The sequence below is a fragment of the Eufriesea mexicana genome, unplaced genomic scaffold (assembly GCF_001483705.2).
Source record: "Eufriesea mexicana isolate 0111107269 unplaced genomic scaffold, ASM148370v2 scaffold422, whole genome shotgun sequence".
Taxonomy (NCBI): domain Eukaryota; kingdom Metazoa; phylum Arthropoda; class Insecta; order Hymenoptera; family Apidae; genus Eufriesea; species Eufriesea mexicana.
The window spans coordinates 666,867-734,862 of NW_016908602.1; the positions used below are offsets into that span (position 1 = coordinate 666,867).

The 67,996-nt window shown below is 30.7% G+C and overlaps 12 protein-coding genes across 24 annotated transcripts in view; 8 read left to right on the plus strand and 4 right to left on the minus strand.

The window, feature by feature from the left end:
- dor (vacuolar protein sorting-associated protein 18 dor) overlaps positions 1-1,076 on the minus strand; it is a 6,256-nt gene extending 5,180 nt beyond the window's left edge. Inside the window, exons 1-4 of the mRNA XM_017897085.1 lie at positions 1,004-1,076; positions 584-695; positions 249-432; positions 18-175 (exon numbers count right to left, since the gene is read on the minus strand). Coding sequence (XP_017752574.1) covers positions 18-175; positions 249-432; positions 584-664 — 423 coding nt within the window. The 5' untranslated portion in view covers positions 665-695; positions 1,004-1,076. The remainder of the gene's footprint in view (positions 1-17; positions 176-248; positions 433-583; positions 696-1,003) is intronic.
- Positions 1,077-1,385: 309 nt separating this feature from the next.
- Polr3E (RNA polymerase III subunit E) lies at positions 1,386-3,820 on the plus strand. The gene is made up of 8 exons (XM_017897097.1): positions 1,386-1,436; positions 1,810-2,066; positions 2,143-2,336; positions 2,403-2,575; positions 2,653-2,857; positions 2,929-3,131; positions 3,212-3,375; positions 3,449-3,820. Exons 1-8 carry the CDS (start codon positions 1,386-1,388, stop codon positions 3,714-3,716), a joined length of 1,515 nt encoding a protein of 504 aa, XP_017752586.1. The 3' UTR covers positions 3,717-3,820.
- Positions 3,821-8,329: 4,509 nt separating this feature from the next.
- LOC108545468 (uncharacterized) lies at positions 8,330-14,226 on the plus strand. 3 transcript variants are annotated; one of them, XM_017897098.1, is made up of 6 exons: positions 8,330-8,385; positions 11,673-11,901; positions 12,253-12,354; positions 12,832-13,023; positions 13,700-13,936; positions 14,011-14,226. In XM_017897098.1, the coding sequence occupies exons 2-6, from the start codon at positions 11,674-11,676 to the stop codon at positions 14,224-14,226; spliced, it is 975 nt and encodes a 324-aa protein (XP_017752587.1). In that variant the 5' UTR covers positions 8,330-8,385; position 11,673. The 3 variants fall into 3 exon arrangements, with proteins under 3 accessions (XP_017752587.1, XP_017752589.1, XP_017752588.1); XM_017897100.1 differs by lacking the exon at positions 8,330-8,385 and adding an exon at positions 10,497-10,519; XM_017897099.1 differs by lacking the exon at positions 8,330-8,385 and adding an exon at positions 10,813-10,989.
- A 1,150-nt stretch (positions 14,227-15,376) lies between these two features.
- LOC108545455 (luc7-like protein 3) lies at positions 15,377-21,974 on the plus strand. The gene is made up of 9 exons (XM_017897079.1): positions 15,377-15,554; positions 15,664-15,912; positions 16,029-16,235; positions 16,309-16,470; positions 16,556-16,737; positions 16,810-16,898; positions 16,959-17,634; positions 19,097-19,167; positions 21,873-21,974. Exons 1-7 carry the CDS (start codon positions 15,450-15,452, stop codon positions 17,030-17,032), a joined length of 1,068 nt encoding a protein of 355 aa, XP_017752568.1. The 5' UTR covers positions 15,377-15,449; the 3' UTR covers positions 17,033-17,634; positions 19,097-19,167; positions 21,873-21,974.
- Positions 19,767-23,254, minus strand: LOC108545456 (solute carrier family 25 member 38). Of its 3 annotated transcripts, XM_017897082.1 has the most exons (8): positions 23,181-23,247; positions 22,518-22,610; positions 21,110-21,228; positions 20,938-21,022; positions 20,688-20,867; positions 20,327-20,498; positions 19,973-20,232; positions 19,767-19,885 (listed from the first exon to the last, which is right to left on the minus strand). In XM_017897082.1, the coding sequence occupies exons 2-8, from the start codon at positions 22,569-22,571 to the stop codon at positions 19,859-19,861; spliced, it is 897 nt and encodes a 298-aa protein (XP_017752571.1). In that variant the 5' UTR covers positions 22,572-22,610; positions 23,181-23,247; the 3' UTR covers positions 19,767-19,858. The 3 variants fall into 3 exon arrangements, with proteins under 3 accessions (XP_017752571.1, XP_017752570.1, XP_017752569.1); XM_017897081.1 differs by lacking the exon at positions 19,767-19,885 and having other exon boundaries at positions 19,894-20,232; positions 23,188-23,254; XM_017897080.1 differs by lacking the exon at positions 19,767-19,885 and having other exon boundaries at positions 19,894-20,232.
- Positions 23,255-23,880: 626 nt separating this feature from the next.
- RpS9 (ribosomal protein S9) lies at positions 23,881-25,601 on the plus strand. 3 transcript variants are annotated; one of them, XR_001890084.1, is made up of 5 exons: positions 23,881-23,957; positions 24,244-24,482; positions 24,693-24,879; positions 25,129-25,322; positions 25,430-25,505. XR_001890084.1 is itself a non-coding variant. In XM_017897083.1 (4 exons), exons 2-4 carry the CDS (start codon positions 24,260-24,262, stop codon positions 25,599-25,601), a joined length of 582 nt encoding a protein of 193 aa, XP_017752572.1. In that variant the 5' UTR covers positions 23,881-23,957; positions 24,244-24,259. The 3 variants fall into 3 exon arrangements, 1 of the variants encoding a protein (XP_017752572.1); XR_001890085.1 differs by having other exon boundaries at positions 25,129-25,315; positions 25,430-25,487; XM_017897083.1 differs by lacking the exon at positions 25,129-25,322 and having other exon boundaries at positions 25,430-25,601.
- Positions 25,602-26,977: 1,376 nt separating this feature from the next.
- Positions 26,978-32,415, plus strand: LOC108545462 (zinc transporter foi). 2 transcript variants are annotated; one of them, XM_017897088.1, is made up of 12 exons: positions 26,978-27,076; positions 27,200-27,485; positions 28,639-29,369; positions 30,109-30,173; positions 30,256-30,496; positions 30,584-30,753; positions 30,856-31,044; positions 31,136-31,265; positions 31,382-31,651; positions 31,735-31,911; positions 32,004-32,191; positions 32,269-32,415. In XM_017897088.1, exons 3-12 carry the CDS (start codon positions 28,649-28,651, stop codon positions 32,413-32,415), a joined length of 2,298 nt encoding a protein of 765 aa, XP_017752577.1. In that variant the 5' UTR covers positions 26,978-27,076; positions 27,200-27,485; positions 28,639-28,648. The 2 variants fall into 2 exon arrangements, with proteins under 2 accessions (XP_017752577.1, XP_017752578.1); XM_017897089.1 differs by lacking the exon at positions 27,200-27,485.
- Positions 32,416-35,304: 2,889 nt separating this feature from the next.
- On the minus strand, positions 35,305-38,223 carry dgt1 (KAT8 regulatory NSL complex subunit dim gamma-tubulin 1). Of its 2 annotated transcripts, none has more exons than XM_017897091.1 (8): positions 37,957-38,223; positions 37,217-37,468; positions 36,955-37,136; positions 36,685-36,853; positions 36,176-36,476; positions 35,968-36,090; positions 35,759-35,899; positions 35,305-35,641 (listed from the first exon to the last, which is right to left on the minus strand). In XM_017897091.1, the coding sequence occupies exons 2-8, from the start codon at positions 37,459-37,461 to the stop codon at positions 35,420-35,422; spliced, it is 1,383 nt and encodes a 460-aa protein (XP_017752580.1). In that variant the 5' UTR covers positions 37,462-37,468; positions 37,957-38,223; the 3' UTR covers positions 35,305-35,419. The 2 variants fall into 2 exon arrangements, with proteins under 2 accessions (XP_017752580.1, XP_017752579.1); XM_017897090.1 differs by having other exon boundaries at positions 35,305-35,668.
- Positions 38,224-39,297: 1,074 nt separating this feature from the next.
- Positions 39,298-55,806, plus strand: LOC108545469 (cyclin-T). Of its 3 annotated transcripts, XM_017897102.1 has the most exons (8): positions 39,298-39,658; positions 41,666-41,876; positions 41,973-42,096; positions 42,274-42,319; positions 43,876-43,966; positions 44,097-44,294; positions 44,410-47,349; positions 54,872-55,806. In XM_017897102.1, exons 1-8 carry the CDS (start codon positions 39,513-39,515, stop codon positions 54,941-54,943), a joined length of 3,828 nt encoding a protein of 1,275 aa, XP_017752591.1. In that variant the 5' UTR covers positions 39,298-39,512; the 3' UTR covers positions 54,944-55,806. The 3 variants fall into 3 exon arrangements, with proteins under 3 accessions (XP_017752591.1, XP_017752590.1, XP_017752592.1); XM_017897101.1 differs by lacking the exon at positions 54,872-55,806 and having other exon boundaries at positions 44,410-47,952; XM_017897103.1 differs by lacking the exons at positions 39,298-39,658; positions 41,666-41,876; positions 41,973-42,096; positions 42,274-42,319; positions 54,872-55,806 and adding an exon at positions 42,771-42,841 and having other exon boundaries at positions 44,410-47,952.
- A 3,609-nt stretch (positions 55,807-59,415) lies between these two features.
- Sqor (Sulfide quinone oxidoreductase) lies at positions 59,416-61,748 on the plus strand. Its single transcript, XM_017897092.1, has 9 exons — positions 59,416-59,494; positions 59,723-59,837; positions 59,934-60,042; positions 60,146-60,370; positions 60,443-60,643; positions 60,719-60,928; positions 61,017-61,203; positions 61,269-61,515; positions 61,606-61,748. The coding sequence occupies exons 2-9, from the start codon at positions 59,725-59,727 to the stop codon at positions 61,679-61,681; spliced, it is 1,368 nt and encodes a 455-aa protein (XP_017752581.1). The 5' UTR covers positions 59,416-59,494; positions 59,723-59,724; the 3' UTR covers positions 61,682-61,748.
- Positions 61,749-62,057: 309 nt separating this feature from the next.
- zetaCOP (COPI coat complex subunit zeta) lies at positions 62,058-63,490 on the plus strand. 3 transcript variants are annotated; one of them, XM_017897093.1, is made up of 6 exons: positions 62,058-62,125; positions 62,217-62,326; positions 62,545-62,790; positions 62,878-63,011; positions 63,093-63,183; positions 63,416-63,490. In XM_017897093.1, exons 2-6 carry the CDS (start codon positions 62,240-62,242, stop codon positions 63,461-63,463), a joined length of 606 nt encoding a protein of 201 aa, XP_017752582.1. In that variant the 5' UTR covers positions 62,058-62,125; positions 62,217-62,239; the 3' UTR covers positions 63,464-63,490. The 3 variants fall into 3 exon arrangements, with proteins under 3 accessions (XP_017752582.1, XP_017752584.1, XP_017752583.1); XM_017897095.1 differs by lacking the exon at positions 62,217-62,326; XM_017897094.1 differs by lacking the exon at positions 62,058-62,125 and having other exon boundaries at positions 62,132-62,326.
- A 1,286-nt stretch (positions 63,491-64,776) lies between these two features.
- The window catches only part of Myo10A (unconventional myosin 10A), a 47,168-nt gene continuing 43,948 nt past the window's right edge, over positions 64,777-67,996 (minus strand). The window contains 5 exon segments of the mRNA XM_017897078.1: positions 64,777-66,396; positions 66,470-66,606; positions 66,675-66,879; positions 66,961-67,093; positions 67,224-67,408. Coding sequence (XP_017752567.1) covers positions 66,166-66,396; positions 66,470-66,606; positions 66,675-66,879; positions 66,961-67,093; positions 67,224-67,408 — 891 coding nt within the window. The 3' untranslated portion in view covers positions 64,777-66,165.

Below are 67,996 nucleotides of genomic sequence, written 5' to 3' on the forward strand. Positions count from 1 at the left end.
CTATTTATTTTATTTACCTGTTTTAACTTTCTTGTTTTTCTGTGTAAATAAAATAATTCAGGGGCAGGATTAACTTGGTTGTTTGGAACTAAAACTATTAACAAATGATTACCCAAAGGATCAAGAAACATTCCTGACATATTCATATTCATTGTATATTTAGATATGTCAATTTCTGAAATAAACATTTTATATCATATTACCAATTTTATATTTTATATTACTAAAAGTAATTAAGAGAATAATACCTTCAGGTGAATTAGGATGTTTCAAATCAATACGTAAAAGAATATTATTAGCCATAGCAATAATAACGATATTATTATTAACAACAAGGTGTAAAATTTTGTCAGATGGTAAAAAATTAACTTTTTGCTTTATAAAAATTGGCCCATCATCTTGAAATTTCATTTGGATAAATCCAGCGGTACTCTAAAAGATTGATAAGACATTTATTTCTTAATATCTATTTTTAAGATAAAAATAAAAATTTTATACATATCAAAAGGAAAGCATGAAATTAAAGTTTATAAAATATATATAATGTAGAATGAAAAAAAACTTATATTACTTATAAACGTACAATGTCTGGACGAAGTGGTGGTGCACATATTTGTTTTGATCTTTGAGATGCTTGTTCATACTGATCAAACATTGATGTCATTTTGTTAATTTATTTAGAACTGTTCACTTTACTATAATTACAAATAAATAAATTGTAATTATGCTTTACAATTAAAGTTAATGCTTTATTGTATTATACTTATATATTAAAATATTATTGTTTTACTTGTATTTATTATAAAATTTCTATACTGAGTAAATTTTTAATGCACATTTATAATAATAATCTCAATACAAAAGTCTCATTAAACTTTAAATCATAGATTAATCTGAACTTCTTTATGATTTACTGTAGATATATTATATATTATTTTGTTGAATAAATAAATATCATCACAAATCAAATCACTTTATTTCAGTCTACAAACAATAAACTTACAATGCTTTTTAACATAGATTAAAATCTGACAGTAACTTGTGAAATTCAGCTGCATTGGTAGCAGTGATAAAGTCCAAACATAACAAAGTTATACGAATAGAAATGTTAGATAAAAATGTGAATATAAATCAGATAATTCAGTATTATGCATTATTTACTATATATAATTATCATTATATTGTACAATAATTGATAATAAACAATCTTTATTTTTATTGCATTTTATTATACTGTCATTTAACATATACCTAATAAGTACATATTTCATCTAGCTGGATTTTATCTCAATTATCTGCTAAAAACGTGGTACAGAATTCAAGTATTTGTATTAAAGCATATCTAGCTAGCATTAAACGATCAGTACGAAATCACTATTATTTAAATGTCTGATTCTAATGCAATGGAAAATGATAGTGATCCAGTGGTTAAAGAGGTTCGTAAATAAATCTTATTTTCTTTCAGTTTTTTTAAGTTTAGATTAACTATAGGTTATGTACTTGAATTGTTACAATGTATATTTTGTCACGTCTAATACAAATTTTGATTATTACAATGAATAATTATTTTTAGTATACTTAAATAAACTTGTACTAGACATTTGTAAAGATATTATTATGTAAATTAATAATATCGTAAATTATTAAAATTATTCTTTCAAATAAATTTTCTAAAATAACGAATGTGTGATAACAATTACATATATATTCTTACTAATTAAATATACGAATTAAAAAGAAATAGAATGTTTGTAAAATAAAGTATTTATTTGTTTATGAATAGAAAATAGAAATTTAAATTTATTATAGATTCCAGTATACCTCTCAAAAACACTTGCAGAAAAATTATTTATTTTTCAATATCCTGTTCGTTCTTGTAAAGAAGGATATGACAATGTAACTTTCTTAAAAACTTCAATAAAGCCAGAGAATCAAGAAGTTCTCATAGAAGTAGCAGTAGATACACATAGTGTCAATTATGATCAAAGTAAAGGTGAGCAAATTGCAATAAATGCAGATGGAGATTCAAAGATTGATCAAGAAGATGATGAAAAGGCATTTGACAGGTATTTAAAACATTATAATTACATAAATAAATGATTTATTTGCCTTATATGATATATTACAAATTTTATGTTATAGTAATGTTATGGACAAAACAGTATTACAATCTTCTCGAGCATTGCCAAATTGTTCTAATTATGGAGTTGGCATTTTTCAAGATGGGGAGTTACATATAACACCATTGAGAGGAATAGTTCAAATGCGCCCTCAATTTAATTATCTAGATAAAAGTGATAAACGTGTAAGAGAAGAAGCCAAAAATATGGGTGAAGGTAACATTTAAATAATTTTTGTATTAATTCAATTTAATTTGAATGTAATATTCTTTTAACATTCAGAATATGATGAAGAAGAAGAAGGTCCAAAACAAGTTAATGTAACTTTTGCTAGACAAAAACCTGAATTTATGAAAAAGATGCAAGAGCAATCTTTCCAACATTATGCTAAGAAAAGTTTAGAAGAAAGATGGATTCATACAAATTATAATCCAGTGAATAGTACTCAGGCAGAGGTTAATATTATTTTCAATTGGTTTTATTGTTGAAATATTTATTATATCAGATATTTATTATAGAAATATATTTTCAGCTTACACGTTTAGAAATGTTTTGTCCTTCTACTGATGAAACTGTAAACACATTAAATATATCAACTCAACAATATTTAGAATTATTAGCACCTAAAGCAAAAGAAGATCACTATTTAAAATCAAATGTTTCCAACCATACTACATCTCTCAATTATATTAGGACTCTACCTCTTCTTGATCAAGTTAAGATACTCATGAAAGATGGTTAGTATCTCCAAGATTTTTACATATATTAATTTTAGATCTCCATATAGTAATACAAGTTTCTTTTATAGCCAAAGTAATATCCTTTGCACAGTTAAGATCAATTTTGTCACCAGATCAAGAAACATCAGCTATTTTAAAATATTTACAACAAGTAGCAGTTTTAGTACAAGGAAATTGGGTAGTAAATAGCGAACTTCTATATCCAAAAGATAGTATATCGTCAGATAATGGTATTCCAGCAGAACTTATGTGTAGAGCTCGAGATTATATCGTAAGTGTTTTATTTATTAAGTAAGTTATAAGCATGTCATAAAAAAAAATTATTATTGTACTAAAATTATACATTTTTAGTTATTATCATTCACGGAACACGAATTCGTAGATCGAAAAATAGTTTCATCTGTTATTAAATTGCCTCCTGATGAAATTAAAGAAATATTCACAAATCTAGGAGTACATGAACCTAAAAAAGGATGGCGATTAGTTATTCCATCTACTAAAGAGTTTACTGAAAAGTATAATAATCTTTTATTATAATAACGAGGAAAACTAATATTTGATACTATATTTACATATTTTGTTCAATAGATATCCTGAAATTACACAAAGACAAGAAATGTTTTGGGAAGCAAAAAGAAAACACCTTCGTGAAGCTATGGAGGTTCAGAATCAAATTCCACAACGTCAAAGGCGAAAATCAAACAGAGAATCAGTTGGATCTGAAAATGAAGAACGAAACATAGGACGTGGAAGGAAAACATTAAGAGATTCATCAATGTCTGATAATGACAGTGTGTCAGAGCCAGTGAAGCATAAAAAAATTATTCGATCCCGCAAAGTATCCGAGACCACGTGACCAAAGTTGATGCGTGATTAAAATGTATGATATTGCTATATATTGTTAATATGTTTGAAATTGCAAAAAATTTACCTGGGTTATGTTATTATATTGTTTAGATATACTGCCAAAATTTTATAATATACTTATATTCTTAAATTATTTAAGTAAAATATTTTCTAGTCTCATTTGACGGGTCTAGTAAACGACAACACAAATTCCAAAAATTATTTTGTTCATAAAGAAATTCTACACTTTGTTATATTATTATTTATATTTATACCTTTGGTTTTGTATGTCGTGCATAATATAAAATTCGCTTCAGTTTAAATAATATTGTTTATTGAAAAATGTACAGAAACAACAAATATTTGCTCGGTTACATATAGCGATTGTAAAGAATTTGTTAGCAAATGTCACTGACGACAATGACTGAACAGCATGGTATCATAATAACCGTAAAGAACATTTGTTTATTATTTCCAATAGTTCCAACACATCGTTGATTGATGAATGATATAATTTTTATTTTATTACAAATATTTTTACGAATAAGAAGAGCATGATGTGAAATCATAACTAATATTAAGTAAAAGTATATGTACAATATATAAAAATGTGAGACGAATTATGTATTCTATTTGTTACTATAATATTTTACAGATACGTACTTGTAGCTAAAAAATCTCATGAATCCTTACATACCCTATCTATTTCATGTATTTTATATAGTTTAAACAGTATTATATAGAATATTAATTTTAATACAATTTTATATTATTATTACACTTTAAAAGTTATTTTTCAGTTACATAGAAAATAGCGCTTGTATAAAAAGAAGAAATACTAATAAAAGCCAGTACAGCTATGCAAACTTCTAATTAATGACAAATAACATGAACATGTAAGTACATACGCGTGTTTAGCATTTTTATGTTTAATATATTTATCACTAAATATAAGAACTAAAAAAGAAAAGAGGGAGGCAACACCAACTTTATTGTTAAAATGTAACTTTCCCTATCTAGTTACGAAATTAATGATAAAAAGAAAGGAGAAGGTACTGACATATTTCCTTACAAATAAACCTTCAATGCATTAATATTAGTTATCGCAGAGTGTTAATATACGTTAATTTCGTGAATGAAAAGAATGTTGCGAATGCGTAAAGTCATGACGGTCATTCACCTAAATTGCTAACAGGTATCGCCATAAAACACATCCAAAAAAGGAATTGACAGAATTAAATGACATAAAATAAGCACCTTTAGACGACGAATTAAAGTTCACCTTCCGCCTAATTTTGCTTTTCATCTCGTTTTCCTCATTTCCCTCTATAATGGTCCATTTGCGTATTATAGGGGCAGAACAGAGGGCGAACACACTTTCTCCTATAGGCCTGACAGCCGGTGAAAGTATTTCTTACGTCTTTATACGGTCGAAACACCCAAATATTTATTATTCCATCAGTACTACGTCTTCCCAGAAATAATAAAAGATTTATTTTTGAAACATTTTAATAACAAATTCTAACATATGATATTGCTTATTTGAGACGCAATTATATTTGTTAATTAAAACCATAGTAGAAAATTTGTAATTTCACGATGAATTCTTATTTCAATATTTTTTTAAATTTTACAATATCTTTTTACATCGTAGAGAAATATAATGTTCAACTAACAGTGATGTGAAAGTTAAAGATTCAAAATCAAGTGTTTGACGATGTTTTATAACAAAAATATTGAGAACAATGAAGGGTTAATACATTATTTAATTACGACAATACACGACTATATATCCAACGTTTGTATACTGAGAATGCATTTCATTCTTTAACTCAACGATCTAAATTCAGTTGCAGTTAGTAGAAACCGGTTCGATAACTGAAAAAGTCAATTCTCTTCGACGAGGTCAATTTTCTAAGGAACGAACGCACCAGGGTTTGAAATACATAGCGGGAAATAAACACTTGCCCGTTGAGATATATTATCCATGAAAGTTCGAGTCTTCGAATAAAGTATCGAATGAGTGGATGGAACTTGTTTCACCTGAAGAATAGCTTCAAAAATATATCACGCTAATTGCTCGGTCGTACGAATTTTTGCGAAATTTGAACTAGAATTTAGCTTACGGAAGAATGTAACTCTCATCTCGACAGGATCATATACTCTTGCATAATCTGTGACTAATGATCTTAAACCCTCGTCTATAAAAGGTAAGAACCAAGTTCCTAAATAAGACAAGGTTTCTGCACATCGAAATCTACACGCCTCGTTGACAAGAAAAGGAAAAGTTTCAGTAAGAAGGAGGAGAGGCAAAGAAAGTGAATGACGGCCGAATCTTCATGCGATCTTGTCGATCGCATCAATCGAAAGGAATCACTTCTCGATTTCCGACAAGTGAAAACAATGACCTTCGATAGACGTCTCTGCAAGAAAGAAAGTCCACTCGATCCGTTTCCATACGATTTCAATAAATTACACGCTAAGCAGTGCGTTGAATTCGACCAGGGGGAGCGACGAATCACGCTCCCGAAGAGACAAAACATCGAAGAAGAGAGATCGAAAGTTCCTCAATAGGCGTAAATTTTGGCTTTGTTCTTTTCCTTGGTTCTTTGATCACCTGCCATCTATCGATTTATAATTCAGTAATTATATTAAAATATCTATAAATAAAATCGATTCAATTGATTAATATTAATTTTATAAAGTTACTAAATTAAGTCGATACTTCTAGGTTATGATACAAATAGTATTATTTTAGGAACTAGTCGAAAAGGAAATAAACGTATAAAAAGAAACAAGAGGATACACGACCTTTTGTGGATGCAGTTAAGATATGTACTCTGTGTGAAAGGTGATTAAATTAAGTACAGATAAACCAACCTACTTTCAACATTTCAGTAGTACAGCGTGCAGCTTACGATTTAGGTGAAAAGCAATTAAAGTTCGTATTTGTATACGATGCGTATGTAGAGATTTAAAGATGCACAGAAATAGGTCAAGTGATATGTGAAAGAGCAATGTTAGTTTATCAGAACTTTGACTTTTTATGAATTTTTTTTCATATTTTCAGCCCTTGAACATTTAATGGTGAATAAGCGTACAGAATAATCTGTCACCGCATTCTAGGATCAAAATAAAAGTTCATTGTTATACATTGGAATTAAAGTCACGTTTATTGAATGCAAATAAAGTCTTAGCGACGATGTAAAATTTGACGTCGAAATACGACACGACCTACTATTGAAAGGAAATTTTCATGTAGCGTGTGGTAGAAAGCCACTTCACCCGATTTCGTTGAGTCCCGTTGGTATTGAAAGTAAAGTACTTTGCGGAAACGATCGGGTGTGAAGTCCCGTGTGTATGGAAGTAAAAAGTATTGAAAGACCGTGGCTATCGGTGACGTAAGAATTGCATTGAACCGTACAATTGATTCGATACTTTTTCTTCTAAAGCTTCGTTAAAATCCTGTTAACCATGAAAAGGTACCTTTTGTTATAAATATTGCAAATAATTACATATTATTCATTCCTTTGTCCTTCCATTTCAGACGATAGATTATCGACGTTTATGCGAAGAAAAAAATGCGAGGAATTTCACTGAAGAATTTCAGATCTAACGCAGCACTGTTTCACTTTCTTGAATCGCAAGCAGGTTTCGTGCTCTATCTGCAATCGATTACATATCATAGTGCAATACATGCTTCGTTACATACATACTAATTCCGCATTTAACATAATTACCTACCAATTACTTCCGATTCGATTTTTTCGATTTGGGTACCAATTGACGTTATAAGAAAAGATAACTACGAAGGTTTTTAATAATTGCAAGAATCAAAATTTCACTTGGTATTTTATTTTGCTAGTTAAGATTTCATTCCTAAATTCCTGTAAAATTTATCGTTATAGATATACGTGTAATAATACGCGTAATAATATGCTCTGTTTCCATTTCAGTGTAGAGCAGTAAGAAAATCTAATAATAAAATACGAAATATTGTATATTGCTACAAAAGAAATTTAGTAATTGAAGAAAGAAGTTTAGTAATGCTGAAATGAAAATAGAAAAGCAGAGAGAAAAGAGTTTAACCTCGAAATAAACTAAAGCAATTACTTTACCATTTGCACGTGAGATTCTATCTTCTTTATTGTAATAAATACAAACTTTCTTCGGTAATAGCGATTCCAAAACACATTGTTCTAACCACTGTTTCATATCATATTAATGTTCATTAGAAATTTCTTATCAGAATCACCACAGTCATGAATCACTCTGTTTAAATCTACAGTGGATTGCATTCAGTTCAAACATGAACAAACATGTTCCGCATTGTATCTTAGGTTTAATTACATCATTAAGACTGCGTCACAGTTCGACGTAACAGCCTGCAATTAATCAATTACAGTCAAATCCTGTTCATCGGAGCAACGTATTCGATAATTCTTCGTTGTTCAAGATCACCATTGGAGGGCTAAAAATTTTGGCCAGCACTTTGTTTTACGGTATGCGTCTGTCGATGTCTCCCACTACCCCAAAGAGAACCGAGATATTACTTGGTGGAGGTAACTTTCAGCGAGACACGCTATATAAGAGAATGAAGAACCGGCCGGCCAAGATAAAGCTCGTGTGTTGTCAATCCGTTCGTCGTGCTGTTACTCCTCTACCTCCGTCGTTGACAGGTAAGTGGGGTAAAAAGTACGTTTCCGAAAAAAATAGGAAGGGGAAGAAGGAATAACGCGAGAAATGTGAGACCAGTGACGAATATCGAACAGTGCAAGTGATTCCATTGGAAATCCAATGATAGCTTATCTGCTTCTCATCTGTGTATCATTGGCGGTTCTTTCTTCTTAAACGTGTGAGCGATCATTCGAGTCTGAGTTGAAAGAAGGGAATGATTCGAATGAAATCAAATAATATCAACTATAAAATAAATGCGAATACCAATGTATATTTTGCGCTAGATAGATCTAGGGAAATACGAAAAATTTGCGAAATTATCGTTGTTATGCATGGCGGAGCAGAGATTATGGCACGTGCCTTAGAAACGGGAAAGGAAACCGGTTGTGCGAGGGCGATCAGGAACTGCAGTTAGGAATTTATGAAAGATTTTAGTAGTATTAGTAGATTGATGTTACTACATAAGTTTCGCGAGCTATTGCGTCTTACCTCTAATGTCTAGTGTTCTATTTGAAATGAAATCCTCGAGTTGCACGATATCGTTCTTCATGGCTTTATAGGATTTATATTTAGTTCCCTATTTATATTTTATAGTTATTAAATAATGTAATAAATAGTATAGTTAATAAATAATGTGATTAGATTTTATACAATTATTTCGTTCTTCACAGATCTTTCGCAAATCGGAACGTAGTTTGGATACTTGAAATTCTGAGGTATTTCATCGAATACGACTCGATATACGAGAATAGAGGCTAATATTTTGTAGACCACAGGCTTTGATCCATCGAAACAAAAGAAACAAAAAGAAGAAAAAATGTCGTCACAGATATAAAGCTTGCTCCAGATTTCCGTAAGAGCATATCGAAGTCCGACAACTGGCCGACCAGTTACGTGTGCCCTCCACTGATTATCTTATATCGCCGCGTTCCTCTTGTTTATAGTTGTCCGACAACTATCTCTTTTTTCATTATGTAATTGCTTTCTTTGATATGCTTCGAGAAACCCCTCTGGCACAGTTTCCAATCTCAACTATTTTTATGTTTGTTAAAAACCAAAAATATTTTTTGACAAACCACTGAAATTAACCCTAGTAATAAGTTCGATCGTATATATATTTCTTCGTATTAATCCATTCGCTATTTCACCAAGGTTCATCGAGTTAAGAAATTTTAATAAACCTTAAACCATAAATGAAAGTAAACGAATTTCAACCGATCTCTATACAAAACCATACGATTCATCTCTCTCCAACTATTTATCAGTTTCTCAAATTAGCGAACCACGAGAAAGTCCAGTTATTTATGACAAAAGTCCTCATTGAAAGAAACTCGCCATTTCCATAAATCCATTCTAGTAAAAAGGAAACTAAATTCGCACAATTATGTTTCGAGTAGTTTCTCAAAATTGCCGTAATTATTAAAAGACGTTAACCACGTTCTATCGTGTACCAGCACGTAGAGAAAGTTTCTACGATTTTTCTTGATCAATGATATCGGAGAAACTGAAATGGAAACAGAGCACGAAAAAAGTAGCTCCGCCGAGACGATCGAATTCTTAACGATCCCTCGCATTTGTACCGAGTCCTCCATCAGTGTCCTTTCTAGGTGGCGAACCTTGGACGATACTGTTTCGCGATATGCATGCTCTTACAGCATAACTGAATTTGCAACACTCGAGACAGATACGTTCTCATTTTTCTCGGGTAGTACCATTTTTACACGCAGACCCTCTCACTTTCACTCGGGCTACCGATCGAGCCAAGTTTGCGACTACCTCTCAACGATCGGCCGGTTTGCGAACTTACGCCTAGTAAAGACAAGATTCTCATTAAGAGCGACAACTACATTTTTCCGTATCTCGTCGTCGCCACTCATTGACCACTTTGTTTCTTTAAATGGACTGGTTAATCAAGTAAATCGCCGCAGGAATTACGCGATGACCCGAGAACCCATTTGAGAAACGGGTTGCGTAAAAGTCGCATTGAACGAGGAAAAAGCAGGTTACATTCGACCTTTGTAACGAGTTCAGGAAACCTTTCTCGTTTCCTTCGATTATGTCGACTTTTCAGTGAAAAAAAGAGATTTTCACCAGTCACCTGCGAGCTTCGATAATGGTGTACCTCGTCGACAAATGGTGTGAATACTTTCGCGTAAAGAACTTGATTTGCAAGGGATAGAGGAAGAGTAAAGAGAGTCTATCGCGATTTTATTTCTCATTCGTAATTTACCGATTACTATGATATAAGAATATAAGAATCGTTTCAGTTTTCTTTATTATTGTCGGCGTGTATTTGTATGTTTGTCAGGTGTTCGAGATTTCTCTTAACAGACGAGAAATTAGTATCACCGAGATGTCAAGAGGTTCGCTTTCATAAGTCGAGCCTTTCAAATTTATCGAAAGCACAGGATCTCTCGCGATACATCATCATCATCGTTACGAATGATGATTTCCAACGAATCGTGAAACCGCTATCCATGTTTTGCGTTCTTAGAAAGTAAGGTGCTTTCCACGACCATTATCGACAGAAGTGTAAACGCACGTGTTTCTGTCAAAGCAAACAATAGATTTGTCGCCAAAAATCCGACGAACTTAACAAGCGTTTGGTATGTTTAATAAATATCTGGAAACCAACGAGTCCCGTTTCTTATGAGCAAATATATCGATTAAGCTATTCCCTCACGTTTCTCTTTACCCCTGTTTCTCGCGAATATTCTAGGTCGTCGACACGAGTTCTTTCAGTACGTTCGCGGACACTCAGCTACCAGATGAAGTCGCTAATAGTTACCAGATATCGCTTCTCTCGATGATTTATACCCCTATCTTTCTCTCTTTCGACCATTTCTCATTTCTAAGTCGTATTGGTCGGTGAAATTGTAATGATGTGTTCAATTATTGTACACCGAAGAATTATCGCAGTTAAAGTCATCATCGATCAATTCGAATATCAAAAATTACGTAAAAGTATTCGATAATCGATCATACGTGACACGTTTACGATATGATAAATAAAATCGATTAACTTTAAGTAGCTCGTAATATTTCGACCAAGATGAACATCGTTTTACGTAAATTTAATGAAACATCGTTGCTTTTCACTTCGGCTCAACCACCGTGCTTTATAGGAGGCATCAAGAGCCAAGGTCGCTTTCCCTTGCACATGTTGTCAGCCTTAAATGGGATAAATTTTCTCCACGTACTACATATGAAAAAATACATCACACGCGTCATGCTAGAGAGTGAAAAATTGTGGATCAGTTGGCAAAGCTCTCTCGTTTTCCATTTATAGAATGTACTGGCTGTGCTTGACGGCATTAGCTGCGACTGCAGCAGCGCAGGGCCCGTATGATTTGGAACCGAGGGTGCCCTATCCCGGCAAATCGTCCAGTTTAGGACCACTCTACTCGTCTGGCCTTAGTCCTGGTCAAGGTTTCCGCGATAATAGTTACGAGGATAACATTGTAACACCTACTCCATCCCCAACGCCTGCCTACAGAAATCCTGGCAATCAACCACCTGTAAGCAAAGAGACTATAATTTATTCTTTCGATATACCACTTTCTTACGTCGATGATTCTTACCTTTTTTACCTAATTGTAAACTCGTATCTCGTATAATATATATCCTTTTAAATTGTTAGTTGCAATGAAAGCAGTTACGTCATACGGTATTACGTGTGTCGTTACATATTACGCAACAACTTACGTAAAAATAAGTTACTTTCAGTTGCTTTAACGTATCGACCCGAATGTATTTATTACCATGCGTAACCATGTAAAAAATACATGGACCTTCATGAATGGTTTGAAGAGTACAGAAAGGATATGGATACGAGGTATCATTTACCGTATACAAGTATCATTTTGTAGCTGTATCGCAAACCTTCGGCCCCGTCCCTCGATCAGGCAGCTCTCAGGGTGAATGGACCACCGCGTGGGGTTCTTCGTGGTGGACAACCACAAAATGTTCGGGTAATTATTCCTTCTTTTTTTTTATTTTCATGTCCAAGACAAGTCACAGGGTTGCTGTTTATAAAATTTTGGTAGTCGTAGTCGAAACAGTTGAAACTGTTACGCTTTGTATCTCACAACAAGTGAAAGTAGTATAAGAAATTCTTGCATCCATTGTTTGCAGTGGTACACAATAAGCTTACATAATAATCAGTCATTACGTCGAGAAGAAAGAAATGTTTTCACGAAGAAGTAAACCGTTTTGTTTATTTTTTGCGCGTGATTTCCAATAATTACGTGTCTCGTTGCTGCTCCACAACGGTTGTCGGAATTAAGTAATAATTTTGTAGCAACTCGTTGAACCGATTTTACCAGAAATCCTGTTACGTTGCTGAGAATACAATGGGAAGATGAAACATTTTATATAAACGGTCTTATACGTTACTTTGCTCGCATTGAGGTATAATGTTGTTAGTTGTTTCATTCTAAAAATTAAAGGACGCTGACGAATTGGAAGAGAAGGAAGAGCCCGACCGTTTGACCCTCCTTTTACCACAGAGTAAATTCGATTGTGTGAACAAGCAAACGGGTTATTATGCTGATGAGGATCTTAATTGCGAGGTCTTTCATTATTGTCAAGATAACGCGAAACACTCTTGGATTTGTCCCGAAGGATTTACATTCCATCAGGTAATTTTTAACTCTTGATCTATTATCTGTGCAACTTATTAGTCAGAAACCCTTAAAGCCACGAAGCAAATAGTTTTTGTAAATGAATTAATTTCCATTAAGTCAAAACATCGTTAGAAAAATAAATTATTACGTCCGAAATGTCATTAGCCTGTGTAACGAGTTAACACGTCATTTTCAGTTAACAGGTTTAATGGTTCAGTGAAGCTTAATAGCTAAATAATTTCATGTTTAACGCAAGGCTGCGAGATACTTTCCATACCTGTTCTGTCTTATAATTACACGAATCGTGACCTTTTTATACGTAATCGAATGTTGCTCGGTGAAAACGTTTGCAAATATAAAATTCGTCTGATCGTGCGAGTAGTCAGGTCTGAATATTACTGATAAGCAAATTTCACTTCTCGCATGCTTTGGCGGACGTTTTCACCTTGCCACTTCCGGTTTGGTGCAGCCAACAAGCAGGTGAGTAAGGCCAATCATAAATCGTACGATCAGTTGCCCGATACCGGTACGCCGTTACGCGTTTCCGGGGTAATCGACTTACGATCCTTTTCTTGGTAGCAAAGATGCAAATGTAAATGTACCATGAACTATCTATCACCTGAAACTCCTTTCTCTCGTCAAAACATCGAGTCCATAAATCTAGTCGGATAGTGAGACATCTATATTGCAGGTTCACCTGATTTGCATGCCGCCAAGTGGAGACATAAATTGCAAGAAGAGCTCTCAGTATCACTTCGTGAACGAGTACCTCTACAAACCATTGAACTTGGCTGAAGCTGAGAACAAACCTAACGTAACCTTGAGATACAGTGAAAGATATTTCCCCGCAGACATTCACCCGGACGAACGCGAGGTTGGTGACTATCAGATTACTCCTTCTGCGCCTATTCGCCGTCCTACTCCACCAGTAAGATTTCACTAAAATGGTAGTACTTTGAGACTTAAAGTAAAAGGAGATAAACGCGAGATACGTATGTATAGGTATATGCAAGTCCTCAGCCAGCTACATTGAATAGTATTCCACCATCGGCACGTCCACAATCAACAGGTCTTCCGCAATTTCGTTTACCGGTGAATCAAGTTTTTCGTAGCCCAGAGGAAGTGAATATTCCTCTTCAACATAGACGCCCGCAACCACAACACCAGCCTGTGAGAAGATTCCCTCAAGTACGACCTGATGACGAAGAGTACGAATAAATTTGATCAGCATTCGTTTGATAATTATCATTCATCGTCACACTCATCGTCACATTTCTGTCGTTAATTGTATTACAACGGTGTCATCATGCATCTTGCGTTGAGATTACAAAGAAGAGGAGAAAACATTTTGGAATAATTATTATATTTATTCGAATAAAATATAGTTATAGTTCTATAAATTAATTGTAGAATGTAAATTGTTTCGCGTATTTCGTATTTTTATTTTGTAAAAATTCGTCGATTTTGTATTATTAATATTAATATGATTTGAGTATATAATTAGTATGTTAAATTGATTTACAAAATTATATTTATTCTTATTTCAAGTATGGTAATATATATGAAACCAACATTAGTTTAACAGTGATAACTAATAAATTGTTATTACATTACTTTTAATGATGCTCCTAACTTTAAAAATATCGTTATAAATATTTTTAAAAAGCATGTTTAATAAGCAAAAAATAAGGAATTTCAGGTTGATCTTTTTAATTTAATGTGACTTACAAATTTAAATAAGACGCGCTTAGATATGTATACGCGGAGAAATAGTCAACTATCTGCTTAAACGAATTACTTATAATATGGAATATATAAAAAATTTAACCTGTGTATATATGTTAAGTATAATTAATTAATATGATTATTTTTAATTTTTGAAAAGAATATGATAACAAAATTGATATATATACACATTTCTTACTAAAAAGAAACATTGACGATTTATTTTATATCACGTAGTAACGAAGATTGTAAGAACGGCATATTGCTATTCAGGTTGTGTTCTAGTGTATAGTGTTTTTTTTAAATTTTCCAAGGTATTTACAATAAATAAAAAATAGACAGATGAAAGAAATACAAAACAAGTTAGGATTTGTTTAATATACACTGTTTAATGAATTGAAGAAATATAAATTTTGAGTTTCTCTTGTTCGCTTTCACATACTTTCTATGAATTTCGCCATATTGTTTGCTACACTACCGCCTTCTGAAGTAAAAAAGTTCAGGGTTAGAATCAAGGTATTATCACTTCGTTTGAGTCATTTAATACCTCTGTGTATTTTTCTTATTTTGGAATAAATTTATGTAGTTTCATTATTTATTACACCCTTTACGTAAAGCACGAACAAGCTATACAGGTTTCATAGTGTCTACCTAAAAATCATTGCTGTATTTTCGTATACCATTAATAAACGACATTCAATCAAGAATTTTGGAATATGGCTGCTGCTGCTGCTGCTGCTCTACTCGATGAGCTCATGGGAAGAAACAGAAATGTCCTTCCCAATGAAAAACCCAAAGAACTTAATTGGGAAGATCCTGAGGCAAGTTCCTGAAAATACTAATATTCCGACAACAGTCATTAAGAAATTCGAATTTTCAAATATTGATATTTCAACGTAATTTTCAATGCATTCCTATTTTTCATTACAGTTTTGTAAATTGTATTTGGTTAAATTTTGTCCTCATGATTTATTCGTTAATACAAGAGCTGATTTGGGCGCATGTTCTCGAGTACACGATGACGAAGCTAGAGAATTGTTTGAAAAAGCTCCGTACTCGTATCGAAAACAACAATATGAAGATGAATTTATTAGATTTTGTCAAAGCATGTTGAACGAGGTTGAAAGAAAAATAATAAAAGGAAAACAACGATTGGCCCTTATTGGAAGGACAGAAGCGGTAAATAAATTTTAAACAATACTTTATGCATTTATTTTATTATTAGTTATAATATTTTATTATATACGTTAGTATAAAACAAATCATGGAGAATCTATAAATTGTTATGTATTTAGCCTACTTTAACACCAGCGCAAACTCAAAGAAATGAAGAGCAAATTGCACTTTTAACTGAGAAAATTAATAAACTAGTAGAAGAAGCAGAGCAAAGCGGTATACAAGGCAACGTAGAACAGGCTCAGGGCTTAATGAGACTATGTGATCAATTAAAAGAAGAACGAGAAACATTAAGGAAATCTAATGATAATAGCCATTATAATCAAGTAAATATTGTGATACTTGATATAAAATATTATATAAAAGCATAGCAAAACCTGAGATGTAATTTCTTTTTAGACTGCTGAACTAGCTGCTGCACAAGAAAAACAAATGGAAGTATGTGATGTCTGTGGTGCATTTCTTATTGTTGGAGATGCTCAACAACGAATTGATGATCACTTAATGGGAAAGCAACATGTTGGCTATGCTAGGTTAAAAAGTGCTCTGCAAGAAATTATGGTAATTCATCATATGATATAAAAAATATTTTGTAAATATTCTTCATTAATTTAGAGTTATAGTTATCACAAAACTAACTTTATAGAGTAAACGTGAAAAAGCTAGAGACGAGAAAGAACAGAGAAGAGAAGAAGATAGGAAACAAAGAGCACGTGCTAATGAAGAACTTGATAGGCGAAGAAGAGATGATAGGGATAGGGATAGAGAAAGAGATAAACGTCGCAGACGCGATGATGATAAAGGCAGACATGATTCAGGCAGTCACAGGTAAATTATTCAAATGTTTAGATTAATTATTAATCAAACATATGATAATTTCATAATATTAATTACGTTCAGAAATTCGGGACACAGAAGTAGAAGCAGATCAAGAGATAAACATGATAGACATCGAGATGATGATCACCGACGTCATGCTCGAGATAAAGGTAAATATAAAATACACCATTGCAAAATTTAGTTTATTAACATGTATATGTGACTTTTAGGAGGTCGTGATCATCGAAGCTCGAGTCATCACAACCGACGTCGCCATCGATCTAGAAGTCGAAGTCACAAGTAACTACTCTTGATTGGTTAGTGAGTGAGAAGTAAGCCAGGTATGCACTAAACAATATACCATATTCGTCTCAATTACTGTACAGGTTCTTTACCAGGTGAGTTTCATTAGATGCACATAATATATACATGATAATTATCTGTAATTTTGAAGAATGGCATAGTCACAGCGAGCCAGTATCTGGTCCTGCCTATTAATCGGAGAAACACTCGTACTAAATTTCATATGGACCTGTTTGTACAGCGTTTAATTTTCAAAGTGACGAGCTTGCTCTATGTAACATATTACTGAAAAACGGTGCATCGAGGTAATGTCGAGCAAGGAGTAGTAAAGTTGTTCCCATACGAAAGGTATTTTTATCATGTAGTATTATAGATATTGTCTACAGAGCAAGATAGGAGAAGGTATACCTATGCTTGCTTTGATCGGTATAATGTCTTCATAGGGTAAATCAATTATATAATTTCAACGACTGCATAGCTTTTTTGTCGAAAAGAAATTAGTGGTTTAGTGGAGGAAACAGTGCCTACTTCCGTAGACCTGCCACAACAGTGCCCTGTGTGACTGTGACTATACAATCCTAGCTTCTACTACGCATTTCTGAGGTATTTATATCGGAATGATAATACCAAACATGTCCTTTTATTAGGAAAGTTAGATATTTTCAAAATGGTGATCTTTATTTTGGAGCGATATTTGAGTGCTTAAAGTTATGATAACAAACTCCTGCTCTTACTTTCCTTATTCCCTGATTGCAATTTATTGGAGCATATTCAATTTAAAATCGAACATTTATCAATTAGTCAGGGAAATTCTCTTATAAGCCCAAAGGAATAATTTTAATAATTGAGTCTGAGATAAAAAGCCATAGTTTTTAAGATAATATATCATATGTATAGTCCAGAAACGTAAGATACACATATATAACAGCCATGTGGCTATTATTAATTAATCAGTAAATAATTCGGGATTATAACTTGGCATATAGTTGCATCGTCGTCTTTTGAACTTTATTTGTAAAAGTTCGAGAAACATGTATCATATATGATGCATATTGTTCTCTTTGCATGCATTTTTTCTCCATTACTTTTAGTTGTGAGAGATAGGACATGGCAAAGCTCAGTCAAATTTTTCTATCGAAAAGTCGTAATTCTTATAGTATTATGGTACAGCGATTTGAAGGTTGATGACAGGTCACGTGGAATGTGTCTTATGGTGCTCCGAGGACATCCCCTTTAATCATATCTTATCTTATTCTTTTACCGGGCCCTTCATTTCGGCTTATAGAAAACTCATACTTTATGCGCGTACTACATTTGTGTAACTCATATTGACTTGTAATATTATTCATACATTTAATAGTCTATTTCCTGAACCAACTAGATTTAAAAGAAAGAAAAATATAAAGTACCAAAGTAACAGCCGTAAATAAACGATCGTCTTGAATTGTTACATTGGGATGAGAGAAGTTTAGTTTTGGATGATTAGATAATTAATTTCTTACGAGTAAAATTTCTTATCTTTATCATGGTAGGTTTTCATTCCACTTTTATTTTATTCTTATGTTATCATAATATTTTGAAAATGTTTATGAAAAATTACTACTAATGTATAATGTATAAATAGATTTACTAAAACATTGTTTTGGCATAGTCAGAAGTCAAAGGGAGAAAATTTGTATATTAACAAGTATTTTTTCAACAGATAAATAACATTTATTCTATAACTTCTGCATTAATAATTAATATAATATAATGATAACATTATTTTTCATTTAAAAATTGACATTAATTATTTTTATTTTAACCTTGTGTAATTTAAAAAATTATTCTGTTTATTTCCAATGTCACAAACAAAGATGATCAATTTTTAATTATGTTATCTGCTTTCTCGCATATGTAGCCGACAGAAGTATGATATTTTTTTTTTAAATATGTTACATATTAGGACAAGGTTAACAAATAATATACAAACATGTTATCCTGCTGTTTGGTAACGACGAAATTAATATCAGAAAAAAGGAATAATAGGATCGTAATTTTTAAAAGTTGTATTGTCTATTTTCAGACAGAAGACATGCCATGGGAATGTAACCAATACAACAGGCTCACTTGCACACTGCTTAATATAATATTAAGGTAAAGATTTTGCATAATCTAAAAATTCCAATCATGAATTTTATACACTTGCGTTTGAGTTCACTTTTGCTGCATCGCGTTTTTTGAAGTTGATTGCAAAAAATCAAAACTTGAAAAATTGGATGGATATATAATTATTGTTGTCAATATTATGTTATAACATCAGAAAAAGAATTAAAAACAGATTTATTAATAACTTATTCATATTTGATGCAACTGTTACTTTAGGCTACGTATAAAAAAGATATCAAGGTAAATTGTCTATAATTTGCATTGTAATATTCATAAGATTGTTAATTAAAATTAATAAAACAGTACTGCAATGAAAGTATCAGGTTATTTTGAAAAGCATGCAAACATTAAAATAGTCAAAATTATAAACAAAATAACAGATACTGTACAATCTCTAACATTAAATTATAAAATTTATTAAATAAGTATAATCATAAATAATACATTATTGAGCGATAGGATATTCTATCTGAATACTGTACATAGTAGTAATATTTGCTATAATACAATTATCCGCTATAATCAAATTATCTTTGTACAAAATTAAAATACTGTACATCAAATGTAAATATTTGTATTGGCTGAATAACTTTGATTCCATTGTGCGTAAATTATTTAATTTCTTTAAAATTTTATGTGAATGAACACCAAAAAGTTATATTATTGAATAGAAATAATTTTATTTAAGCCCCATAAATTTTGTAACCTGAAAATAATATATTATTTAATCCGTGTGATTTGTTTTAGAATTGTCTTAATAATAAAAAATTGGAAGATTTAAAAATTTTGCTACCTCTTCGTATACGGTCCAAGCCATTGCAGTCATTAATGTCCTCCTCAACATTCGAGGAACAATGCCTTTAAAGTATCCTAACACACCATATTTCTTGTAAACCCTAAAAACTGCAACACGGACGTCTCTAAATTCATTAGGATATAATTGCATTTTTGTCTTGATTACATCGGCAGGTTGTGTTACAATAGAAGCAAATATTCCTGCTAATATTCCGCAACTAAAATGAATTGGAGCAGATAGTTTGGTGCAAACTATATCTAAAAAGAAAAAGAGAAAATATACATATATATTAAAAAGACAATCGTATTGCAAGTAAAGTAATATTCTTTTTTTATCCTGATAAAAATTTACCTGTTTCTGTGACAATATTTTTTAACTGAGTATAAAATGTGAGATAAAGTCCACTATAAGGAGCATCTCTTAATAGCGTTGGTACTAATCCGCTCGAAAGACCTCTTACTCCTTCCTGCTTGTAAATTAATTTCAATGCTTCTCCTACACTGTTATATTTATAAATTTCACTCTGTGAACACAAAGTCAATATTAAATTTAATAATTTCATGCAACTTATATTAAGTAGAATATTCTAGACTACTAGTATCAATGTTTTTATATCTAATCACCTATTTTTACTTTCTGTACATTTGCCTTTCTATGATGTAACATATATAGCATAAAAAAATGTAAATGTATTTATAATAATTACACGTACTTCAAAACGTGTTTTTACTACTGTTATTGGAATTAATAAAGCTCCAGACATAGACCTTGCAGTAATGCCTAATAACAGAGCTTCTGTAGGTGTGAGTGGATCTTTTAGATGCAATGTGTGCTTTAACCAGTGTAATGATGAAAAATACAATCCAACACCAGGTACTACTCTAGTAATTGACTAAAAAATTTATTGTAAATCAATATTTCTTATTGAGCTTTTTAAATTTAATAATTGCAAAAATTCTTACCGGAGTCATACCCCTCCAGAGTCCAAGCACATTTTCATTTTTAATTATATGAATTACTGTATTTAAAGTTCCACTTTTTGGAGTACTAACCATACACATTACAAAACAGCAAATTAGAAAGCAATTTTATATAAAATAATTAAAAAGGAATAATATGTTATTTTATACTTACTCGAGATGAAGATTTACTTTACTTTGAAGTCTGGTTTTAACAAGATCTAATGGTTGAAATAAAATAGTTGAAAATGTTCCAGATAGTGATCCCGCGACGAAAGACTTCAAAATAGGATACTAAAAAAATATATAAAAATGTCTTAATTTCGAAAATGCATTTAAATAAATCACATATTTCTAATTAAACATTTGAAGTACTGTACAAATGTATCTCTATTCATTTAATTTAAAATGATAATGTTTGTGAAAGATACCATACAATGAAATATGTAGATATTAATACATCAGTTATTGTCATTGTAATAAATATATGCCATATTATCTTGCACGAGTTTGCTCACGTGAATTATAAATTTCCTTTAAAAAGTCAATATAATTGTTATCTGTAAATGCAGTTCCTTGGGTCATCATTAACAGATATTACAAGATTTATTTTCTGATTTTTTCTTTTTTTTTTCTCTTACTATTTTCAAATTATTTATATTAATCGTGAATTATATCGAAAAATATGTACAGCAATAAACTATAACTATTTTTTATGAAAGAAATTTATTATATTTAATGTACATCATTTTTAATACAAATATTATATTTCTAAATAATCATTATTGATGTATCTTGTACTTTTATATTTTACTAAATATTAAAATTTTATTTCTATGTTTTTAAAATATTACTAAAATCATAAATACATTTAATTCTATAACAGTTCAATTCTTATGATAGTCGTAGAATAGATAATTTTTTATTTTCTTTTTCAGCTTATACTTGTATATTTGGGACATCAAACTCGCAAACTCATAATGCAAATGAACACAATGAGATACTAAATGGTGGATACTGCTCCACATAAATCATCTTCCATCCAGTACACCTCTTTTTCTAATTAGAGGTATTTTTTATTAAAATATATTAGTATTCTTTCTTTATTCATTTTATAATATAATCTTTATTAAAAAATTTTTATTTAATATACTTAAATGCTAATCATTCCAACATTTTTATATTTCTTACATAATATTAAGTATAAAAAATTATAATTAATTTTATTAAAAGAGAACTGTTGATACAAAAAAAATGTTAAATAAAATTTTTTAAATACAGCAGTAGCATCAAGTATAACAATATTTACCCTTATCAGTGTGTTTTTGATATCTTTATAATTACATTTGGGAAAAATTTTATTATATAAAAAATTTAGAAACAAAAAAAAAATGACAAAATTGGGGTACTTACGGTTCCAAAAGCTTCCATAATAAAATTTATTGGGAGCTTAAAAATGAGTAAATTTGAGATTGCAATAATAAATTTTCACAATAGCATAAAACTGAAGGGAAGTGTTTTCTTAATGCTTCCTTTAATGTTACCAAGATACTGAGTATGTTGAAAACGTGACTGTTACTTACATCTTCTTTTATCATCATCTCACCATGTTCTGGGTCAATAGAATAACCCTGCATATCAAAACATACCACAGCAAAAAATCCAAGAATATCAAACTGAAACGTGAATTAAACGTGACTTAATATAAAACGTGACTTAATATAAAACGTGACTTAATATGAAACGTGAATAACAATATTACATGATATTGAAAGGTATAGAAATTACAAAGTACGTTTGTTATATACATTAATTTTAGCAATATACTATTAAATTTGTTTATTTTTTATACAGCAAAATATAATTGATTATTTTATGCAGGTCAGAAATTATTTCTAAAAAATATTTTGAAAAGGTATTTTATGAATATATCCACTACAATAATTTTGTATTATTTATATAATTAACAATTGTATAATAATTAAAATGAACATTTATTTTAAATAATTGAACTTTTGTATACTAAAATAATGTGTGATAATAAAAATAACATATGTCTAGTTGATTAAAAAATATCTAAGTATTAAAGTTGCAACTTCTATTAGGTTAGAATTCAGAAATATACCCACAAACGACTAATATTTTATCATACTAAATTATATATTTAATTTTATTTTCTACAATAATATATTATGTATTCATCATGATTATATATTTTAAATAAATTATATCATAATTATACGTACTACGTACGTAATAGAAACACGTTAACAGATGAGTTATTGCTAATAATAAACAATGTTAAGTTCTATCAAATTATCAGAAGACTGATAAAATTTATTCTTATCTAAAACGTATGTAATTTTGTTTTCGATACTGTTAATATTGTACCATATTCAGAATTGTATGCAATTAATGACGTATTGTTTATTTTAAATTTGCGTTTTATGGTAAGAAGATAGTAAAAACAATTTATTGACAAATATTTTGCGACATGCATTTTTAAGGTTTACAAAATATAGTTTTTGATAGCTATTATATTAATTTTAATTGATGTGAATTATACACAAATTAATTTGATCACCTGATCATATCAGATTTATGATAAAAAGAAAGTGATAAAAAATAATAAAAAATATTAATCAATTTTTAGTTTCTTTCTACTAGTTTTAAATTCAAAGATATATTATTTTTCTTAAATTGAACTAAAAATGTTTTCTCTTATACATATGATCGAATTAACGATGTAAATAATTTTTCTAATCTATAGATATACTTATATATATAAGTTATAAATATTCTTACTTAATTTATATCACATTTTAATATTACTTAAACTATTATTATACATTAATATCTTTATGGAATCAAGTGTGTTTTGAAAAGCCCGCTACTTAAAATAAACCAGATTTCCTGTTTAAGCGCTGTATTCGCTTCGGAATTATAGCTTCGCAATGCCAACTCGGCCATTTCTACTTCTGTTACTGCTCGTAGAGGTTGTTCTTCGTACACATTTGAATAAGGTATGATATTTATTTCGAAATTATTTAAAATTCTATTTATTTTAATTGTAGTATAAATTTCTAAAATGTACTAATATATACTTTGCTTTGGATCTGTGTTAAATAAACCTAAATTTTTATATAAATTAATCACGTTCGTCAATATTCTTCAAACACGTGGTACGGAAAAGTTATGCTTATCTTATATAGTAATATAATGTTATAATAAATTTCTTTGTTTAAAAATTGCATATATACATGTACATATTTATAAAACGAAATAAAATTTTTATTAAATGTATATTAGGTAACGATTATACAACATGGTAAATGGAAGAATACCTTCGGTTTTCTCAAAAACCTACGTTACTCCCAGAAGACCGTATGAAAAGGCTCGTTTAGACCAAGAATTACGAATTATTGGTGAATATGGTCTTCGTAATAAACGTGAAGTGTGGCGAGTCAAATATACGTTAGCTAATATTCGAAAAGCCGCTCGTGAACTTCTTACTTTAGAAGAAAAGGATCCTAAACGTTTGTTTGAAGGTATGGAATAAATTGTTTTAAAAATGTTTTATGTAATAGTGGTTTTTCTTGAAAAGCTTTTTCATAAAAATAATTACAATGATGATAATATATATTTCTGACACCTCTTGTCTGATTATTTTGATGAAATTATTTCTACTGATAAAATCACATAATTAACATTACTTTTGTGTACTTCAATTATTGTTTATTAAAGTATATCTTTATTAGGAAATGCTCTTTTACGTCGTTTGGTAAGAATTGGAGTACTAGATGAAAGCCGTATGAAGCTTGATTATGTTCTTGGTTTGAAGATTGAAGACTTTTTAGAAAGACGACTTCAAACTCAAGTATTTAAATTAGGACTTGCCAAATCTATTCATCATGCTCGTGTGCTTATTCGCCAACGTCACATTAGGTAAATTTCATAAAATACATAATTTTATGTGCCTTAAAAATTGGGCAAGAAATATCTGATTATATACAGATTATTTCTAATCTTTAAGGCAATATTAAACTCCTGATTAATCACCAGATAAGGAATAATACTTATCTGGTTTCAAATCTGGTGACATAATTTTTAATGACTATGAAATAGATATTATTACTTTTGTTATTTTTTAATTAATTGTAAAATATAAAAGTAATAGTCTTTTGACTACTGCAGGTATTCGAACAATTTCCCTGATTGATTGTCCATTGAAAATAATAGAAAATATGTGACTTAAATATTGGCTGAATAATTGTGGTGCAGAATTGCATACTAATATTTTCTTTCAAGCAGGCCACTTAAGTGTTAGAAAACTGGCACTTAACGTCTGTCATACATTAAGGAATACATAGTCGTGTTAAAAGTAATTGGTATACAATTTACATATTAAGTAGCATCATAAATTGATATCTTAACGTGCTAAAAATATATAATACTGAAAAGTAGGAATATGAAACAAGATACACTTTGGTTACAGAGTGCGCAAACAAGTGGTAAACATTCCATCTTTCATTGTGAGATTGGATTCACAGAAGCATATTGATTTCTCATTGAAATCTCCATTTGGTGGTGGCAGAGCTGGCCGTGTAAAGAGGAAGAACTTACGTAAAGGAAGTGGAGGAGCTGCTCCCGAGGAAGAAGAAGATTAAATTATTCTTTTTATAATGCTTTTATGTAATAAAAGTATATCTTAAATGTTTAATCATTTTTGAAATTTTGATTTATGCATACCATCATTCTTCAATTAATATTTTTATTTTCCCTTAAATAGTATATTATGAAATTAGGTCATATTTAATATTTTTCCTGTTACTTATTTATATAGACACAAAATATTTGCTAATTATAATCATTAATTTAAATATTTTGAAATAGATCATAACAGTGATTTTATATTTTTTGTAACATGTATGTCATATTTAATAGACAATCTATATAAAAAGTATGTACATTGGATTATAGTCATTGTTGCGTTATTTAAAAAATGGAAAATAAAAATAACATTAAAAGTTAATTGATCACGCACTGATGATGATCGTCGGAATAGAAAGAAAATCCTCGATAATAAAAATTAACCAATTATTCATTTTCTCTTAATAATTTATAACTATAATTTTATTAGCTGTATTGTCAAGCTTAGATTTTAGGAAGCTTTTTTATGTAGGTTTAAGTTTCTTTTTGATCAATGAATTATTACCTGTTACATGTAATGTTTAAATTGTAAAGTATTTACTGTGTTTTAGTAAATTTGTAACCCCTTGAGATTAAGTTATAAATCACGTATTTGAATTGCAGGTATTACTCCATTGATTACTTTTTCGTATAATTTTTATTAACCTAACAGTTAACTAAACTTATTAATAGAATGTACGTAAAATTAAAGAATTAAATAATATTAACTTAATTTAAAAAATTGCTTTATAATTATAACTAATTTTTTTAGTAATATAATTAATTTAAATATTTATATATTATTAAAATTTGTAACCACGAAATAAGGAATTTCTTAAATTTAAGTAATAAATATGTATAAAATTTATTGTATAACATTATTGTACAACAAAATTCACTTTATTGAAAAATATAAAACACATAATGTATTGTATTATAAAGTATGTATATTAATAAATATATTTTTAATCAATGTTGTAGTCAATAGTATATGTGTAAAGATAAAGAATATTGTATTACAATTATGTACCATTGCTTTCAAATTTATGGTCAAGTTCAAAATAAAAAGTTTTCACTATAATTGGTTTGAACATAGCATAGGATGGTAACAGTGTTGGCAACATAACTTGTTGAAATTTGAAACTCAACGAGTAACGATAGTGCTGCCTTTAATAATGATTGCATAACGTTGAAAGATTTTTTAAGGCTTGTCGGTTCTGTCGAAAGTCGAAGTCTAGCAATCAGCTATGTTCAGAGTATACTTGTTGCACGCGGCGGAGTTGGTGTTCGGCGGTGGGGTGAGAAGGGAAGAAAGGGGGCAGACGAGAGTAGCAAAGGACTTTTGTTACGTGAACGTGGACTTCGCGAGCTTTCCGCAAGCTGGTGAGCGCGTCTCGATCAATTAGCATATGCCACTTCCTAGCGGGAATTTTGTTTCACTGATTGAATAAAGGTAATTACATGACAGTGTGTTATTATAGTATTATCCGGCGGCTGTTCATTGAATATCGTATACTAACAAAAAACAACCGAGTTCCGAGCCAAAACTTGACACGTCTTTTTTTTTATATTAAAGCGAGAGGCCGCCTTTCTAACCTAAATTCTAAATTCTGTCATGGATCCGTATTGCGGGGTAGGGTGAGGAGGGTGATAACCACGAATCTCCTTCTCTTTTTGACAGCTAAAAATACGGTTTTTGAAGAAACGACCGCAACATCGAACACCTCGACTATTTCGGATATGATACAGCATACATGCATCCTGAATCGTTTACGTAGCTTTGTCTCATAAAATGCGCGCTTTTTTATTTCTCACCGCATCATGCATTTCTGTGCGAGCTGTAATTAGTTATATTTGCATTGGTTGGTTAAAATTTCCATATCGAGTAGAAGCTATCTAATTGTTGTTATACATTTGCGATCCTTTTGCTTTGCACTTAAATGGTATTGTTTAATTCGTGATGCATTTAATGTATGACTTAAATATGCGGTTACTCATATGTACATTTTTAATTTTTTTTTCATTTTAAGTTGTAATTAAATGAAATTTTATTATATGTAATCAAAATTAATTATACATTTGTAGCTTTCATAAACGATAAAAAGTAAGTGTATAACAATAATTAAATAAAATAGTAAAATTTTAATTAATATGATTATTTATAATAAATATGCAAATTATATTAAGAAAATGATCAAAGTTTAATTTTAGTTTTTGTTATGGTCACTGTTATAAAAATACATTCATTCTTCAAAATAGAATTAATCACTACTTAAGTTTGAATCAATTGCTATTATTGTAGATCACACTCATTTTATGTCAATCTTATCTCTGTCATTGATATCTATATTGAATAATACGTTGATCAAAATTTAATCACCTGTATTTATTATAAATAGGAATAATAATATTTAACAAATATTCTTTTAAAGTTTTAATACAAAAAAAGATTGAAAGTATTTTTTATATATTTTTTAAATTGGTGTTGTAAAATTGACAAATTACATTTTCATTGTAACAAATATATCATTTTTAAAAACAGTAATTATTTTTATTTTTTTCTGAGATATCAATATTGTAAAAAATAATTAGTTTTAATGTTATTTATAATGTCATTCGTTTTACATAATAAAAATTATAAGATAATACTTGAATATTCAACTAAATTATATTTTGAATTTATGAATATAATTGATAATTTACTATTTATATTAACAGTATAAGTAAGCATATAATAATTCAATGACAGTGTTAGCTATAATTGGATTCATTATCGCTGGAATTGTTGTATAGATAACTACTTCCCATTTGATATAATTTTCTATTACCAATTCTTTGATCCAATGATTTTTTAAGAAGATCATACTGTTGTATAATAAATAGTTTGAACATACTTTAATATTATTTATTACATAATAAATTAAGATATGATAAAAGTTTGTAAATATTAAGTTTTACATATATAAGTAAAAAATTAACTATATTTAAGTCAAAAATTTTTATTTCATTTTACAGGATATACAACATGTCACATCATTTTGTCACAGTTTGTGTAGTTTGTGTTTTATGTGCTGCACATACACCTTGTTCAGCACATACTGAATTCTCAACAGCAGGACAAACAATTCATAATTCTGTTAATTCTGAAAAGCTGCTAGGACCTAATGAACAATTACAACCATCTTTGTTACTAATGAAATCCAAAGAAACACAACAGAAGGATGTGAAAAAATTAAATTTAAATAACTTAGGCGCTTATAATAATGGTGCTGTTAAGTTTTCTAATGTAATAAATAACAATAGTGGAAACAAAATTACTTTGCTGGTGCCAATTGCCACAAATGACATCCATATTAAAGAAAAAAATCCAGAAACTATAAAAATTAACAAAAACGTTCAAAATAATCATATATCAGTGATAAAGGAAGATTCTATAACTTTGAAAGATATAGAAATATTAGAAAGATTAGGACAAATTGAAATTGCACACAATTGTGAATTGAATGCAGTACACTTTGATAAAGATCAAAATCCTCTTAACAGGGTCAGAACAAAAAGAAATGTAGATATTTTAGATGAAAAATATTTCATGAAAAAGATTTTTGAAGCTTATGGAGATGGAACAAGCATAACAATGGAAGGTTTTGAAAAGTTGTTAAAAAAATTAGGTTTATTTAGATTATTAAAAGATACGTCAAATTTAGAAAATCATAATATTGTTACTAGTCAGAATGAAAATCCATTGGGTAAGTTTTTAAATTTATTTATTTAATCATTATTCAAAGTTAATTTAATAGTAAAAAAATATAAGTATATATTTAAAACCAAAACTTATTCCAAGATCATTTTAACTATCCTCTTATGTAGCTGATGTCAGTATATCACTCTTAATTACCAATTACCAACCTATCAATCATAATAAGGAATAAAGCTACATCTACTTTAACATATATATAAATTGATAATATTTTATCTTGTTTCAATATGAGAATCATCTTGATCATAATAATTTAGCTTAATATAAGAGTTCAAACTTCTTTCCAATTGACTCTTAGAGTTATTTATTAATTTCATTGAGTTGTTATTTATAACTGTGTTAAAATATATTCATGGTATTTTATGAAATGAATATTATTTAATATATATTTAAGAAAAATTAAGATTTGTTTTACAATTATGAATGAATAAGCAAAATTTGATACTATTCTTGTTGATTACATGAGCCTATCAGTGATTAAATAATCATATCATGTATAATATTCTGTATGTAGATAACTGACATTTTTCTGTTATCAGTGTCTTATATTACTATATGATATTATCTTCTTACTAAATTATACTGTTTAGCCATTTTCTCTTAATATAATTTATTTAATGTATGAGTTATTTGTGTTTTTATATTAAGTAAAAGTAATGCAAATTGTTTTGTTCATATCTTTCTATTTATATAGTATATAAATTCATATACGGATCCTTTTATTATAGACAAGACAAAGAATTTGCAAAATAATGGCCTACCAGAGCATGAAAATGGGGTTCAAAGGGAAAGGGTAGGCTTTATCATGAAGAAATTAAATAAATAAATTTTTTATTTATATAAATAAATATTTTTCAAATATTTTACTATTTCAGTGCTTAAATAGTAAAGAATTGTTAAGTACTGTTGCAAGAGATATGCCATACAATGCGATCACTAATAATAGTTCTACATTACCAAATTGGCTTTTTGAACGCGTGTGTCCAGCTCTTGTTTACCAACTAGCAGGTGAATCAAGCTCAGAGAGAAATGGATGTATTCGTGTACCAGAGAATTATAAACCATTAACAGTTAATAAATATCTTGGAGAAGATGTAACTCGTAATATGGTTCAAGGTATACAATCAACATAATGTCAATAATATTATAGTTCATTTTAATTAAAACATTGTACAATTCTAAGTATATGACTTACCTATTTAGTGTGGGCCTATTCAACAATCAGTATTCTAATAATCAGTCTTGGTGGTTTACTTGGTGTAGCTGTTATACCTTTCATGGGTAAAGTTTATTATCATCAATTATTACAGTTCTTAGTTGCACTTGCTGTAGGAACATTATGTGGTGATGCTCTCATTCATCTTTTACCACATGTAAGATATTACATTAACGATATTAACATGAAGGAAGCAGATTATATTATATAATATATAATTATACATGTTTATATAAAAAAGAAATTATTTTTTTCTTAGGCAATGATGTCACACCATAGCCACGAACATACTCATCATGACCATGCTGAATTAGATTATAAAGAACAACACAACATGAATATGTGGAAAGGGCTAGTTGCAATGATGGGTCTTGCTTTGTTTTTTTTTACGGAGAAAGCTCTAACGATGTTAGCAGAATGGAGAAAACTTCGGCAACGTCGTAATAAGGCAACTATTACATTTAAGGCAAAAACGAATTTTCACGATACGTTTATAGGATACATATACCTTTCAATGAACGAAAATTTTGTAATTTTAGCTTTCGTCACGTGTTCGAGTAATGAGAGAAACTGATGGACCAAATAGTAATGTTGTTGGAGAGAAACTTTGCAAACATAAATATTCATCGTATCCATATTGTTATGGTGAAATTAGCACAGATGTTCAAGGTATAATGCTTTGATTTATTTGTAAATTATACATTTTTTAATGTTTTTAATTTTATGTTTTGAGCAATGTTAAAAGGTATAATTAATCTATCATAAAAAGGATATCTATTATCCAGATAATCATCATAATCATCAACATAATAATCATGAAAGGCCTCCTGTGATTGAGGAAGGAAAACCATTAACATCAAACTGCAATTCAGTTTCGAAAATTATGACGAATGATGTAGAGAAGAAACCAAGCGAGGATTGGAGATTAGATGATTCAATTGTAAATACTAAGAAAAATGCAGATGCAGCAGATATACCATTAAATGAATCAGAAAGTTATACTGTTATTATACGTGAACATGAAACGGAACATCATGGTCATACTCATTCGCATGGTATTATTTAATTGCTCAATGCAATGTATTATTTTAAACATTAATATATTTTATGAATAATGTAATTTAATAAATTTATTTAGGTCATGTTCATTCTGCACCTGAATCTATGTCAAGTGTTGCTTGGATGATAGTAATGGGTGATGGATTGCATAACTTTACGGATGGTATGGCTATAGGTGCTGCTTTTTCAGCAAATATAGCAGGTGGTTTTTCTACAGCAACAGCTGTATTTTGTCACGAATTACCTCATGAAATAGGTATATTAAGTAAACATAATTTGTAATACATACATCATTTTATCTTGTAAAGTGCTTTGAATTTTTAATTGAATTTTGTTTCTTTCCTACAGGTGACTTTGCAGTTTTATTAAAAGCTGGTATGAGCGCTAAACAGGCTGTCTTTTATAATCTGTTATCTTCCATACTTTGTTTGTTTGGTATGATATTTGGTGTATTATTAGGGAGTACTCCTGCTATAAGTAGTTGGATGTTTGCAGCTGCTGCAGGAATGTTTATATATATAGCATTAGTAGATATGGTGAGTAGTATATAGTATATGTAATTTTTATTCAATTAATTAATCGTAATTATAATTGACAGTTAAATATTCATTAGATTCCAGAATTATCTTCAAGTCACTCTGCAGAACGTAGCTCTCAATGGCAATGTATTTTGCAAGCATTAGGGCTATCATGTGGCCTTGGAATAATGTTAATTATAGCACTCTATGAACACGATTTTAAAAATATATTCAGTGATTAAATTTACAAAGACTGACAACTTTTTTGAACGATGGTAAGCTTGCAGTGCTTCCTATAGATCTATATTTATAGTCAACAGTTTAGTCAATAAAACTGTGACTGTGCACTCTTACCGAAACAATATTTACTGTTACTATAATATAAAAAATTTACTTTTTCTTCTCACATTTAGCATAAGGTTTTTTATCAGTAACAACATAGTGTGTTATTAAAAACTTAAGAAGGTACTATACTGGAATAAATGCTAAATGTTCTACAATGTTAAGAGTATTCCGTGCACAAGAACAAATGAGTTAAACAACTTGAAGAAAGTTAGATAATTCAAATGCAACGACAATATTTGAAGTATACTTATTAAAAAATTATATTTGAGATATTGCGTTCTTTGAAAATAATAAAGACAGTCAGAATTCAAGCTAAAAATTGAATATTTTGCAATTTACTTGATAGATTATTATAAAGATAGATAATTATAGTGAATTTTTACTTGATAGTTTTTTATATCTTATTATTAAAATCACATCAATTTGTGAAAATGCCATGCAATTGTTCTAAGTTTATTAATCATAAATGATGCTTGATTTATAAGAAATATTCTTGTAAAAGTAAATACTACTGAAATTAATATAAACAAAATTGCGTACAAAAACTGAGCAGCTATTATTATATTGACATTTATTTTAATTAAATTTAACTGTTTTTATATACAATGTTGCTGTTTTACTTTTATATGTAAACTAAATATACATCAAAATGGATACATATTAACAGTTAAAAAAATTATGCATTAAATAATAACAATCTGTATTATTTCTTTAATTATCAGATGCTTGGCATTTACATAATATGTATGTGTTTAGAGCTATCAATGTATCAATGCCCAAGTTTAATTGTGATATATTTAATGATTGCATTCTTTATTTTGATACAGTAATTTAGATAAATATCTTTTAATTGAATCAGTGTTATACGTAATTCTATCATAAATGTATTATTGAAGTTAACAAAGTGCTCTATATGCTTTACAATAATTTTAAGCTGGAATAGATGTATGTTAGTTGAATTATAAAATCAAAAACAAAAAAACAGTGGTATCAAGTCAATATCAAATTATAGAAAATTAGACACCTATTGATCATATATACATTTTAATAAGTTTACAAATACGTTTGTTTTTAAAAAACTTTGGTGCTCTTTTCTTTCAAGTTGTTTTATTATAATTACTCTGCATTTGCACAAAGTTTTAACTATTGTATTACAAAGAAAGTGCATATATATAAGTTTGTGTTTCAGTAACTAACAAACTACCAATTAAGATGATTACTGTTAATGTCACAGCATATTCTAGTTTTGTGTAACTATAGATACGCTTGTGCACAAAGTAATCTCATTAAGTATGGACACAGATAAACGAAGGCGGTAAATTGCCATTTATAATGATTGGATATATTGAAATTTTAAAGTACCCTCATACTGCCACAGTAATTATCAATTATTGAATTGGTAATTACTTACAATTATATGTACATATCTGCATGTCGTAAGATAATACATGATTAAAACTTAAAAGCTAAATATTTTTAGCTGTACTTACGTAAAAAAAACGCATCCATAATTTATGATTGCAAAAAGAGCTGAAATATCCTCAATTCTCTAAAATTATATTGTAAATAAAATTTTGTTAAATGTTATACTATTATTTCTACACACTGCATTTCTTGTGGTCATTGTACTAACAAAGTGTAAAAATTATTTTCAAAATATGTATGGTGCACTTTTTTTATTACTTAAAAATGTACTGTTTAAACAACCAAATTATGATAAAACTTTATCTACTTATTGTAAGTTACTTACAACATTTATTTTATTTGTATGTTAATGATTAATGCCATGATCAATAACAATGTATTTTTTTACAGAAAATGTAAAAATTGAAAAAAAGCGTTATATTCTTGTAAGCGAAATACTTTCTTAAATTACATCTTATATTAATACTGGTGTATTTAACTAAATGATTTGCGCTTTTTGTAAAAATTTAAATGCTAAGTATAAACTAAGTATAAAAGTTAGTTTTTGGAAATATGTTTATATATTACTATATATCCTGAAAGATTTTAATTTTTTTTACGTATAATATAAATAGAAATAGAAAATTTGTTGTTTTTTTAAAAAAAGGGAATGTTTTATTGTTTTAAATTCATTGTTTTTCAAAATCAATTTATTCTTATTTGCTGTAATAAATTTTAATAATTTCATTAATAGTTAGTTGAAAACACTGTACTTAATTCTTTATTTGTAGTAAAAATTATATATTCCTAAGTTAACTTTAGCACCAAGTAAAATTAATATTAAAAAATTTCTTTAAAAAATAAATTTTACTTCATTTAATAATCTGAATGCAAAACAATATGTTTAATAAAACTATGTGAATGATATATAAAGATTTTATATACTATATAACACTTAATGTATAGAAAGTGATATTAAGAATATAAATCATGAATTTTAGGTGCAAAATTTTTTTAGTTTATTTTTATAAATTATATATTTTATATCACTATCTGTTACAATATTTATATTAAATATACTTATTATTAAGTATTTAAGTATACTGTGAATTATTCGAAAAATAGTATAATATGATGGGTGTAATTTAAAACTGTCATTTAAGAAGGTGATTCTTGTTTTTATTTTTAAATCTCAATAATGAAAAAATGGAAATCACATATTTACAAATCAAAATGATGCTAGTAATTGTATATATACAAATACACAAATCTATAAATTATATTAATAATATATTCTTTGCTGTCACACAATATGCATGTCTGAATTCACATGTCTTTCTTAGCGTTTAGGCACTTAATATACAGTTAATAATACAGTCGAGTTGAATAAAATTTGTAAGTAGGTGTTGAATTGTATAGTTTTATATAAATATAGTTAGTATAATTACGTAACAACAAATATTAACATTCTGTGATTTTAAATCATAGAAGAGTTTATCACACAGAAACAAGATCATCTCTATCACTCATCTGTGCTGATAAACTAAATGCTGTATCTGTGCTAGCTTCACTATTTAAACTTTCATTAAATACTGGTTTCATGTGTGCAGCATCGCTCATCTCTCTCATTAATCCCGCCATATCATCATCTGGATCAATTTCTTGAATTTCACCTACTACATCAATTTCCATAGATTGATTATCTGTTGTTGATATTTCCTGCGTTTCAGGTTTTGATTCTTTAAACTAATAATTATGTAATAAAAATAAAATTAACATTATTGTATTACTTTTGTTAATACTTACACTACAAAAAATACTTATGTAAAGTCTTACCTTCATAGATTCTAATTTACATTCAGATGGTAAATTCATATGGAACACACAATTTGTATCAAATATTACAGGTACTGGCTCATGACACTCTATATCTGCTCGAATTGCTCCACATGCTTTAAACAAAACTTGATGTTGATCCTGTTAATAAAATATAATTTTTTAGGTTTATATTATATCAATAGTATAACTGAATATAATTATTTTACTTTTAAAATATGTTTGCGACAATGTTTTGCAGCAGGAAGAGTTCTCTCTCCACATTTTACTCCACCTTCTGTAAAGATACATTTTGATATACTTGGTATTTTCTGTGTTGGTCCTTCAGTTGCCTGCAATATAATAATTTTTATTATTATCATATATTATATTAATATTACCTATTATATAAAAGCAAAATATTTGTGCTTTATTTACCTGTGCTCTACGTTCTAAGGATTTTCTATATAGTATTGCTTCAACTCCGCTTCGTCTATGATAACGATTTAAAGCTTTTAATTTTTCATAAATCTTCTTTTCTTTTGCAGTTTCTTTTGGTTGGTCATGTATACTACATAATGTTTCCTTTTCCTTTTTAAGTGCATGTAAATACTTTCGTCTTTTCTCTCTTAAAATATATTGTAGTCTTCTAAACTGATCTATGTAAAGTGATTGTAGCCTAATTAATTTTTCTCTTGCAATGTAGATCACCTCCTCAGCAGTAAAAATTCCAGCATGCCTTAAAAAATTAATACTAATGATTCAATAGAAATTACTGTTTCATTTTTGCAAAAAGCAACTACGAAAGGCAAGTAAGTCAAGATAATGGCAATTAATGTAATTTCAATTTTAAGATTTGCTCAAGCCAAAGCAAGCTAGCTGATGTTCTACAAGAAGGAACAAAACAATAAAGTATTATAAGTATTCATATATAAGAATATTCTTACTTTAAAGGATCTTCTTGTGCACTATATAAACTTTCATTATCACTGTCATCAAGGTAACTTCCTCTTAATGTATCATTCACCATAGTAGGTTCAACATCACTATCAGAAGAACTTGCATAATCCAAAATATCACATCCACTTGCATTTACTTTATATGCATCAACTTCAGCTAAAAGGCAAAAGTAATAGTTAATGCAAAGTATAAAAATCAATTCAAATATTTTAAAATCAGTTTTAATTTATTAATAAAATAATTAAATCACGGCTTACTGAAAGGATCTAATTGTTTCATTTTTCCTTCTTCCTCTTCAGTATCTTCAGTACTTGAATCTGCTTTCTTCACATAATGACTTAAATTAAGCAAGAGCATTTCAGGTGTTTGTGGTAAAGAATGTCTTGCTGTTGATTTTATACGTGCTATTTGAGCTTTCCTAGCATGTTCATTGCAATATCTATAAAAGACAGATATTTATATATAATTTAGAAATTGTAACATTAAACAAAATTCTTTAAATTTAGATTCAGTACATACGAAATATCTCTTCTGTCCAATTTTGGTGCAGGATTTAGACATTTTCTTCCATTAGTATTATATACAAAACCACATTGTTTAAATGGAGCATTTGAATCCTCAAGAATATGTTTAGCACAATAACTATATCCCTCAAGGCAAACTTGTGTGCATTCATAAGATGAATATAAACATGTTTGTGTTTGTTTTGACTTCTTTGTGGCTACAATAGTCACGGGCATTGTTGTTTTTGGAATACGGAACATAACTTGCCTATTAAAAAAAAAAATAAAAATTATAAAAATAAAATTAATTTCCCACAATAAACAACGAAACCAAAACAAAATAATTGCATAAAAAATTAAATAAAATAAAAATTATATCAATTTATAATTACAATTTCAAATTTAGCGCGATTATTAACGCCGGAAATCAAAATGATTTCATTTATTTTACTATTTCAAAATAATTTGCAAATTAAACAATATTTTATATATAAAAAATTATGGTATATATAAAATATTGTATACATTTGTATTTATATCTATTTGATAAAATACAACTATAATATAATACGTATTTGTAACAAGTGGTAGCTCGCCGCCATTTTATACGTGAGATGTTGAATGAAGTCTCATTGATGTATGTACGGATTTCGAAATAATGAGGCGGACATGTGATTGGTTTTTGTGAAAATTGGAATAAAACGAAATAAGCGGGACTTAAAAAAGCCGCGAAGCATAATTTTTTTAGAAACTTACTGTGATTTCTTACATCAAATCTTCTAAGAAAGAAAGTCAGTGCCAACCAATTTACGCTTGTCACACTCTGCGTACTTCTGGATATTTCAAGAGAGAAAAAGATTATATTGTGAAACGTAAAATATTGGCAGTTGTGCAGTAAGTCTGAAGTTGTATCCGAATAAATAATAAATACTCGAAAGACAACACTGGATCCTTCGATAGGACGAAGATAACGGGACGCTACTACAGGGGTAACATTGGCTGCGTGCACATACTACTAGCTCAACGTCGGTTGCGTCACTTCCGGGAGTTTAAAGCTCAAAAGTTCTAATTGATAAACTACGTGATTCATACCTATCGTAGACTGAAAAAGTTCAGGTAGGTTATGACGTTGGTCGTAAAATATTAGCCAAGTTGAATTTACGTTACGCACGCGTGTTTACTATTAACTAATGCAACGTGTTCGCAACAAAGAATTATTTATATTTATTTCGTATTAAATGATACAAATTTATCGTGTACGTCGTGTCGAAAAAATTACAACTCCTTGTGCAACATAACGACAATATTTTATAATTTTTTCAAATGAAATGGGGTAAATTTTAAACGTGCATAAATTTATTACACATAAAATAACCTTAATACCTCAAATATAAGATATTACAAACTTTTTGTTTTGTTATTGTAATTGAAATAACCAACCTCATGGCCTGCCAAAAATTCGTAAATCAAGTTTATTAATGTGGTGTATTATAATATAAAAATGAAAAATGATTGCGGAAGGTATTTCCGTACAATAATTAATGCCGTATATAATTGATTATTCTGCAGACTTAACATGTACCGAGTTCTAAACTATGATGCATTTACGGTCGAGTTTAAATTTGTGAAAATCTTATCGAAATTATAAAAGTATTTACTAATTTCACTTAAAAATGCAACGATTCTTATGACAAATCTTAAAAATAAATCTCGTTACTGTGATGCATTATTGAAAAGTTGACTTTATTAATTTATTATAATTATTATACGGAAAACTTATTTTGTAAAATATTAAACGAATAAAACGTCCATAAAATAATTTTAACGATATTTCGAAGTTTCGTATTAACCTGTAAACTACGACAATTTAATGTCATAAATACATAGAAGTACCGAAGTCTCTGAAAAATTTCTGGAGCTGATTTTTCTACTGCATGATCTGCAGCAGTGCTGTGAAGTTAGATACGAACCAAATGATTTAAAATAGGAAGATGCTACTTCCGGAATTCAAAATGGAATCTCTACATAAAGTGCAAGTTGCATAAAATAAACGAGAAGTAATTCATGGAAGAGACAATTGAATATTTATGAATGAAGTTGTAACAGCACTATAAAGATATTTATTTAATAATTAATGTGTGATTATGTTTTACTGTGAAAAGTTCCACGAGTATGAATTTGGAGTGGAGTTTCCGGTTAGCGTAGTGACGTGAAGTTTTCAACGTGTTGCCGTTGTGCATTGTGTGCTCGCCGCCACCGTCGCAACCGCCGTGAAGTGCGCATCGTTAGTACCGAGTTGTGTGTACATATAAATGGCGGCTGACGAAAAATGGTACTTTACGAAAGAACAGCTTACAAACACGCCGAGCAGAAGATGCGGCATCGACGCGGATAAAGAACTGAGCTACCGGCAGCAGGCAGCGAATTTCATTCAGGATATGGGACAGCGGCTTGTGGTGTATCCTTTTAACGAGTGCATGTTCAGTTGCGTGTTTCTGAACCTCCCTTTCCCCCTGTCCCCACGATCATTTTATGTCCGTTTTATGCTTTATATTTGCTTAGATCATTCCAAATTATTATATTTAATTATTTGATTGTATTTCTTTTACACATTGACCTTTTAATACTTCAAATTTTTGGACGAATATGATATTCATAACGTGTTGTAAACATGAGTGACGTGCGAAAGAAGAGGTCACGCGTCATGATTACGATTCTCCATATTGAACTTCATTATGTTAGCCTTAGTGTATAATGAATTTCGGAATTTTTGTGCTATTCAACACATTCATATTGATCATAAAATAGTGTAAGTGAATGAAAGTGCCCATCAAAATTTGGTTATCCAAAAGGAGGACAGAGAATAGGGTCATGGAAAGGCAGCATTGTTTGCCAAGCTAAGTTTTACAGTAGTACCAACCAAAAACCACAATTTCTGCTTATATTTTTTATGCAAGTATATTATTTCATATAATTTATATATATGTGTGTGTGTGTGTGTGTGTGTGTGTGTGCGCGCGTGCGCATGTGTGTATATATACATACATACACACACATCATATATACACATATGTATATATATATATACACACGCGCGCGCGCGCGCGTGTGTGTGTGTGTGTGTGTGTGTGTGTGTGTGTGCCCATGTGTGTATGTTGTATGCGTGTACGTTTAAAATCAAATCAGGACGAAAGCTTATTTACCAATATCATACTATTACACATTGTCACTATTTGATTACATGGTGAATATAAAAAGTAATAGTTTACTTCAGTATATTTAGTATATGTTAATTTATTACTTAACTATGAACTTTACATAATATTTTGTGCATTAAACTTCAACTAATAAAACACATTTTTTACATTAAACTTATACTAATAATATTTTAGAAATGTTGTAGATATACTTTTACAATATATCATAGAAACCATTTCTGTTTCCTATACATTTGTTTTAGATATATATTTGAAAATCATAAATGTCTTAATTATCTTACCAGTTCTGAAAAGTACAATATAGTTTTTATATTATTTTGAGTTTAAAATTTATGAATATGAAACCTACTTTGGAAAAAAATCATATTATTGAATTCTAGTTTTACATTTCTGTAGTGCATGTATAATAATACCTGTATTAGATAAAGTACATTAATAATATTTAATACATAGTGTAATATTTATTTTTTGTATTGTTCTATGTTTTGTATTGTAACATATTCTGGATTCTTAATTTATATATTTTCCTTTTAATAAGGTAACAGGAAATCTAAAATATGAAAATTAATAATGTGATAGAAAGCATAAATGAAGAAGATCTTAACATAAATAAAGTATAAATAAAAATCAAGAGTATACATCAAAATTATGTGATTTATTTGATCAAATTCTTCATATTAATGTAACATACAGATTAAATAAAATTTTTTACATATAATGTACTGTGCCGTCCATTTTTTAATCTTACCATTTAATTTAATAATTTAAAAATAATCATTAAGTATATTCTCTTACATAATTTTGTTTTTTAGTTTAATCATTTTTATTTATATTGGTTATTATGGCATAGTTGAGATATTAGATATTAAATTTTATAAATATGTAATTATTACCGTAATGTAAAATATTGGATGTAATATATCATTATTTTCATTATTCTATTTATTTACATATTAATTAACTATACTAATAAATAACTTAAACATTATTTTTATGTTTATTTGATATAATTATATAATGATACATTTATGATAAACTTCAAAATATTTGAGAGAATATTTTTATTTTATATAAGCTTTAATGCGGTAAGATCATTACATTGATCGATACTGAATAGCACAGAAATTCTTGAAGTGAGTACTATACTATATAAAATAAATAATGAATATACAACATAAAAATAAGTATAATCTATTAGTTATTAATATATTACATTTTGAGTATATTCCTTAATTAATTAAATATAGGTCACAATTATGTATCAACACAGCAATAGTGTACATGCACAGATTTTATGTATTCCACTCGCTGTCACATTTCCACAGGAATGCAATTGCAGCAGCGGCACTATTTTTAGCAGCAAAAGTCGAAGAACAACCACGCAAGTTAGAACATGTTATCAAAATGGCACACATGTGTCTCCACAGAGATCAGCCCCCACCTGATGTCAGATCCGAGGTAAAATATCAATAATTAATATTATTATTAATATCAATAATGATATACCTATAATTAATGATAAATGCTATCATTGAAATTTACTTTCATTTGTAGCAATACCTTGAGCAAGCTCAAGATCTGGTTTTCAATGAAAATGTCCTACTACAAACATTGGGGTTTGATGTCGCCATTGATCATCCCCACACACATGTTGTTAGATGTTGTCAACTGGTTAAAGGTATATAAATTACATTTAAAATCTTGTATAATATGCATCTAAATATTTTCCATGGTTTTTATCAAGATATTGGTATCATAATAATAAGTTTAAATAATAGTGTAAACAACAAAGTTTTAGACTTTTTAAATATAGTTTACAAAAAATTGTATTGAATCATTGCAACTTTTTTTACAGCGAGCAAGGACTTAGCCCAGACTTCATACTTCATGGCATCTAACAGGTGGCTACACATTATTTCCTAGTATCTCTTACTCTTAGCAGTCTTCTGGTCAAATAGATGCCAGCTGGAGCATATTTCCAAGCTAAGACTGTCAGGCAATAGCCACTGGCGCAACATTCTGACCTATTTTCTTGTTAGAAAGCAAAGTAAACGTGAAATAAAATTGTACAAATATTTTTTTGTAAATAATACAAAACTCTATTACATGGTACATTCTTTCCTAAAAAGGAGCAAAATTATTTAATCATTTATATGATGACAAAAAAAGAAGAAAGCAAAGATATTTTAGGGAATGATATATTAAAGAAAATAAGACAAAAGTTTACTATAGGAAAGTTTACTTTGATTTCATACTTTTTTTTTCTGATTTCTAATGCGAATGTTTAAATGTCAACAGTAACTTTTGGGGAGGAATGTTGCGTTGCAGTCGCGGTAATGTCTGATTCTAAAGAGAACGTATGCCAAAGCGAAACGAAGTTTATTTCGTAAACTAAGTTCACGATGAGGATTGCTTAATTGAAGGTAAATGAAATATTCTTAAGGACTGATCGTTTTCTCTTACATTACGGTATATTGTCCAGTTTTTATTTTTATATTTACATACACTTATTTTTAAGCTGTAGATGCACAAAGCAAATTAAGAGTGAGTGAAATGAATGTGGAAGTAGTGTAATGGCGAGTGAATGTTCAAAAACATTGAATAATAAAAGATGAATAATTAGATTATATGTTACATTAGTAATTCATTATGGTATGGACACAGTCTGGTTATAATCCATTCAAATATTATTTAATATTTCAAAATAATATTTGAACAGGTCATACAGAGACTGAATAATTAGTGTAGATTAAGCCTTAATCTATCTCTGTTGTTATAATGAAATTTTTACCACTTTTTGAACATTTGTATTTTTTTTTTTCTCATTAAAAAATTTTTTTCTCGTTCTTCTTTAGTAAAGATATATTAAATGTATAAGCTATTTTATTTAATTTAAATGACACGTTCTCTCGAATATAAAAAATGTTAGAAATTCTGGTCAATTTAATTTGCAGTTCCAAATTTTCATATAGTTCAATGTTATTAAAGAAAAATTTTCTCTATCATGGGATTATGTTGGGGCAAACTTCGGTAAATTTGTTACGATACAACAGAGTGTTGTAGGGCTTACGTTTATAATTACCACTTAGAAAACTGTCGCATATACTATATTGATTTAGTTAATAATATTTCTATAGAAATTTTTGTGTAGCTCATCACGAAAAAGTATTACATTCATACGTACTGTTTTTTTAACTGTTTTGGAAACGTACTCTTTGGAATTAAATTCCGTCTACGGAAATTGTAATTGGAAATATTGTAGTTAATTATTTTCAACGAATCGTAAGAAATTCGTCCTGGTTTTATCCCGATATTACCCATGTTTAATAGAACTAGTACTTCGTTTTTATAGTACAGTTCTTTTTATGCCCTGGGTTATATTTCGTCAAAAAACAAAGTGATTGAGAGGACTGTTACTGTTCTCATGTTGATTTATAAAAGAATTTTTTCTTTTCAGTTTGCATTTGACAACCATGTGTCTGCAGTACAAGCCAACGGTAGTAGCCTGCTTTTGCATTCATCTCGCGTGTAAATGGTCTAATTGGGAGGTGCGTATTATTAATTTTATTCCTTAATAAAACAATTGTTAAATTATTTTATGTTTAAGTCATTTTAAAAGAATTTTTATTATAAGAAACAAATGTTACTAATTGCAATATTATAATCGTTCATTTGTAGATACCACAAAGTACAGAAGGGAAACATTGGTTCTGGTACGTCGATCGAAGTGTAACATCTGAGCTTTTACAAGAGCTTACAGCAGAATTTCTCCATATATTTGATAAGTGCCCATCAAGATTGAAAAGAAAAATAATGAGCATATCTGCCAATCAGAGTCCAAGCATAAATCATCCTAGTTTACCTAATTCACCTTTTGTGAGTACTTTTATCGCTATATTATGTTAAAGACTATAGAAGTACTTCCATCATACATTAAAGGTAATACAGAATATTAAATTTATTAGATAATTTTACTTAATGTCTTATGCAGGATGCGGAACCTCGTAAGGTACAGTCTCCCGCGACGACGGCCGATGGTGGACCTACATTCCATACGAGTCGACCTCATCAGACGGAGAAACAAGAGGAAAAGAAACAAAATGTTCCTGCATCTGCGAGACCACCAGTAGATTATCGGGAATATCGAGAAAAGAAAGAACGTGAGCGGTTAGAAAGGGAAAAGGCGTCGGCTCCAACGACGGTTGCGCAAAGTCACGTGTCAGATATTAATAAGCATCATTCGCATCACCATAAACCTGTATCTAGTACAAACGTGCTGAACAAACATCCATTGTCTCTTGGACAAAAGACACTACACCACAATCATCACCACAGACCAGATATAAAAGTTGGACAACCGGTAACTCAGAGGCATTCGAGTAGTACTCAAGCTAGGGAACCAAATCGCGATCCCAATAGACAGAGGTTACAAAGAGAGTACAATTCGAATACTGGTACAAGTAGCAGTAGTAGTAGTAGTAGTACTCTCCATTCTCACAGCCATGTTGTACCGAAGGAACCAACTTTGGATAATTCTTTAACGGATTCCACTACTCACAGACCAGATGTTGGAACATTACAAGATCCAATACCTCATGGAAATATACAGGAAAAACTTAGTAATAATAATCATAGTGTGCACAGATTAAGTGGAGTAGAAAGTAAACATCAGGGTCATGATAAAAGAATGTATGATCCAAGACATAAACCTGTAGAACATAGAAAAGATAGTGAACAAAAGCCATATAAATATCCAGATCCAACAAGAGTTGACCGACAAAGAAAGTCTGACACGTTGGAGCAAAGGTGTGAAGAGGTTAGGAAGCTTATCGAAAAGCCATTACCTCCACCTAAACCAACGCTTGACGTACCGTATATTTCGAATACGCAGAAACCATCACATCATACAAAATACAATCAATCAGAAAAATTACAGATTAGTACTAGCGCAATTTTGACCGATGTAAAACTTACCACTAACCAGAGTTCATTTTCGCAAGAAAAATCTCCTAGTAGCACCAATTCGACTTCGTTGCTTACTCAAAAATCATTAACTTCGAAGACAGTATCCAGTCAGCATACAGCTCATGGTGTGTCTCAGATATTAAAGGATACAATTAAAAATAGTAATTCTCAATCGTCAAGTTTAACGTCTTTAAATAATCTTGATGATGCGAAAACTGAAAAGCGACAACGGCATGATGACATAGAGAAAAGTTCGTCCGATACCCAACAGAGTGTATTACAAACCCCCCCTGGTAAGCCCAAATCGCTATTCAGTCCAGAGAAAGTACCAACGCCTCGAGAATCTCATTCACAGAGGCCTAAGACTAAACAAAAGACGCCGCCCTCGGCTGCAAAAGTTCCTAAGCAAGAACGTGTACCAGATACATCGATAGGTTTTAATTTAGTATTACCTTTTGCAAGCCCACCGGGTTTGCAACAACAAGAAACGCAGCAAGCTAAACGATCGGCTACCGATGTTTCTACAACGTCCCATAAAAGGCATCGTACGGGTAGTACAAGTGAAAGTGGACAACAAGTGAAAGTAAAATTGGATGATACTTCTAGTTTCGAGGCTGCTAAGATGCTTAGCAGGGTACCAGAACTGATACAACCTATTAGAGATAATCCATCGGCAAACGGCAGAGCCACGCAAATCGCAAATGACATGAAACCACCGGAACTCATTAAACCATTTGACACGGAACCAACGATATCACGTTTTAATACAATATCGACGCAGCAACAGATCTCTTCGAATCCACAGGGTTTGACAAATGGATTGGATACTAATCTGGTAAAGCAAGATTCGCAAGAATTCCAAATTAAAAAGGAATCTTACAAGACAGATATGCCGATAAAAGCTGAACATTCTCAGATTAAAGGCGAATATTTATCGCCAATGAAATCTGCTCAAAGTATAAGTGCTTTACTTCAGGAGCCTTTAGCACCCATGCCATCATTATTGCAAAATATACAGCAGTTTAGTCAAATACCGCCGCAACAAATTCATCAGGAACAATTTCAACAACAACAGTTGCAACAACAACAGCACCAGCAACAGCAACAGCAACATCAGCAACAACCGTCACTACAGCAGCTTCAGCCACCTATATCTCATACAATATTACTTACGCAACAGGAACCTATTCAAAGTCAATGTTTGCCTCTATCATCGGTTAGTGAATCTACGATAGTTTCGACCGTTGACATAAGTGCTCTCTCTGGTCCTATACAAACTACTACAGAATCCATTCTTTCCGTACCAACGTCTACTACTTTAACCGTTGTACCTCCCGTGGAGGAAAAGAAGTCGGAACACCACAAAAGTGAAAAGAAGAAAAAGAAGGAAAAGCATAAACACAAAGATAAGGAGAAGAGTAAAGAGAAGCACAAACACAAGCATAAAGACAAAGACAAAGAGAAGCATCGGGAGAAAGATAAAGAGAAAGGAGAGGACACTGTGCCTGCGGTACCTATTAAAATTACGATTCCTAAAGACAAATTGAATTTGAGCACAGAGTCGACAGGAAGCACCGGAGGAAATGCAGTGCCAACAGATAAAAATAAATCCCCCCAAAATACAAGTATCAAGATCATTATTCCTAAGGAACGACTGAAAGGTACGGATAGTGTCTCGAGTTCGCCGGCTCAGTCTGTCGTTCAGGCTCCATTAAAGATCAAAATCCGTACGGATGGGATCTCGAGAAGCTCTGGGGCCCCTTCGACGACAAGCAGTTCAAGCAGCATCGTTCCAGAGTTCACCAACGAGAGTCGCAAGCGCGAACGTCCCGATATGAAGGAGAGTCCAACGACTAGTGTTCCGCCAACGAAGAAGCAATCGCAGGTCTCCTCGGCGGGTTACGGACAACATCGACCAGGCGAACGGCAGAATGGCAGGCATTATAGTTCAGGCAGCAATAACAAGGTACGTGGAGGCGGTAGAGGCGGCCGCCAGTATATCGGGCGTGGTCCACCACCAGCAGGATCGGCGGGCCATTACAGTGCTCCCGGCCAGCGCGACGGCTACTATCAGCAAGACACCTACAATAGTAACAATGCCCGTAATCCGCATCATCCTCATCCTCCCTCCGCTCGTGGTGATCCAGGTTACTCGAGGGCTGGCCATGTAAATCAGTCGCAACCGGATCCTTATTTCTTTAATTACCCGCCGCCCTCGATGTTCACTCCCGCCGGATACATTTATGATCCTGTTATGTACTATTCGCAATATCAGCAACAGTACTCAATGTATCCGGCGGGTAACGTTATAATGACACCTGACGGTGCCATTGATACGTCTGTACCGCCACCGTCTTTACCACCGAACATGCGACAAAATCAAAGCATGATCCCAGTCGCGTCTGCTCGGCAGGAATCCAAGACGCCACCACCGTTGCCGAGTGGACCTCCTCCTAGTTCCTCACCACCACCACCTCCACCACCGGAATAACGTTCGTACGGAAATCCTGTCTTGTAGTGGACTTCAGAGGTAGTTTCCAAAGTAGAGGTAGTAACTGCAGCCACTTCTTCCTCCATTTTATCATTGTTTTACTTTTTCTTCTGTCATCGTTACTACGTCTTAGTTTAACTTTCGACACATGTAATTGAAAATTTTTCGTGCAATATCTTTTTGTCGTACACGAGTTTCTATCACAATTCATTTTCATGTTTAATATTCATTCGGTACAAAATATATAACGTATAATCGTTAAGTATTTAAGTGCTTTCGTGTAAAAGAGATCCATTAATATCACGAACCTTGGCAGGTTCTCTATTTTAAGGGAAGACCATATTCTTTGGGGAAAGATACATATGAAACTGGGAACCGAGGAAAGGAAGTGGCTGGAGATTCCCGTAGAATCAAACTTCGATCTTGAAGGAATACACTTTCACCTTGCCTCTATCCTCTCTTCTTCTCCCTTCCAGTTTGTGAATGGTAGAAGTAGCAGCATGACATCGTACGATCTCTATTCCCCTAGTGTTACAAATTACCATTTCGATCTTTCCACCTTTGTACCTGTAGCGCATCTCCTTAGAGTAGTTAATGAGTGTGAGCCTTCGTTCAAGAATGAAACAAAAATTTTGCGAGGTCCTCGTGGCCTCGGAATCACGAAGACGACGATGTCGTGAAATGACGTGCAATGTGTAGGAAAGAAATGAAACCGGATTCGTTTTGTTTGAATTAAGAACGCTAAAAGAAGTTCTTCAATTACTATTCATTGTCGAGTGAATTATTTGATTATACTTCGAGTAAGAATAATTATATCTTATAGAAGATATATAACTTTCGAGAATATCGACAATTTTGTTTTCGAACAACTTTTTCCTTTGTTAAAAAATAAAGATAGAATCACAAAAAAGAAAGGAAAAAGAACAAACGAACAAAAGAAATCGTTGTCGTGAAGATATATGCACGAAACACTGCCAGATCAGAAATGAAAAGGTAACTATGTTTTGCGCTCATGGTCAAACGTCGATAGATTTTAATTAACGTATGCTCAATATTGAAAAATCGAGAAAAAGAGAGTAATCTTTCTCGATCTCTTTCTTCTCCTCCTTTTTATGTATCGCGGTAACGATAGTCGAAGAGTAAATCTTTTGCAATGCTACTTTGACGATCGAACGAAGTTCGTTGGGGTAGTTGAGAAATTCCTTTGCTGGCAAAGGGTTCTGGAAGAAAGGGTGGTGTGCAGAGTGTTGCGTTCACGAAATCAAATCGTCGAATTCGAAACGGGTAAACGGCTAGAACAACTTACGACGTTACTTAAAAAAGAAAAAAAAAAACACGAAAAAAATAAAGAAAAAAAAAATCAATAAAACAAAACGAAAGAAAAATAAAAATGAATAAAAGAAATACGAAAAGGAAAAAAGAATAAAATGTATCGTATGCAGTGAAGTGATGAGAGTGCTCAGAAAACATAAGTGTATCATTAATACGAATTTGAAAGTGTACGCATTTGTAAAGCTATATATAATTTTGTTGAAACTAACACGTTGTATCACATTGTCACTGTTTTTATACGCGGATGAATAATATTAACAAGATTCTTTCCGACTAACCCTTTGCAGTCCAATTTATCCGTTTTGCTGCTTCGTGTCAGCCAATCCAAATTTCGACTGTGCTTTCTTTACTGACACTTTCGATACTTTATTTTCTATCCTTATTCCAGCACCAAAATTGGCATCCAACTTAACTTTGCATATATTTTCAAACAAATTTGAAGAAAATCAAAGTACAATGCGTGGTGTATTAACATTACGATTCGCCTAGGCTGTTCGTATAATATTCGTATAATTCAGAAGGAACGCAAAGGGTTATCATCGCAGTGTTCTCCAGCGTGAAATACGAAGTTGCATTAGAATAGCAAATAGTTTTGCAAGAACGAAAAAAGAAAAAGAAAAAAAATAGAATGTTGGCGATAAAAGAAAACGACGACCGCTCAAAATAAAATGCGACTTCCGTATTACTATCTTTAGTTTCGCGACATTCTACTTCTACGCCATTCTCTTGAACGATGTCGATACGTTTGTACGCCTGTTTGAAAAATATGGTGCAGATTCGTCGAAGAAAAATTACGAATGATAGTTAACGATTAGATGGAGCCGTAAAGTGACGGTATAGAACTTTTGCTCTCACTGTTAGTATACGACAACTATAGACTTGTTAATAACGCGTTATTCTTTTCCATTCGTCTCTCGTGTCCGAATTAGTACACGCGGTCATAATCAAAGTCTGATCAAAGGAATTAGTGATTGATCATTCGGTTAAGGTACAAATAAGGCGAGCGATGCTATCTTGTTGCGATTTTGTAGCGATGACGTTATTCAATTCGGCGGGTTTATATCTCTGATGATGTACCGATCATAATCCCGTAATTCCATTATTGGAGATATAAGTTCGATGCAGAAATCCCGCTGGGGTATCGCGCCAAATGATCAGCGAATTTCAAATCGAGTAAATTTTAATTACTTTTCCCAGACTGTATTTATATGTCAATTAGCCAACAATTTTTCTAATTTGTATATATTTGTCTACAATTCGAGCGAGTTAAGGCCGCCATTACGCGCGTACTGCTGCATCCGCGCAACAAAATGGCGGACCGACGAAGCTTAAACCAAGTCGTACGTTCCTCTGCATTGGATCTTATACTTTTAATAACGAGATTGTCCTTTCGTGTACGTTGTATCGTTAGAAACGTAAATCTGTCGAATCTCGTAGCGTTGCAAGTCGAAAATTGGAACGACGTTGCATCTCTTGTCTGTATCGGGCCTAAAAAGTCAGAGCAACGATTTAACGATGCTTCTTTAACCCTCCGTATCTAGGCTGTTGTGTTTGCGTCGAATCAGTGAGCGTGTTCTCATTGTTAGCTCGTTTTTACGATTCAATGGCATTTTTGCGAATTTCGAGTAGCTGTACTATGAATGTATAAAGGAATTTTTTACGAACTTTTATAGAGTAAAAGACGGCATACCGAGGGTTAACGAGACGAAAACCACGTATTAAGATAATATTTAGCTCTTTTTGTTTCTTACACATTGATGAAGAGATGATCAGATTTTCACGTTAAGCTCGCTGAAACGAAATGGTCCATTATTCGAGCGACTAGTTAAGGAGTTTCCTACCTAAGATTTTATTTTTTACATTCTCTTGTACAATGCTTCGAGCTTTGATCACTGAGCGTCTTAAGTGTATGTAGATTGTTTTTATATTTATTTGGAGTAATCGTGGCGCGCGTAGGTGTAATTTTTTTTTTAATTCTTATCAATACAATTCACGTCTTTGACAATATATGTATATTATATATGTATAATATATATATATATATATATATATATAGTATATATATTATATGTGTATATATATATGCAACAAAGTAAGAATAATCGTTGATATAGAATGGATATTATCTCAGGAACGTGTCGAAAGAGAGCGAGAGATAGTGTGATTAATATATTAAAAAGAAAAAAAAAAAAAGAATATATAATCTATTAAGAATGCGTTTATATTTACATAAAATATACACTCACACACGCACGCGTGCATGCGTGTATCGTGTTTGCCATTGTGACGGACAAAAATTTATCATGCAGCTAGCGTTAATGGCTCATCGATGTCATTGTTGTTATTGTTATAATTATTGTCACAATTAGTACCTAGTATTTTGAAACTTAGACCATTACATGTGTACTGTGTGATTGCTATGACCGTTGCCTCTTTTTTAGGCTTCTCAGTGCAAAATTCTGTATTCAATTCTCTATCATTTGAATCGTTATTTAGCAAGGACGGAGATTTAGTAATTTCGTTATTCTAATTTAGAGAGAGAAAAAAAAAAGGAAAAGGTATAACAAAAAAAAAAAGAAAAAAATAAATGAACAAGAAAAATATAATTAATGAAGTTTCTTTTCACGGGAACGATTCCGCGTGTGAAACAAGTGCCGTGAAAAAACGATATATAACGTGTATAGAAATTTGCACAAGAGAAGAAATTATTTTTCAAAGGCACGTGTATACTTTTTAAAATCTGTCGTGGGCCTTTCTTAGGATTTTGTTAACGAACAATTTTCGCGTATGCCTCGGTCGCATCGGTACAAAGTACTGAATCGTTCAATCGAAATGTAAAACGATATGAATTGTTTCGAAGCGACACGAAATAATGATAAAAACCGAAAAAAAAACATTAAAAAAGAGAGAAAGATAAAAAGAAGACAAAAAACATTCAGGAAGAATGTATGGCAAAATTTTTATTTTATTATAATTACCGATACACACCATTTGATTTACTTTCCATAATTTCTCCTTTAATGATTATCGATTATGGCTGATGCACGAGTTTAATTGTGCAATTTAATTTCCATCGGCAAGACTACAGCGATTGTACAACGAGAAATATATTTTTACTTTGATTACCAGAAATTAGTGTATTATTTGAACAATGCTTTGTTCTTCCTGAATACGTATCGATTATTAAACGGAAAGAACAAGATCCTGTTAGCTTTAGCCTTAATCAAACGATAAATGTAATCGAAACGGTATTGTAAAAATGATGGAAGCGTGTAGGATTTGCGGGATCCGTGTGTGATTTTGGAAAAGAGAAAGAAAGAAAAGGAGAAAAAAAAGAGGGACTACTAAAACCACGGGAAATTGACAGAATCGGCCTAGTTAAAATTGTGCAATTGTACAAGTCGTATGAAGACAAAATAATTGCTAAGGTAAATTATGTAGGTTTTGTACTCTCCGATAGTGAGAAGTTGAAAGAGAGTTATAATATATATTAATATATTAGTGATAATAATACAAGCCCACGCATGTGACCAGCGATTGACATGAGTGATATGAAATTTATGAACTGTTCAGCTACAGAAGAGGAACACGAGATGTGTAACATTGCGAACACTGCATCAATACTGTACACAATGTATATCTACCACTTGTCGCGTACGTTTCCTGCAATTTTCCTATACAATAACCACCTGCGTTCACGAATGTGCGTGTTGGTAAAATTCTCCGAGTGTTGCCCATATGAATACGCTTAATGGATTTCGAAAAAAAGAAAAAAAAAAAAAGAAAAAAAAAGAAAAAAGAAAAAAAAAAAAAAAGAAAAAAAAAGAAAGAAGGAAACTTCATTCGTTAAAAATCATAGATACCCACGGTATTATCTTTGTAAAATACACACCGTTCAAACGATGTCTTTTTTTTATCTCTATATGTGTTACGCGTTCGAAGAGCACGAAGATAAACCGAAGGAAAGAAGTCTAAGAGAAGAGACGAACAGAGTGGACTCGCTACCTGGCATTGATATTTCTGTGCTTGGATCGTCCGGAATCGTTGATTTACCAGAAAAAATGCAGGTGCTTATACATACATATATACATATATAATATTATATATAATATTTTAATTTTATAAAAAATAATATTATATATAATTTTATAAAATTAGACTGTTATAGCTCACGTTGCGGATAATTGCATACATAATTACGCCAGGAATCGTACGCGTCACGTGTTCGACCAAGAAAAGAAATAATCATCGGAAATAAACGTTCTGTGGAAACGAAAAGTACCTTAGTGATTATTTTGTCTCTTTCTTAACACACCATACAAAATATATGTATGCATATACGTATACACGGTCTGTATGTATATACGTACATATATGAATATATTTTAGATATAATATCGCACACCATCTCGCCGCATCTTTTTGTGTACTAACATTTATATCACAGCTATCAGTATGTAATACGATTATTATCATGTGTAAAGGTCTTCATTATACGTCATCATACGTGGAAAATAATGGTTTCCAGTATATAAGAGTCGGCAATCGAAACACAAAACATGTTATTTGATTTTACTCGCTTGGTGGAGGGTACTGATGATGTCTGCCTACATTATTGTCGAAGCGTCGATGCTATTGTTGTTATTGTTGTTGTTTGTTATGAGTGTATTGTGTGCGTGTAATTTTGCATGAGCATGCGCGCGGTAGCAAGCTTTCTGTGTCGTATGCATGTATTCAGTTTTTAAGGATTATGCTTCAATTTGCGTTTCATTTAATATCTCACGGACAGTAAGAGTACCTTCTAAATTTGGGAAGACGATAGAATGGGGTGCAATCAGCGATATCATGGCATTTTCTTTTCTTTCTTTTTTTTTTCTTTTTTTTTCTTTTTTTTTCTTGCTATTCGAATCATTCGATCTATTTAATCCACCTTTATTTCGATACCATTGAATACACGTAGTATTCATTTGCGATCCATTATGATTATTTCGATTTACGTCGTTAGAAGCTTCTACATATGTCATTCATTCATGAAGTTACTTCACGTACGTTGCTCTAATTCTTGGTTGATCAAGTCCGCAAAATTGGATTTCAGACGTTCTTGTGTCTCATGCTCATTTGCGATATTCTTTCTCAGAGCATCGACTAGGATTCATAATTAATTTAACTGAATACCTGTGATCCATTTATTAAGCTATACAAACACCTGTCGCGTGTCTGAAATATGCATCGAGGAATACGTTTTCATTCATAATTTCTAAATTATGCATCGTAGTAAAAATTGAATTGCAATGTCTCACGATACGTACCGTAATCAGTATGTTTGATCAACTCATTAATATCAATTTCATTAATATTAATACTTCTCGTTGAATTTTCGTAATAGGCTGATGCAAATATAGCGTATTCCTCATCTGTTTCTTTACGACCGAGATAAGAGAGGAAGCAAAAGTATGGAAAAGGAATTTCATCGTTTAACGATGATCAAGTCGTTCCCTAGGATAACCATCGCAAGATAATTATAATCTTCCAAGGAATTAGAGAATTTATATATGCGTTTAGTCAAGGAAAAGACCTAAGAATTGATTCTATTTATTAATTCATTAATTTCTTACCTTAGACATGTTAAAGAGATGGAATATTACAGTTCTGTTTGTATTTTCAGGAGAAACACACGTCTAGCCATCACAAAAGTTCCAGCAAGTTGTCGCAATCTCAGCAGTCTCACGCATCGTAGTATCCGGACATCGCTAGAAGAGGATGTCGGTAAAAGTCTTCAGGAAATCCTCCGAATTAACCTGGTTTGATGTCCACTGAAAGGAGGAATTTATCTTGTTATGCTTCTTCGTCCTCATTGAAACTACATTGAGACACGAAGCGATACAGCTTTCATCGTCGTCGTCGTTGTCGTCGTCGTCATCGTCGTCGTCTTTCTCAGAGTCGTCCCAGTTAATCGAGAAGAAAATGGATCTTCGCGGCTATCTATTTCAAGCAGCCCTCTTTAACATTAACGACGAGGGAAGATTTTTGCGGTGAACATTTTACACATGGCTGTATCGAAGATGAGAATTTTAGAAAGACGCAAGCTTGGCGCCTTACGTTAGCCAAAGTTTAACGTAAATCCATCAGCGATTTATGCTTTCGATTAGAGAATGAAAAAGAAAAGAAAAGAAAATAATATTCTTACTCAGGTCAAATTAGATACGCGGTAAGTTAGGAGGAAAGGAAATTTTACTTCGTCCTTGATCATCAGATTATACGACTGATTTTCATTCTATTTGCGATCTATATACGTCATTTTTTTTTTTCTATCTTATAAGATATGAGACGAATTCTTCTCTTCCTCGACGTTCAAATATCCGAAAGAATACGTCTTATATCAATGTAGCCCTCAGGATCAATTTCAAAGTTCTACTCGTACGATATTCTACGTCATTCATATGTAAATGTGTAGTATATCACGTACGATGTTTAAATGTTATTTACTACAATCGTCTTCGTTTTTCAACGATTATTGTAGGAACATCTATCGTTCAATAGAACATAATGGAAGATAAAATATTTCGAATTAAGAGTCAATGTTTTCTTCACTGTAATGGAACTTGAGTCGAACTTCTGACTTCGTTTCGAGGGCTAATATTATTTTCTCCTGTCTTTTTATTTGTTATTCCATTCAACTGCCACATTTTCCTTTGTATCGAAGAACGCGAGATAATGCATCGTCAATCTCACAGCTATTAAATTGTGATCGTCGATCGATTCGTTAGACAGGGACGTTGTCAGATTCGAAGCTCAACTGAGCCGAATATAAAGTAAACATTGTACGTTTTACATATTAGGTGACAAGTTTTTCTTTGTTATTCAGTGGATTCAAGAACAAAATGCTTTGTGCGACGTTCTTACCTATGAAGCGAAGAGATGCAATTATCGTATTGCTTAATTATACATATTCGTTATCATTTCAATAGATCATTTCATTTCTCTTACATTCATGATGCATTTAACGAAGTTTCGTTCCTTACCGCATCTTCATACTGTTTCTTTGAATCAATCAAAATCATACAAAAATCAATCCATTTCTATGAAAGTGTAGAATGCGTAGTTTCATAATTGTTAATGGTACAAGTAGTATTTTAGTGACCCACCTTATCGATTGTTCTTTAAAGATCAATTTTCTACAGGTTCGAATGTCCCTAATAAACGAATCGTTTGTGCGAAGCGGTGAGCATGTACACTGAAAGAAAAACTTGGTCCATGTCCAATGATATTTATTCGTGCCGTTTTGTTATGTACATAGCCGAAAAACCGCATAATATAGTAAGTAATTCGAATTATACTATCGCCACTTAGTATAAAGGACTATAGATAAACAATTAATATTATTGTCAGACTGTAAATAAAATTATTTTGTATGCCAAAATAAACCAAATGAATGACTCGACATACTACGGTTACACAATCGCGTTACATCACACAACGTAAGAATACATATTAAAAAAAAAAAACAGAGAATGGTACAAGTTGCAGTACGCGCAATGGTATAATAAAAGACTCCATTAATTATTATCTTCACTCGTTCAAAAAATAAAGGAAACATGCGTATATTTAGCGAACACAGTTAATACTCGATTCTATTCTCTGTAGGTATTATTTTCTAAGAGAAATCGATAATAGAATTATACTACCGATATATTGCGAACGGCCGTGCGTACTGTATCGAGAAGAAGAAATGTGTTATCACTGGTTTTCACGCATATTTCGTACTGAGCATTTGTTGCGTTATCTTAAAACGAGCAGCTATAATAATAATATTAATATTAATATCAATTAACTTTAAATAACGGTAATTATAATAACACCAACATTGATAATTGTAACAATAAGAACGCTAAAGGTGAACGCCTCTATCGTTTGTGAACTTTCAAACAATTCACGCATAGCCATTCTTCGTCGTTCTTCTTTTATGTGCATATCGAAGGTTGCACCGAGTTCGGAAATGTGTACGGAAAAATGTATTTATTGATTAAATAGTAAGCCGATCGAATGTAACTTAGATTCGTGGATCGTATTCAACTATGTCAAACGCCTTTGACACGTTTGTTCAACGAAAAGAGAGTAAAACAAGAACAAAAGGTATGTTAGCAATAAATGTTCCGACGCTCCTCGGCGCGATAAAATATCATCCGCTTGTCGTTCGTCGAACAATATTGCAGGAATATTTTTCATTCTTATTACGATAGGTGAGAATGACGAGCCTATTTTATCGTGTCGACTTAATGTACTGTCCCGTAGCCGAGAGTAATTAAAAGTTCTACTTAGAGTATTATAGGTACACATTATGTATAACATTATTGCCTCTCAAAGAGAGTGATTGCACCGTGCATTTCTTCGTTTCAACACGTTTCACTTTAATCTTTACAGAACGATAGATCAATTTTTTAGTATTCTCTTGGCTGTGTGGTACAAACGACGTTTATTGCTAATTATTTTCAATTAAGCGAATATTTCAGCGTAATAATTGTAACACAACTGTTTCACCATTTATCACAGTTCAGCGACACGGAGAGAGCGAGAGCAAAAGAGCACGCGCGCGCGTGTGTGTGTGTGTGTGTGTGTGTGTGTGTGTGTGTGCCTGTCCGTGTGCATGAGTGAGAAAGAGAGAGCGAGAAAGCGAGAGAAAGAGCGAGAGCGAAAGAGAGAAAATTAATTACGTAGAATTTCGAATGAGACGGCGTCGGAACGCACGGCATTGTTTTATTGAATAATAATTCGTTTGTCGACCAATTTTTTCGAAGAACGAAACGGACTCGCTTGAGATCGTTAGATAAAATTTAGCTATAAATCCTCGATTAGAACGGAAATAATATGTTTCTTTGGAAACAACAGCTTTCGTTTCTTTCTTCGAAAAAGAAGGATTAAACAGAAAACATACATGAGTTCAATCGAGGTAGAAAATGAAGGAGTTTTTTTAAAAGGACGAACGCGAGATAACCGAAGAAAAACCGTGTCCGCGATGTAAATAAATTTATTCTTAAGGACTTAAACAGAAATGACGATTCGTGGAGAGTGTATACTTATTATTATTATTATCGTTTGCAAGTCGTGCATTTGTATTTCACGCGCATGCCACGGAGCCTGCGTATCGTGGATACACGCTCGATCCGGAAGTCTTTAGTCGTGAGAAAATTTGTTTGCAAAATCAACAGTAATTTCGTATTAAAAACTAAATTATGAGCTGTACAAAGTTCATTTCAAATGTATTTTAAGTATGGTATACTTTTTTTCCTTTTTTATTATTATTTTTTTTTTTTTTTTTAAGTAAACTCACCTTGATGTTAAACGAGTATTATTACCTTTTTTAATTATGAGTGCAATTGTTATTTCATAATGAAGGCTCAAGTTGGACAAGCATGCTTATCTTTTTAAAAAAATATGTTTTATAGAAGACATAAACTCTTTGTTTTCTCTCTCATGACTGATGATTTTCGAGACCCGAGTTAAGCTTGCCTAGTTTCAGGCGGCGTTAAAAGTTATCCTCAATAAAGAGAGAAGCAAAAGAATGACTAAAACAAGTATCTACGTGACTTTTCTTATTTCACCTTTTCATATTAGAACCATGTACTATTTGATTTATTTAATGACCTTAAATGGTACTAAGTTACTTTATTTTGAAACTAGTCATTTTTTGATATTAGATATTTGATTGAAACTTTTTCACTATTATATATTTTATTTAAAATTGATTAAAGGAAAAAGTGATAAAAATTATTTATTGTTTGCTAACTTTTATTTCATGAAAAGTAATCAATATATTTAAATGCATAGAAAATAATATTAAAGTATATCAATTTGATGAATTTTTAGTTAAGAGATAGTATCAATTATATTAAAGATGGTATATTATATTTATATGTTACATATGCTATAAAAAGTTGATCAGTTATTTTATGATATTTACATGTTATATTAAAGTTATCTATAAAACACTATAAGTTAATTCTTCAAAATTTAAATTCACGCGTGCGCATTGTCTCAAGATAAATTTATAAGTATCTTTCAGGGTGTATACTACCGTCAGTATTCGTGTATCAGGGTCGTACGTAACTGCGAACTTATGACTTTATACGTAGATTTCAAGTGTGTATCATTTGTTTAGGGTTAAGAAAGTACATGTTACTGAGTATTATATAGAATTATTCGAGAAAATTATTTTGAAACATCAGTATACACGACTTTTGCTAAATATATTTTATTTTTAATCATCTGACATTTCTACTAGAAACAGCAGGTATTTTCTTGTTCTAATTATTAATTTTTTAAACGACATCTTTTTGTACTTGACATATAAGTGTCACGATTATCTTTTTTTTTAGAATGCTTTAAGATTAGAACTGCTTTATTAATTTTAACAATCAATTGAAATGAAACTGTTCATAATTTATAAATTTTTATTCATTTTTATAAATTATTTATAATTTTACAGAATTGTACTAAAATTTATCTTTATTGATTTTAGGAATGAGTCATATTAGGAATTTCTGTAATACCATATCTTGCTTAAACACTTCTAATTTAAAATCACTGAAAAGAAATATATTAATTAAAAATGGATATAGAAATGTTCATCATTTGTAAGTATTGTTATTTTACACATAGAAAATGTAAAAACTTATATGCTACAAATTTAGCAACTATATGAATATTAATGTGAATGAGAAATGGTTTAGGTGTAAAGTATTAGTAGTTGGTGGTGGTACTGGAGGTTGTAGCATGGCTGCAAAGTTTGCCGATAAATACAAAGATCCAAATCAAGTTGTTATAATAGAACCAAATGAGGTAAAATCTCTTAATCTTATAGTTAAAACTTTTAATAATGGTAATATGTAATACGTTCTCAAATTAAATAAGATATTTTACTATATAAACTATTATGTTTTAGATACATTATTATCAACCAATGTTTACTTTGATTGGTGGTGGCATAAGATCTTTTAAAGATTCAAAAAAACTAATGAAAGATACTTTACCAAAAAATGCAAAGTGGTTCCAAGAAAATGTAATGAGTTTTGAACCAACACAGAATCAAGTGACTATGAGCAATGGAGATAGTGTACAATATGAAATCATGATTGTTGCAATGGGTTTGCAATTGCATTGGGAAAAAGTGAGGTTGGACAAATTATTTTATGTCTTTTAACTAACAAATATAAATTAATTTTTTATTTTATATATGTAGATACCAGGTTTAGTGGCAGGTCTCAAAGATAATATGTCAGGAGTTTGTTCAATTTATGGATCTGATACAGTTGTAAATGTGTTTCCAAAAATTGCAAGAACTGAGAGTGGTACTGCAATATTTACCTTTCCAAATAGTCCAGTTAAGTGTCCTGGTGCACCACAAAAAATTGCATATATTGCAGAGGAGTACTTTCGAAATGTATATATAATTATATTTTCATTTTTTCTAAATTTATTAGTATACATATTATAGTTTGTATTTATTTTTTTAAAGCAAAATGTACGCGATAATGTAAAAGTTGTGTATAACACTGCTTTACCAGTTATATTTGGTGTAAAAAAATATGCTGATGCACTTTGGGAGGTGTGCAAACGAAGAAACATTACTGTTAATGTTCACACTGCTCTTACAGAAATAGATCTATCTAAGGAAGAAGCAGTATTTCAAAAATTAGATGGGACAAATGAAACGTTTGTTGAAAAAGTATTTTTTTATGTTTTGTATGAAATGCATACATGTATAACATGAATACATATAATAGAGAGATAATGTGTAATATTTGTTTGTTTAGTATTCGTTACTTCACGTGTGTCCACCAATGGGTCCACCTGATGTTTTAAAAAAACATCCTTCATTAACAAATGAAGTAGGGTTTTTATCAGTAGATCCTAAAACCTTACAGCACACAAGGTATTCCAATATATATGGAATTGGAGATTGCATTAATGCTCCTAATTCTAAAACAATGGCAGCAATAGGTATAGTATGAATCTTTAATAATTATGAAACAAAATTTGTATTGAAGAACTTTTTCTTTTTACAGCTGCTCAAGGAAAAGTTCTTTTTAAAAATATTATAGATGATTTAGCTGGTAAACCAATGACTATGGCTTACAATGGTTATTCATCTTGTCCCTTAGTTACTGGTTATAGAAAATGCATTTTAGCAGAATTCGACTACAACTTGCAACCAATGGAAACATTTCCAGTAAATCAAGGCAAAGAATATTTTTTCACATTTATACTCAAAGCTTATGCATTTCCGCTTTTGTATTGGACCTTAATGACACGGTAACTTTATTATAAATTTAAAATAAGTTTATAATGCTGACATTAAAAAGATCTTTTTTATAAAGATTTTTATACCTTTATAATTTACAGTGGTAAATGGGATGGACCTGAATTTTTACGGAAATATTCAAATATGATAAAAAAGGAGACTGTCGCTGAAAAATAAGATAATTTATGTGATATGAATAAAATTTGTAGGAATAGAAATGATTTAGATTGAAAAAGAATATGTTTCAAAGTACGTTCGACCTATGTATAATATTTAAGGATATTAATTTAATAATAAATTAATATATTGAGACGTTTATACATTTCGTAACATAACTAAATTTTATATAATTGTACAATATTAAATAATAGTAAATGCATATAAATGTATAATATGTGGTTGAATTATTTAGTACACGATAATGTTGATTAATGTAAATAATATTGAAATAGAAAAATAAAGCTACTAAAAATAATGCTTTAGAAATAAAAAAATCGTATTATATTTATTTTGGTTTATTATATATTCGAATTTGTTCTCTTTTAGGAAATATCTTGATTCACGTTGTATAGTAGACATTGACGCGTCAAGTGTGACGTAAACATGGAGAGTCAGCTATCGGTAGGTTTTCCTAATATGCACTTTACGTTTTTTTTTTTTATGTAGATTTCACAGTAAAGTACATCTCTTAATAATATATTCTTGATGTAAGTATTGTCTCGTGCAATCGTAATCATGAATCGTGCTGGATCATCAAAAGTCGTGCAACATAACCTCTCTCCAATGCTTCAGAGTGACCAGGATCGCAATTTTTGGCAACGCGTATGATTTCTACTGATTTTAAGTTTGCTTTCCGTATCTGTTCCCAATTATTATCATTTATTTAAATAATGATTGAACGAAAGTGTTTCCTAACCTCTTTAATTTAATGTAGCATGTATGATCATTAAAAAGATTGTATTTGAGTACTACATGGGTGCATAACTGGGAAAACTTTTTTTTATGAATTACATTTTAATGTAAAATATATGTATATGTAGGAACCAACGCTTTATATAGTCAAGGCAATGGTAATTCTGGACAATGATGGCAATAGGATATTAGCCAAATATTATGACAAAAATGTTTTTCTTACAACAAAAGAACAAAAAACATTTGAAGAAAATCTCTTCAACAAAACACACAGAGCAAATGCAGAAATTATTATGCTGGATGGTTTAACATGTGTTTATAGATGTAACGTAGATTTGTTGTTTTATGTTATGGGAAGTTCTAACGAAAATGAAGTACATATCAACTTTATCATATATATTTTACTCTGTTAGTAATAAATAATATTTCTGCAGTTTTACAGTTTTTGATTTTTATTCCAGTTAATCTTAATGAGCGTGTTAAATTGTTTCTTTGATTCAGTGAGTCAAATTTTAAGAAAAACTGTTGAAAAAAAAGCTGTTTTAGATAGCTTGGATATAGTCATGCTAGCAATGGATGAAATTTGTGATGGAGGGTAAATAAAAATGTTTAAATTTAGAAATTACATATTAACATGTATGTAAAAAGCAGAAAATAATTTGGAAATTTTTTTTAGAATTATTCTCGATGCTGATGCTTCAAGTGTGGTTCAGAGGGTAGCATTAAGAACCGATGATATTCCACTTGGAGAACAAACAGTTGCACAGGTAATATTTAATATTAGGTATAGGATATTTAATTAATTTAATGGCATAGCAAAGTTTATGTCCATTTACCACATAGAAACATTTTCGATTTTTTTATTTTGTGTTCATGCATCATTCTACATTCTTCGCACAGTCTCTGATTGTAAGTTTTTGTGATTCTAGAAGGCAGAATTATCAACAATCTTTCATAGAATTTTCATTTGTGTCATTAAATATTTTATTTTTGTTCTAGGTTTTGCAATCTGCAAAGGAACAACTCAAGTGGTCTTTATTAAAATAAAATTTGTATACTGAAAATTGTACGAAATATTTGAATGTATCAAATTATTATTTTAAAATATAAAAAAGTAATAAATTCTTTATTATACATTTTGTGAGTGTTATATTACACTGTCCAACAAATTTTAACTTTTTCTCAAATTTGTAGTATCCATTGGGTAACTCTTGTTGCGCTTACCTCCCTGAATACGAATCTGCAAATGAAATTGCTCTATCACAAAAAATTTATTTTTTATGCTTTCTTATGTTAGTATATATTTATTACAATATAATAAGACTACTATGCAAATAAAACAGTTTCCTATAGTAATCTTATTTACTACAGAAAGGAAACGAAAATATAATCATTAAACACAGGAAATACAAAACCTATCGCTCATGTAAGTATTAATTATTAAATTAAACATTGTATAAGAATGTTGCCTATAATTCCAACTTTGCTGTGCAGTTATAAATGTTCATGAATTAATTACAGAAAATTGAAAATTTATTAATTTTCTATTGCCGAATTGATTTATTAAGATGTATTTGGAGCACCTAATTAAAAGAGATATCTAGTTCAAATAAAAATTTTACTGCCTGTGATCAGTGTCAGTTATGATTTTGGACCCGAAGCTCAGAGAAGTAATAGGAATATAGAATAGGCGAGGAGGTCGTCGAAGAGCTCGTCACGTAACAGACAAGGACAGAGGGAAAATAGAAAAGGATAGAAGGGCTCTAACAGTGAAAAGTTAATAAATTACTCAATTTCCGGAATTAATTTATAAACTTTTATAATTACTCAAGAGTAATTAGTGGATTTATTAAAATATATTAGGAGTATATAACCAGAGTTAGTAAACTGACATCAGAGCCGTCTATGTTCTCGTTGTGGAATTCGAGCTTCGAGTCTAAAATCACAGATCGCTCTGATGGCGAAAGTGAAGCTGATTGCCACTATCCGTTCCACTCACGTTCCATCTTCGTAAATAATTTAATAATAATTTGTTTTTTCAGGTATTGTATAATTTTTCTTTTAGTTTCTACTTATTTCTTTTCAAGTGCTAATTATTTTTCTTTTCCTAAATTTTACTTTTTCTTTTCTACTTATTTTTCTCAATGTATTTCTTATGCAATTTGTATATTTCCTTTTTTTTATTGATAGACCAATATTTTGACTCACTGTCTTCTTTCATGACAGATATATGCGTACATTTCCCGAATAATTAAATAACACTCCTTATTAATAGATGAGCAAAGGTTTCTTTACTTTTTCTGAGTTTTATTGATTTGACTCATTAACTTACTTAATATTTATTATTTACAGATCGTATTAATAATTTTGGAGGAAGACAAGGGAACTTCACAGACACATGATTATTTTCGTATATGTAGAAACTTTTAATATAAAGTTTTAACACCTCCGTTCACATCGATACGCATACGTACAATTATTAATAATAATGTCTCCTTGTGATAAACATATAACCGCAATTTGTTAGTCTCCATCAGAACGTACTCGTTAAAGATATTAGCGTTTAATTGGATTTACATTAACTTTTACGTGTACCGTATCGTTTCTTTTTCTTACGCTTGTTATATAAATAAATCGATTCTATTCGATATCGAAAGTTGTTACTTATCATTCAATGTGATTGACAGTTTCTTCGATTATCAAATGTAACTAGAAGAAACTTGCCCTCACTGGAACTGAAAGAGAAAGAAATCAACCGGAAGACGCAGCAGCCATCGAGAGTATCGACGTGTCCTGCCATCGAATCTTATTTAAAAAGCTGCTAATGAGCTATAATATCGATATATTTCCATTCACAGAACCGTCGTTCTCTCGTCCAACCTTTCACGCAGTTCTCTCTTTCTCTAAACGTTTCTAAACGCGTATTTACAGAGTTGAGAATAATTGCTTAGATACTTGAGCATTCGTTCCTCTTCTTCATCTTCTTTTTCTTCCTTAACGTTATATATAAAATTAATGCACGTTAATGAAGAAGATAATCAGATATTCTCATTATTAAGACTGTTGTGTAACTAGAATGTCTTATTTTATGAAATGATAGTTTGAACACTGGAATGTCATTGAATTGTCCATCATCATATGTCCATTTTCATGCAGTATTCTTGATCATCCATCTTCCTTTTATATCGAGGTATGAACTTGTGACTTATCTTTTAAGTTTGTTACATTTTGGTGTATTCGTCGAGGTTTATGGAAGAAATATGTGAAATACATTGTCACGATCTGAGAGATAGTTACAACAGTTGTATCTATGACAGTGATATCGGATGAACTCTGTTTCTGCCAATTCTAGTTGTTTCTCATCTCTAACTAGATATATATATATACAAGTCAATAAGATTTCAAACTACATTCCTCATCTAGTTTGCATTTTCGATACGAAATTTTACAATCTTTTGCTTCTGGTATAAATAAATAGCAATGAAATAAATGTAATTTTACTGACACTTCTTCGAAATTTTCGAACGCTATGAGCAATTTTTCTTCTGATTCAACTTGTCTAAAGATGTTAAAGAACTCTATATCAAAGTTTTTGGAATGTCTTCTCTCCTCCTTTCCTTGTTTTATTCATTTCGGAATTGTTTTTCTTAAATACGTATTTACAGTATTATTTACCCAATTAGGTAATACAAAAACAATGTATGCCCCTAAAATTTTGACTCTAAAATACAGAATGCAGATCCAGAATCTTATCTCATGCCAAACCCAATGCCAGCACCTTGAGCATTGGTGGCTCTTTGTTCCATGGTAATGTATTGTCTAATTAGTCGCGAAATTTCGTGAGCCTGTTCAGTCTGAAGTCTCGTGATTCGTTGTTGCATCAAATTACCACACTTCATGTCAAGGTAAAGGGTTCCTTCTTCAGATTTTACCTTTCTGGTAGAGATTACCTCAGAGTAGGGATAATGATAAAGGGTTTCCTGAAAATTTAATGTTAAATTAATGAATTACTTCTTTAGATAAGAGCAGAAAATTAGGAGTTGGATTACCCACATGTGTGATCAAATCGATAAAATGTACTCCATGTCTATTAAGTGCCAAAATATGATCACCACCCTTTTCTTTTCCTTCAGGAACCCTTTTCACAGCAAAGAAACTAGATCCGAACAATGGCCACTTCCACAGAATTTCTGAGACATGAAAATAAGTTATTCCTTTTGTAAAATTAATGGTCATAGTAAACAATTAAAACACTCACCAAGCACCTGTGCTTTACAAGCAGCTACTGTATTGTGTTGCACGTTATTCCATGCTTGCTGAACCATATTTGACCACTGTTGTGGTCGTGGTTCTCTTAAACTAAGCACTGGTTTTGGTAATAAATATTTTATTTCTTTTGTTGTTGGTTCATGGGTCATATCTGCTGCCCTATGTAAAAGAGCAGCTATTTGTGCCATGTCATACTAAAAAGAAAAGACATTAATTAAAAATTAAATGTGAATTTAGTATATTGTAGAAAATCCTAAAAGGTAGGAGAAACTCACTATGACTTCTTGAGGTAAATGTTCACCAGGTAAAACTAATAAAAGACCTTCCAAATAGTCTGGAGCAATTTGATTGAATACGACTTCTATATACAGTGGTGCATCCAGTCTTAAAGGATAATACCATACAGATCTAAATTTAGAAAGGTTATTTATATTAATTTCTTACAATTTTATTTATAGTGCTTACTTAGGTTTAAGTAGAATTATATTTAAATAATTTCAAACATTTTTAAATAATTTCTTCCGTGGTTAAAACAAACCTGCAGAATATTAAATAAAAAACTTGATGATTTTTATGTAGTTCTGTAGTTACATCTAGTACATATTCATCCCTAGCTAAAGGCATAGTAAATGCATCACCATCGACGATACAATACAACGAGAATTCATCCATTTCATGAGGATTTCTTACAGATATTATGTTGCACATCTCTTCGATAACATCCTGTTAATAAAAATAAATTAAAATAATAGTTTCGATAAATGTATATGCATGGTATATAAAGATTTGAATTTGAATTTTGGCGCGCAAATTTTCCTTGCTTAACAAGGGTTACGAAGCGCAGTGATGTCGGTGAGTTGAAAGTGTTTCATAAAAAGGAGGAAAATTGATAAAAAGGACAGAGTTATCGGTAAACTTTTTAACTTATTTTATTTTAATTAAGGAAGTAATTATATCTATTGTTATTTATGATATACATATACTAATTAACGAGATTTCTTTGACGCTATGCCGAGTATGTCAATTTAGGTTATGTAATATCAAATTACGTTTTTTTTAATCCGAAAGTATTTGAAACTGTCATTTTATACATTAATTATGAATTAAGAACTTTAATGCTTATAATTTTGTACTATTAAATTGATATGGTAGTTATAATATGATTTTTTGTTCATATTAATAATTGCATACTAAAGCACAGAGTCTCAACTGTATTTTTTAAAAGATTTATAAAACAGCGATTATTTTGTTGTATTTAAGAAATTTTAGTACTATTATATAAATATCCCAATTCATTTCTTCTTTGTTTTA

What these genes read in the sequence shown, in the direction of transcription:
- Polr3E (XM_017897097.1), top strand. Translation starts at nt 1,386, where the DNA reads ATGTCTGATTCTAATGCAATGGAAAATGATAGTGATCCAGTGGTTAAA. An exon ending in GATGAAAAGGCATTTGACAG is followed by an intron (nt 2,067 to 2,142) that starts GTATTTAAAACA and finishes TTTATGTTATAG; the next exon opens with TAATGTTATGGACAAAACAG. An exon ending in AGCCAAAAATATGGGTGAAG is followed by an intron (nt 2,337 to 2,402) that starts GTAACATTTAAA and finishes TTTAACATTCAG; the next exon opens with AATATGATGAAGAAGAAGAA.
- LOC108545468 (XM_017897098.1), top strand. Translation starts at nt 11,674, where the DNA reads ATGTACTGGCTGTGCTTGACGGCATTAGCTGCGACTGCAGCAGCGCAG. An exon ending in ATCCTGGCAATCAACCACCT is followed by an intron (nt 11,902 to 12,252) that starts GTAAGCAAAGAG and finishes ATCATTTTGTAG; the next exon opens with CTGTATCGCAAACCTTCGGC. An exon ending in TTCGCCGTCCTACTCCACCA is followed by an intron (nt 13,937 to 14,010) that starts GTAAGATTTCAC and finishes ACGTATGTATAG; the next exon opens with GTATATGCAAGTCCTCAGCC.
- LOC108545455 (XM_017897079.1), top strand. Translation starts at nt 15,450, where the DNA reads ATGGCTGCTGCTGCTGCTGCTGCTCTACTCGATGAGCTCATGGGAAGA. An exon ending in TTATTGGAAGGACAGAAGCG is followed by an intron (nt 15,913 to 16,028) that starts GTAAATAAATTT and finishes TTATGTATTTAG; the next exon opens with CCTACTTTAACACCAGCGCA. An exon ending in CATGATTCAGGCAGTCACAG is followed by an intron (nt 16,738 to 16,809) that starts GTAAATTATTCA and finishes AATTACGTTCAG; the next exon opens with AAATTCGGGACACAGAAGTA.
- LOC108545456 (XM_017897081.1), bottom strand. Translation starts at nt 22,571, where the DNA reads ATGCAGGGTTATTCTATTGACCCAGAACATGGTGAGATGATGATAAAA. An exon ending in AGATGATGATAAAAGAAGAT is followed by an intron (nt 21,229 to 22,517) that starts GTAAGTAACAGT and finishes ATATTTTTTTAG; the next exon opens with TATCCTATTTTGAAGTCTTT. An exon ending in AAAGTAAATCTTCATCTCGA is followed by an intron (nt 21,023 to 21,109) that starts GTAAGTATAAAA and finishes GTGTATGGTTAG; the next exon opens with TACTCCAAAAAGTGGAACTT.
- RpS9 (XM_017897083.1), top strand. Translation starts at nt 24,260, where the DNA reads ATGGTAAATGGAAGAATACCTTCGGTTTTCTCAAAAACCTACGTTACT. An exon ending in TCCTAAACGTTTGTTTGAAG is followed by an intron (nt 24,483 to 24,692) that starts GTATGGAATAAA and finishes TATCTTTATTAG; the next exon opens with GAAATGCTCTTTTACGTCGT. An exon ending in ATTCGCCAACGTCACATTAG is followed by an intron (nt 24,880 to 25,429) that starts GTAAATTTCATA and finishes CTTTGGTTACAG; the next exon opens with AGTGCGCAAACAAGTGGTAA.
- LOC108545462 (XM_017897088.1), top strand. Translation starts at nt 28,649, where the DNA reads ATGTCACATCATTTTGTCACAGTTTGTGTAGTTTGTGTTTTATGTGCT. An exon ending in TTCGGCAACGTCGTAATAAG is followed by an intron (nt 31,045 to 31,135) that starts GCAACTATTACA and finishes TTGTAATTTTAG; the next exon opens with CTTTCGTCACGTGTTCGAGT. An exon ending in CGAATTACCTCATGAAATAG is followed by an intron (nt 31,912 to 32,003) that starts GTATATTAAGTA and finishes TCTTTCCTACAG; the next exon opens with GTGACTTTGCAGTTTTATTA.
- dgt1 (XM_017897090.1), bottom strand. Translation starts at nt 37,461, where the DNA reads ATGTTCCGTATTCCAAAAACAACAATGCCCGTGACTATTGTAGCCACA. An exon ending in GAAACAATTAGATCCTTTCA is followed by an intron (nt 36,854 to 36,954) that starts GTAAGCCGTGAT and finishes TTTGCCTTTTAG; the next exon opens with CTGAAGTTGATGCATATAAA. An exon ending in GTCGCAAACATATTTTAAAA is followed by an intron (nt 35,900 to 35,967) that starts GTAAAATAATTA and finishes TTTTATTAACAG; the next exon opens with GATCAACATCAAGTTTTGTT.
- LOC108545469 (XM_017897101.1), top strand. Translation starts at nt 39,513, where the DNA reads ATGGCGGCTGACGAAAAATGGTACTTTACGAAAGAACAGCTTACAAAC. An exon ending in TACTTCATGGCATCTAACAG is followed by an intron (nt 42,320 to 43,875) that starts GTGGCTACACAT and finishes TTTTCTTTTCAG; the next exon opens with TTTGCATTTGACAACCATGT. An exon ending in GTTTACCTAATTCACCTTTT is followed by an intron (nt 44,295 to 44,409) that starts GTGAGTACTTTT and finishes TGTCTTATGCAG; the next exon opens with GATGCGGAACCTCGTAAGGT.
- Sqor (XM_017897092.1), top strand. Translation starts at nt 59,725, where the DNA reads ATGAGTCATATTAGGAATTTCTGTAATACCATATCTTGCTTAAACACT. An exon ending in TGCAATTGCATTGGGAAAAA is followed by an intron (nt 60,371 to 60,442) that starts GTGAGGTTGGAC and finishes TTATATATGTAG; the next exon opens with ATACCAGGTTTAGTGGCAGG. An exon ending in ATGAAACGTTTGTTGAAAAA is followed by an intron (nt 60,929 to 61,016) that starts GTATTTTTTTAT and finishes TTGTTTGTTTAG; the next exon opens with TATTCGTTACTTCACGTGTG.
- zetaCOP (XM_017897093.1), top strand. Translation starts at nt 62,240, where the DNA reads ATGAATCGTGCTGGATCATCAAAAGTCGTGCAACATAACCTCTCTCCA. An exon ending in GAAGTTCTAACGAAAATGAA is followed by an intron (nt 62,791 to 62,877) that starts GTACATATCAAC and finishes TTTTTATTCCAG; the next exon opens with TTAATCTTAATGAGCGTGTT. An exon ending in GAGAACAAACAGTTGCACAG is followed by an intron (nt 63,184 to 63,415) that starts GTAATATTTAAT and finishes TTTTTGTTCTAG; the next exon opens with GTTTTGCAATCTGCAAAGGA.